The following is a 72,089-nucleotide window of genomic DNA, read 5'->3' as shown; positions in this document are numbered from 1 at the left end:
GGTATCCATAAAAGATTTAACACAATCAAACTTAGGTGCTATACCTGACTCCTTACCTTCGTCGAGGTCCCAATCTTCAGAGTTGCATTTAATTCTTTCCAATAAATCCCATTTGAATTCAATAGTCTTCATCATAAAAGATCCAATACAAGAAGTATTGAGCATGGAGCGATTACTAAGAGAAAGCCGAGCATAAAAATTTTGAATAATCATTTCTCTTGAGAGCTCATGATTGGGGCATGAATATAACATTGACTTAAGCCTCCCCAAGCTTGAGCGATGCTTTCTCCTTCGTGAGGCCAAAAATTATATATATAATTACGATCACGATGAACAAGATGCATAGGATAAAACTTCTGATGAAATTCCAATTTCAATCGCTTGTAGTCCCATGACCCCATATCATCACATAGCCTATACCATGTCCATGTATCTCCCTTCAAAGATAAAGGGAAGACCTTCTTCTTGATAACATCATCGGGCATACCTGCAAGCTTAAATAATCCACAAACTTCACCCACATAGATTAAGTGTAAATCGGGATGCAAAGTTCCATCTCCGGCAAAAGGATTAGCTAGCCGTTTATCTATCATACCCAGAGGAATTTCAAAGTAAACATTTTCAATAGGTTCAGTAGGTTGAGGAGCAACTCTTTTCTCTATTGGTCGGGGTGAAGATACCCCGACCAAGCCTCTCAAAGGATTATGTTCCATAGTAAAAGTGACAGTAAATTTCAGCACACTATATAAATTTGTCCTTACCAAATTCCACCTACCAAAGGCGCTTCACTCCCCGGCAACGGCGCCAGAAAAGCGTCTTGGTGACCCACAAGTGTAGGGGATCTATCGTAGCTTTTCGATAAGTAAGAGTGTTGAATCCAACGAGGAGCAAAAGGAAATGATAAGCAATTTTCAGTAAGGTGTTCTCTGCAAGCACTGAAATTATCGGTAACAGATAGTTTTGTGATAAGGTAATTTGTAACGAGTAGCGAGTAATAAAACTAAATAAGGTGCAGGAAGATGGCTCAATCCTTTTTGTAGCAAACGACAAGCCTAGAAAAACTCTTATATTAAGGAAAGAGCTCGTGAGCACACATGGGAATTATCGTCAAGCTAGCTTTCATCACGTTCCTATGATTCGCGTTCGGTACTTTGATAATATGATATGTGGGTGGACCGGTGCTTGGGTGCTGTCCTTACTTGGACAAGCATCCCACTTATGATAAACCCCCATTGCAAGCATCCGCAACTACAACAGAATTATTAAGGTAAACCTAACCATAGCATGAAACATATGGATCCAAATCAGCCCCTTACGAAGCAACGCATAAACTAGGGTTTAAGCTTCTGTCAATCTAGCAACCCATCATCTACTTATTACTTCCCAATGCCTCCCTCTAGGCCCAAACAACAGTGAAGTGTCATGTAGTCGACGTTCACATGACACCACTAGAGGGATGACAACATACATCTCATCAAAATATCGAACGAATACCAAATTCACATGACTACTTATAGCAAGACTTCTCCCATGTCCTCAGGAACAAACGTAGCTACTCACAAAGCATATTCATGTTCATAATCAGGGGGGTATTAATATGCATAATGGATCTCAACATATGATCTTCCACCAAGTAAACCAACTAGCATCAACTACAAGGAGTAATTAACACTACTAGCAACCCACAGGTACCAATCTAAGGTTTGGATACAAGAGATGAACTAGGGTTTGAGATGAGATGGTGTTGGTGAAGATGTTGATGGAGATTAACCCCCTCCTGATGAGAGGATCATTGGTGATGACGATGGTGATGATTTCCCCCTCCCGGAGGGAAGTTTCCCCGGCAGAACAGCTCTGCCGGAGCCCTAGATTGGTTCCGTCAAGGTTCCGCCTCGTGGCAGCGGAGTTTCTTCCCCAAAGCTTGCTTATTATTTTTTCTCAGACAAAATACCCATATAGCAGAAGATGGGCATCGAAGGGCCACCAGGGGGCCCACGAGGCAGGGGGCGCGCCCAGGGGGGTAGGGCGCGCCCCCCACCCTCGTGGCCAGGGTGTGGGCCCCCTCAGGTACTTCTTTCGCCCAATATTTTTTATATATTTTGGAAATAACTTCCGTGAAGTTTCAGGACTTTTGGAGCTGTGCAGAATAGGTCTCTAATATTTGCTCCTTTTCCAGCCCAGAGTCCCAGCTGCCGGCATTCTCCCTCTTCATGTAAACCTTGTAAAATAAGAGAGAATAGGCATAAGTATTGTAACATAATGTGTAATAACAGCCTATAATGCAATAAATATCGATATAAAAGCATGATGCAAAATGGACGTATCATGGTGCACAAGACATTTCGACAATTGTAAAACAAAACCAGTAAGACCACTCGATGCATCGATACCCCGATAGGAGCCGCACGTATCTCATTCTCAGGACAACACCATCTATGCGAAGTGGAGGGTAGCCAAAATACCATCGAGTTGCCTTGTTACGTCTCCAATGTATCTATAATTTTTGGTTGCTCTCCATGCTATTATATTATCTATTTTGGATTTTAATGGGCTTATTTTTGCACTTTTATATTATTTTTGGGACTAACCTATTAACCGGAGGCCCAGCCCAAATTATTGTTTTTTTGCCTATTTTAGAGTTTCGCCGAAAAGGAATATCAAACGGAGTCCAAACGGAATGAAACCTTCAGGAACTTGATTTTCTCAACAAACGTGATCCAAGGGACTTGGAGTGGACGTCAAGCAATCAACGAGGCAGCCACCAGGCAAGGGGGCGCGTCCACCCCCCTGGGCGTGCCCTCCACCCTCATGGGCCCCTCGTTGCTCCACCGACCTACTTCTTCCTCCTATATATATCCATATACCCCACAAACATCTAGGAGCACCACGAAAACCTAGTTCCACCGCCGCAACCTTCTGTACCCAAGAGATCCCATCTTGGGGCCTTTTCCGGAGCTCTGCCGGAGGGGGCATTGATCACGGAGGGCCTCTACATCAACTCCATGGCCTCTCCGATGATGTGTGAGTAGTTTACTTCAGACCTTCGGGTCCATAGCTAGTAGCTAGATGGCTTCTCTCTCTTTGGATCTCAATAAAAAGTTCTCCTCGATTCTCTTGGAGATCTATTCGATGTAACTCTTCTTTTTGTGGTGTGTTTGTCGAGATCCGATGAATTGTGGGTTTATGATCCAGATTATCTATGAAAAATATTTGAATCTTCTCTGAATTCTTTTATGTATGATTGGTTTATCTTTGCATGTCTCTTCGAATTATCAGTTTGGTTTGGCCTACTAGATTGATCTTTCTTGTAATGGGAGAAGTGCTTAGCTTTGGGTTCAATCTTGCGGTGCTCGATCCCAGTGACAGAAAGGGAGACGACACGTATTGTATTGTTGCCATCGAGGATAAAAAGATGGGGTTTATACCATATTGCATGAGTTTATCCCTCTACATCATGTCATCTTGCTTAAGGCGTTACTCTGTTCTTATGAACTTAATACCCTCGCTGGATAGCGGTCGATGTGTGGAGTAATAGTAGTAGATGCAGAATAGTTTCGGTCTACTTGTCTCGGACGTGATGCCTATATACATGATCATACCTAGGTATTCTCATAATTATTCACTTTTCTATCAATTGCTCGACAGTAATTTGTTCACCCACCATAATACTTATGCTATCTTGAGAGAAGCCACTAATGAAACCTATGGCCCCCGGGTCTATCTTCCATCATATTAATCTACCGTTATTTCCATTACCGTTTATTTTGCTTTCTTTTACTTTCAATCTATATCATAAAAATACCAAAAATATTTATCTTATTATTATCATCTCTATTAGATCTCACTCTTGCAAGTGGCAGTGAAGGGATTGACAACCCCTTTATCGCATTGGTTGCGAGGTTCTTATTTGTGTTTGTAGGTACGAGGTGGCTTGCACGTGGTCTCCTACTGGATTGATATCTTGGTTCTCAAAAACTGAGGGGAAATACTTACGCTGCTTTACTACATCACCCTTTCCTCTTCAAGGGAAAACCAACACAGTGCTCAAGAGGTAGCAAGAAGGATTTCTAGCGCCGTTGTCAGGGAGGCTTACGCAAAGTCAAGTCAAGATTTGATCTCCCGACAACTAGCCATTTCTGGCGTCGTTGCCGGGGAGATCTACGCCAAGTCAAGAAATACCAAGTACCCATCACAACTCTTATCCTTCACATTACATTATTTGCCATTTGCCTCTCGTTTTCCTCTCCCCCACTTCACCCTTGCCGTTTTATTCACCCTCTCTTTTCCGTTCCCCTTCTCTTTTTCAATTTGCCTCTTTTGCCTGTTTCTTGTTTGCTTCTATGTGGGATTGCTTGCTTGTCACGATGGCTCAAGATAATACTAAATTGTGTGACTTTGCCAATACCAACAACAATGATTTTATTAGCACTCTGATTGCTCCTCTTACCGATGCTGAATCTTTTGAGATTAATACTGCCTTGCTGAATCTTGTCATGAAAGATCTGTTTTCTGGCCTCCCTAGTGAAGATGCCGCTTCCCATCTAAACAACTTTGTTGATTTGTGCGATATGCAAAAGAAGAAAGATGTGGATACTGATATTGTTAAACTTAAGCTATTTCCGTTTTCACTTAGAGATCATGCTAAAGCTTGGTTTCCGTCTTTGCCTAAAAATAGTATTGATTCATGGAATAAGTGCAAAGATGCTTTTATATCTAAGTATTTTCCTCCCGCTCAGATCATCTCTCTTAGAAACGATATTATGAATTTTAAGCAACTTGATCATGAACATGTTGCACAAGCTTGGGAGAGGATGAAATTAATGATACATAATTGCCCTACACATGGATTGAATTTATGGATGATTATACAAAAAATTTATGCCAGATTGAATTTTGCTTCTAGAAATCTTTTAGATTCGGCCACGGGAGGCACTTTTATGGAAATCACTTTAGGAGAAGCTACCAAACTCCAAGATAATATTATGGTCAATTATTCTCAATGGAACACTGAACGATCTACTAGTAAAAAGGTGCATGCAATTGAAGAGATTAATGTTTTGAGTGGAAATATGGATGAACTTATGAAACTGTTTGCTAATAAGAGTGCTCCTACTGATCCTAATGATATTCCTTTGTCTACTTTTATTGAGAATAATAATGAATATATGGATGTGAATTTTGTTGGTAGGAACAATTTTGGTAATAACGCGTATAGAGGTAATTTTAATTCTAGGCCATTTCCTAGTAATTCCTGTAACAATTATGGTAATTCCTCAACAATTCTTATGGAAATTATAATAAGATGCCCTCTTATTTTGAATCTAGTATTAAAGAATTTATTACTTCGCAAAAGAGTTTCAATGCTTTGATTGAAGAAAAATTGCTTAAGATTGATGAGTTGGCTAGGAACGTGGATAGAATTTCTCTTGATGTTGATTCTTTGAAAATTAGATCCATTCCACCTAAGCATGATATCAATGAGTCCCTCAAAGCCATGATAATTTCCATTGATGAGGGCAAATAAATAACCGCTAGGATGCGTGCTAAGAAAGATTGTTTTGTAAAAGCGTGTTCTTCTAGTTTTCATGATAATAAGGATGAAGATCTAAAAGTTATTGATGTGTCCCCTATTAAATCTTTGTTTTTTAATATGAATCTTGATAATGATGGGACTGGAGATGAGTCAACTTCAGTTAGAAGGCATCCCAAAAATTCAGAGTTTTTAGATCTTGATGCAAAAATTGTTAAAAGTGGGATTGAAGAGGTTAAAACTTTTAATAGCAACGAACCCACTATCTTGGATTTCAAGGAATTTAATTATGATAATTGCTCTTTGATAGATTCTATTTCCTTGTTGCAATCCATGCTAAATTCTCCTCATGCTTATAGTCAAAATAAAGCTTTTACTAAACATATCGTGGATGCTTTGATGCAATCTTATGAAGAAAAACTTGAGTTGGTAGTTTCTATCCCTAGAAAACTTTATGATGAGTGGGAACCTACTATTAAAATAAAAATTAAAGATCATGACTGCTATGCTTTGTGTGATTTGGGTGCTAGTGTTTCCACGATTCCAAAAACTTTGTGTGATTTGCTAGGTTTCCATGAATTTGATGATTGTTCTTTAAACTTGCACCTTGCGGATTCCACTATTAAGAAACCTATGGGAAAGATTAATGATGTTCTTATTGTTTCAAATAGGAATTATGTGCCCGTAGATTTCATTGTTCTTGATATAGATTGCAATCCTTCATGTCCTATTATTCTTGGTAGACCTTTCCTTAGAACGATTGGTGCAATTATTGATATGAAGGAAGGGAATATTAAATTCCAATTTCCATTAAGGAAAGGCATGGAACACTTCCCTAGAAATAAAGTTAAATTACCATATGAATCTATTATGAGGGCCACTTATGGATTGCCTACCAAAGATGGCAATACCTAGATCTATCCTTGCTTTTATGCCTAGCTAAGGGCATTAAACGATAGCGCTTGTTGGGAGGCAATCCAATTTTATTTTTATTCCTTGTTTTTTGCTCCTATTTAGTAATAATTAATTTATCTAGCCTATGTTTTGTTTGTGTTTTTTGTGTTTAATTAGTGTTTGTGTCAAGTAGAACCGTTGGGAAGACTTGGGGGAAGTTTTTTTTATCTTGCTGTAAAAAACAGAAACTTTAGCACTCACGAGAATTGCTGCCATTTTTTATTGGAGAGTGCTATTTAGTTAATTATTTTTTTCAGATGATTAATAGATAAATTTTTCACATCCAGAAATTTATTTTAGAATTTTTGGGGTTCCAGAAGTTTGCGTTAGTTACATATTACTACAGATTGTTCTGTTTTTGACAGATTCTGTTTTTCATGTGTTGTTTGCTTATTTTCATGAATCTCTGGCTAGTAAAAGAGTTTATAAACAATAGAGAAGTTGGAATACAATAGGTTTAACACCAATATAAATAAAGAATGAGTTCATTACAGTACCTAGAAGTGGTGTTTTGTTTTCTTTCGCTAACGGAGCTCACGAGATTCTCTTGTTAAGTTTTATGTTGTGAAGTTTTCAAGTTTTGGGTAAAGATTTGATGGATTATGCAACAAGGAGTGGCAAGAGCCTAAGATTGGGGATGCCCATGGCACCCCAAGGTAAAATACAAGGACACCAAAAAGCCAAAGCTTGGGGATGCCCCGGAAGGCATCCCCTCTTTCGTCTTCGTTCATCGATAACTTTACTTGGAGCTATATTTTTATTCGCCACATGATATGTGTTTTGCTTGGAGCGTCTTGTATGATTTGAGTCTTTGCTTTTTCGTTTACCACAATCATCCTTGATGTACACACCTTTTGAGAGAGACACACATGAATTGGAATTTATTAGAATACTCTATGTGTGATGTGACGGCGGCCCGATCTTTCGATGAGAGTGGGGATAAATATCGATTTTGTGGACTTTGACCTTGACGATCGTTTATTATCCGTAATTTCAGTTGCAATTCACCTTTGTTCTTTCCGGTTCTTCGGTTGCTTGTGGGAATTCGAACCTCGTTGTTCAGGTTGATCGTGCCTACGACAAGGTCAATAACCATCGGAGATTGGTTTAGCGATTGTCGAGGCGTATCCTTGATGTGACGGTGGCCCGATCTTTCGATGAGAACGGGGATAAATATCGATTTTGTGGATTTTGACCTTTACGATCCGGCTATACCGTACCCAACGATACGCCTCGACAACCGCTAAACCAATCTCCGATGGTTATTGACCTTGCCATAGGCACGATCAACCTGAACAACGAGGTTCGAATTCCTGTAAGCAACCGAAGAACCGACAAGAACAAAGGTGAATTACAACTGAAATTGCGGATAATAAACTAAGCACACGAGAAAGTTGGGATTCCACTGTGGACCTGACAAGGCGGTAGTCCTACACGTCTCATAGATGCAAAATTGTAGCGATGGCTAAACAATATAATAAACCCCGAGTTTAAACCCTAAGCATGATTAGCTATTTATTGAAGGTACGGCGGCGACGGCTGCAACTCCCTCGCGTGGATGAGATGGTGTGGCGTAGCACTAGCCCAACATGGCCCAGTCCTTTGTCCTCTCATATGCCACATGTAAGGGCTTGGCCCATCTCCTGGACATACATGCATGTAAATACATCCATATGCACCAGTGCATGCACATATCTTTATATGTTGCATTGCACAACATGAGCATCTCTTGGATTTGGAACTTAACACATATGCTTGTTTGTTGGTCTTGATCGATTCCTTCGAATAATTAATCCTCACACATATGCGTGAAAAATTAGTCTTCGCATCTTGACTCGAGGTTTGTGCATGTGTTTTGTAATTCTGCATATAATAAAATATTGTGTTGTATTTCTATTTCAAATAACAAAATAACGAACCATATAGTTTTTATTAGAATTCTCCTGATAATTCTCTTCACGCATATCAACTTTGGTTATATCTGTAGGGGCCGTGTCCATATCAATGTGCTTCACTTATATCTTTTGAGCTATATAGTTTTTGCTCTGGTGCTTCACTTATATCTTTTAGAGCACGGTTGTGGTTTTATTTTATAGAAATAATTGATCTCTCATGCTTCACTTATATTATTTTGAGAGTCCTTCAGAACAACATGGCAATTTTCTTTTAGGCATAATAAAAACTTTCATACAAGTGCATTGAATACTAAGAGAAGTTTGATACTTGATGATTGTTTTGAGATATGGAGATGGTGATATTAGAGTCATGCTAGTTGAGTAGTTGTGAATTTGAGAAATACTTGTGTTGAAGTTTGTGATTCCCGTAGCATGCACGTATGGTGAACCGTTATGTGATGAAGTCGGAGCATGATTTATTTATTGATTGCCTTCCTTATGAGTGGCGGTCGGGGACGAGCGATGGTCTTTTACTACCAATCTATCCCCCTAGGAGCATGCACGTAGTACTTTATTTCGGTAACTAATAGATTTTTGCAATAAGCACTACAAAAAAAAGACACATCCATGAAATTTTGGGCCGAACAATTTTTTTTTCTGTCATACATATGACACTTCTATGATGATAATTGTGACAAAACCCGGTACCATCATAGATGTGGTGGGCTCCTACTTCTATGACAAAAAATCATGACAGAAAATGGGCTTTTCGTCCTGGGCAGGCCGGAGACGCAGCTGCATGACATTCTTTGGGCCGTCCATGACGGAAAAAACCGTGGTAGAAGCGAGGGGGAGGAAAATTTCGGGGAGTTCCCGGTTACGGTGGGAGGTCAGGGGCCAAGCGATGCGCGTTTCTCTCGTACACGTACGCGCATGTGTGCGAGGCATTGGCTCTAACTGAACCTGAGTGAGGCGTTGGGCTCTAACTGAACCCGAGCGATTTCACTGCAGGCTACGCGTTACTGAACCCGAGCGATTGATCGATGGATGTTAACTGAACCCGATCGAGCGATTCCTTCGCTACTGCTGCTAACTGAAGCCGATCGATGCTGCCTCTGGGATGAACAGTGAGCGTTGCGGGGGGTGGATGAACAGTGAGCGGTGGCGTTGCCTCTGGATGAACAGGACCCCGTGGTGTGGTGGAGGGCTAGATGAACAGTAGATGGTGGAGGGGTGCCCGTGGAGGGGTGGTTGAACAGGACCCCCGTGGTGTGGAGGGATGGATGAACAGTAGACGGTGGAGGGGTGCCCGTGGAGGGGTGGTTGAACAGTAGTAGGTGGAGTAGCGCGCGGTGGAGGTTGGATGAACAGGAGCCCGTGGAGGCTGGAGGAGGTCGACGGTAGCCCGTGGAGGCTGGAGGAGGTCGTCGGTGGAGATGAACAATATCCCGTGGAGTCCCGTTTTGCGGTACGCCACACCCCTCCCGATGAACAGGACCCCCGTTTCGACCGTAGCGCTCCAACACAAGTCTGTTTCGTCCGTTTTGCGGTACGCCACACCCCTCCCGATCAACAGGACCCCCGTTTCGACCGCAGGAGGTCCGTTTCCTTCGTTTTGCGGTATGCCACACCCCTCCCGATCAATAGGACCCCCATTTCGACCATAGGAGGTCCGTTTCCTCCGTTTTGCGGTACGCCAGACCCCTCCCGATGAACAGGATCCCGTTTCAAACGTAGCCGGTTGAACACAAGGTCGTTTCTGTTGGGGAACGTAGTAATTTCAAAAAAATTCCTACGCACACGCAAGATCATGGTGATGCATAGCAACGAGACAGGAGAGTGTTGTCTACGTACCCTCATAGACCAGAAGCGGAAGCGTTAGCACAACGCAGTTGATGTAGTCGTACGTCTTCGTGGCCCGACCGATCAAGCACCGAAACTACGGCACCTCCGAGTTCTAGCACATGTTCAGCTCGATGACGATCCCCGGACTCTGATCCAGCAAAGTGTCGGGGATGAGTTCCGTCAGCACGACGGCGTGGTGACGATCTTGATGTTTTACCGTCGCAGGGCTTCGCCTAAGCACCGCTACAATATTATCGAGGACTATGGTGGAGGGGGGCACCGCACACGGCTAAGAGATCAATGATCAACTGTTGTGTCTCTGGGGTGCCCCCCTGCCCTCGTATATAAAGGAGTGGAGGAGGGGGCCGGCCAAGGAGGGTGGCGCGCCCTAGGGGGCGTCCAACTCCCACTGGGAGTAGGACTCCCCTTTTTCCTATTAGGAGTGGGAGAGGGAAGGAAGAGGAAGGAGGGAGGAAGGAAAGGGGGGCCGGCCCCCTTCCCAATTCGGATTGGGCTTGGGGGGCGCGCCCCCTCCCTTGGTCCTTTCCCCTCCTTTCCACTAAGGCCCAATAAGGCCCATATACCTCCCGGTGATCCGGTATTGTCCCAATCTCACCCGGAACCTTTCTGGTGTCCAAATATAGTCGTCCAATATATCGATCTTTATGTCTTGACCATTTCGAGACTCCTTGTCAAGTCCGTGATCACATCCGGGACTCCGAACAACCTTCGGTACATCAAAATATATAAACTCATAATGAAACTGTCATCATAACGTTAAGCGTGCGGACCCTACGGGTTCGAGAACAATGTAGACATGACCGAGACACGTATCCGGTCAATAACCGATAGCGGAACCTGGATGCTAATATTGGCTCCTACATATTCTACGAAGATCTTTATCGGCCAGACCGCATAACAACATACGTTTGTTCCCTTTGTCATCGGTATGTTACTTGCCCGAGATTCGATCGTCGGTATCTCAATACCTAGTTCAATATCGTTACCGGCAAGTCTCTTTACTCGTTCTATAATACATCATCTTGCAACTAACTTATTAGTTGCATTGCTTGCAAGTCTTAAGTGATGTGCATTACCGAGAGGGCCCAGAGATACCTCTCCGACAATCGGAGTGACAAATCCTAATCTTGAAATACGCCAACCCAACATGTACCTTTGAAGACACCTGTAGAGGACCTTTATAATCACCCAGTTACGTTGTGATGTTTGGTAGCACACAAAGTGTTCCTCCGGTAAACGGAAGTTGCATAATCTCATAGTCATAGGAACATGTATAAGTCATGAAGAAAGCAATAGCAACATACTAAACGATCGGGTGCTAAGCTAATGGAATGGGTCATGTCAATCATATCATTCTCCTAATGATGTGATCCCATTAATCAAATGACAACTCATGTCTATGGTTAGGAAACATAACCATCTTCGATTAACGAGCTAGTCAAGTAGAGGCATACTAGTGACACTTTGTTTGTCTATGTATTCACACAAGTATTACGTTTCTGGTTAATACAATTCTAGCATGAATAATAAACATTTATCATGATATAAGGAAATAAATAATAACTTTATTATTGCCTCTAGGGCATATTTCCTTCAGTTTCCTCCGTTTTGCGGTACGCCAGGCCTCGTTTCCATCGCCTGTTCCGTCCAAGCCCTCCCGATGAACACGACCACGCATTCCGTTCCAACCCAGCCGGTTGGCTCCCGCGCGTTTCGTTGCCTCCCGATGAACATGGCGCATTCCGTTGCTGTAACACCCCGGATGTAACTTTCCCAATTTGTACTCCAACTCTTGCCGTTTTCGGCGTTAAGTTAATTTATTTTCTTGGGTTCGGGTCTTTGTCTCCGTGTGTTGTTATCGTTGTCATGCATCTCATATCATGTCATCATGTGCATTGCATTTGCATACGTGTTCGTCTCATGCATTCGAGCATTTTCCCCGTTGTCCGTTTTGCATTCCGGCGCTTCGTTCTCCTCCGGTGGTCATTTCTACCTTTCTTTCGTGTGTGGGGATTAAACATTTCCGGATTGGACCGAGACTTGCCAAGCGGCCTTGGTTTACTACCTGTAGACCGCCTGTCAAGTTTTGTATCATTTGGACTTCGTTTGATAATCCAACGGTTAACCGAGGGACCGAAAAGGCCTCGTGTGTGTTGCAGCCCAACACCCCTCCATTTTGGCCCAAAACCAACCTAAGTCTTCTCCATCATCTAGATCATTCGATCACGATCGGGTGGCCGAAAACCGCACTCATTTGGACTCTCCTAGCTCCCTCTATGCCTATAAATAGGTCCCCTCCGATTTCGGATCTCCTTCTTACCCCGAAACCCTAAAAAATCCCCTCGCGCGCACCGGACATGTCCGCCGCACCGGACATATCACCCGCCGCCGCCCGCGGCCACTAGCACGCTGCCACGTGGCGGCTCTCGCCCGCGCCGCCGCCGAGGCCCGCCGGCCCGAAGCCGGCCCCCTCCCCGCTCCAACCGGGCCGCCCCCGTGCCCGCTAGCGCCGCCGCCTCCCTCGGTGCCGGAGCCACGCCGCGCCGCCTCGCCGTCTTCCGCCGCGGGAGCCGAGCTCCGCCGCCGCCTCCCTGGACGCCGCGCCAAGGCCCGGCCACCGCCGTCCTCGACTCTCCTCACCGGCAAGCCGCCGCCCGGCCTCCTCTTCTCGCCGGCGACCTCGGATCCGTCGCGGTGAACAGTAGATCGCACGGGTGAATAGCAAACCCTAGATCCGCGCGGGGTAAATTTCTACCAAGTCCCGAAAATTGCAGATCCAAGTGCTCCTGTTCATAGCCCCGTAACTTTGCATCCGTAGCTCCGATTCATGCATATAGCATATCAAAATGTTCATCTCAGAGGGTACATCATTTCATTCCATTGCATCATTTTCATTTGAGTTCATCTTGATGCCCAAAATGCTGTTAGAAGGGGGCTACTTGAGATTATTATCAGATCTGCTGCTCCATTTAGGTTTTTGTCATTTTTGCCATGATTAATGTGTGCATAATATGCCCATGTGCTCTACATATGTTTTTTTAAGGGTTTTGTCATCTTTCCAGAGGTGCAACCCATGTATTTTTGTGATGTGTGTGGTGACTTTCACAAGCTTGCAAAGTGGTGCACTTGTTAATTCTGTTTTCAGGGACTTAGCATTTCCACCAAGTCCTTGAGCTGTTTATCTCATGATGCCATATGTTCATGTTGTTTCCTAGTGATCCGTGCCTCTTTTGAGGATGATCAGTAAGGATGTTTTGTTAACCTTGTAGTGATCTATCCATCCATGTCTTTGTTTGCAATTATGGAGCACCCTAACTTGCGTCAATCGAGCTCTACTTTTGCTACTTTGTGAATCTGGGCAGATTGTCAAGTTGTTTGCAATTTTGCCGATGATGTTGTAGTTGATCCGTGCATGCTATGTTATTGATCTTGCCATGTCTAGCTTGCATTTTGTGCCTTCTTGATGGATGTATGCTTGTCTTTCCATGACTTGCTTCGTAGTGAGTGCATCGAGCTCGTAAACATGCCTACTTGATATCTGTTTTCAGCATGCTCCAGTTTTCACTAAGTCTGAAAACTGATTATGTTTTTGCTATGTTCACATGCTTGCAATTGTATTTTCTGATCCCTTTTGGCTCAAGGTCACTAAGGGACTTTTGTTAAGCTCTTTGAGTAGCTCCATTCCATGCTTTACTTTGCCATGTTCAGGTCATAGTTTTGTTGCTCCGAAGAGAGCTACCTGATCTGAAATTCCAGACAAGTGTTAATTTCACTAAGTCTGAGATCTGTTTGTCATATGCATTTTTGCCATGCTTGTTTGAACCTGTTAATGGATGAATTGGCCGTAGCTCAGTGCTAGACTTTTGTTAAGCATCTTGTATTCATACCTGCCATGTATTTTTTTGTCTTGTTTGGGTGCTCTAGCTTGTTCTTTTCGTTGCATTTAGATGGCTACTTGCTGTAAATCACAGACCGGTGTCATATTTGAATCGCTTGCCATTTCCAAACCGTAACTCCGATTCCGGCGTTCTTTATATCGTTTTCAAGCGATTTCATCTCCCCTTTCCAGTGGCACACTTGGATTTCCAAGTTGAGGCCAGGTTCATGCATTCCCTGTCATGTCTTGCATTTTGCATCCCGCATCGCATCCCGCATAGCATATCATCTTTGCATCATTTTGTTTGTTCCTTGCACGTGGTTGATTGTGTCCTTGTTGCTTGTTTGTCTTGTTTGGGTAGAGCCGGGAGACGATTTCGCTAACGAGGAGCCCGTTGAGTTTGCTTTCGAGGATCCAGTCAACTCTGACAATTGTGCAGGCAAGATGATCATACCCTCGAAATCACTACTATCTTTGCTATGCTAGTTTGCTCGCTCTTTTGCTATGCCATTGCTACGATGCCTACCACTTGCTTTCAAGCCTCCAAAATAGCCATGTCAAAACCTCTAACCCTCCATGTCCTAGCAAACCGTTGATTGGCTATGTTACCGCTTTGCTCAGCCCCTCTTATAGCGTTGCTAGTTGCAGGTGAAGATTGAAGGCCGTTCCTTGTTGGAACAATTATTTACTTGTTGGGATATCATTATATTATCTTGTTATCTTAATGCATCTATATACTTGGTAAAGGGTGGAAGGCTCGGCCTCTCGCCTAGTGTTTTGTTCCACTCTTGCCGCCCTAGTTTCCGTCATATCGGTGTTATGTTCCCGGATTTTGCGTTCCTTACGCGGTTGGGTTATAATGGGAACCCCTTGATAGTTCGCCTTGATTAAAGCTTTTCCAGCAATGCCCAACATTGGTTTTACCATTTCGCCACCTAGACTTTTCTTTCCCTTGGGTTCTGCAGACTCAAGGGTCATCATTATTTTAACCCCAAGGGCCAGTGCTCCTCTGAGTGTTGGTCCACCTGTCAGCTACCGGTGGCCACCAGGGGCAACTCTGGGTTGGCCTACCCGTACCTAGGACAATATGAGTGTGCCCTGAGAAAGAGATATGTGCAGCTCCTATCGGGATTTGTTGGCACATTCGGGCGGTGTTGCTGGTCTTGTTTTAACCTGTCAAAATGTCTTGAATAACCGAGATACCGAGTCTGATCGGAACGTCTTGGGAGGAGGTCTATTCCTTCGTTGACCGTGAGAGCTTGTCATGGGCTAAGTTGCGACTACCCTGCAGGGATTGAACTTTCGAAAGCCGTGCCCGCGGTTATGGGTAGATGGGAATTTATTAATGTCTGGTTGTAGATAACTTGAACCTTAACTTAATTAAAATGAATCAACTGAGTGTGTTACCGTGATGGCCTCTTCTCGGCAGAGTCCGGGAAGTGGACACGGTGTTGGAGTAATGTTTGCGCAGGTTGCTCTCTAGTTTCTCGCTCGCGCTTTGCCTCCTCTTCTTGCTCTCTTTTGCGAATAAGTTAGCCACCATATCTTGCTAGTCGCTTGCTGCAGCTCCTCATATTTACCTTGCCATACCTATAAGCTTAAATAGCCTTGATCGTGAGGGTGCGAGATTGCTGAGTCCATGTGGCTCACAGATTACTATTACACCAGATGCAGGGCCTGATGATTCCGCTCTAGGAGACGCGCTTGAGCTCAAGTGGGAGTTCGACGAAGACTCTCAACGTTACTATGTTTCCTTTCCTGATGATCAGTAGTGGTGCCCAGTTGGGGGTGATTGGGACCGTGTCGCATTGTTGGGTTATCTTTTATTTTGGTGCCGTAGTCGGGCCATGAGTGTTTGGATGATGTAATTTTATTTATGTACTTGATTGATGTGGCGAGTGTAAGCCAACTATGTTATCTCCCCTTTTATTATCTTATTACATGGGATGTTGTGAAGATTGCCTAACTTGCGACATATGCCTTCAATGCGATTATGCCTCTAAGTCGTGCCTCGACACGTGGGAGATATAGTCGCATCGAGGGTGTTACAAGTTGGTAATCAGAGCCTTCCCCGACCTTAGGAGCCCCATTGCTTGATCGTTATTAGCGGCCGAGTTGTGTCTAGAAAAATGTTTTAAGTCTTTTAGGAATTATATATCGGAGAGTTTAGGAATTCTTTTTACTTCCCAGTCTCCTCATCGCTCTGGTAAGGCATCCTGACGTAGAGTTTGGCTCTTCTCTTCTCAAATTTCACTAAAAAAATTTAGGATCACGCGGGTATCTTGGAATCGTTCCGATGGTTTTATGATGAGAACATTGTCTTGGTGCCTCCTGTCAGGGGTTTAGTGGAAGTGTCCCGGGGAGTTGAGCTCTGAGGTGTTGTCATCATAATTTTATCGTTGCAGTTCTGGAATACCTGAGTTTAGTACGCCGACATCGAAAATCTCTTTTATGCAGTTCGTTGGTGAGATAACCTCGACGCCACCCAGTACTGGGGCGGGAGTTCGGGAGTATCGCCATAACTTGTATAACGGATGCTTTTCGAAGGTTGAGGTAGATGGTTTCCGAAGGTTTCTTGGTTATGTGTTGAAGGATGGATACAGCTGGATGTAGGATTTGCTAGTTTGGGTGAGATATTATGCTTCCCCTGTATCCCCAACACCTGATTGCATAACCGGAAAGGTTCGGGAGTTTCATAGGTGGGAATTCTAGTAGCTCTAGTTCTTCTTCCACGGATATTGGTTTGAGATTGGGATTTCTTACCGATTATTCGTTCTTGATCCGTACCTTGTTGATTTATTTCTCTACCTTAATTCTACGTGGCTTCTCAATTTATGGATATGTGACCATTTCAAGAGGAATGCATTCGTTCATTTTGTTCGGATGTGAAGACTATATGTTGCAATTTTCATTCCGTTGGATTCAGCTTCTTTTGTCTATCAATGTGCTAATGGATGTCAACCTCTTTAGGATGGCTCCTCCAACGCGCACGACTCCGAATCCTGATCCGCCACCACCTCCACCTCCTTCGGAGGCATGGCAAGCAGTGATGGCCGCAACCAATGCAAACACATAGTTGATCATGCAAATTCTCCAAGAGTGCAATCAAGGCAACCAAGGGAATCAAGGCAGCAATCAGAATCACTTTGCTTCACTCAACCAGTTCCTTGCTAACGGGCCAAAGACTTTCAGCAATTGTGTTGAGGCAACCGATGCTGACGATTGGCTAGTGGATCTGTGCAAGCATTTCAAGTGCAGTAACGTCAGGCCTGAGGACTTTGTTAAGTTCGCTTCCTTCCAACTCAAAGATCAAGCTGCAGAATGGTTCCAGCAATACAAGGACTCCAGAGGTGGACGTGTTATCACTTGGGATGATTTTCGTCGAGATTTCCGAGCTCATCATATTCCTTAGAGCGTGGTTGAAAGCAAGCGTGAGGAATTCCGTAACCTGAAGCAAGGCTCTTTGTCTGTCTATGACTACAACAAGTTGTTCCAGAAGCTCGCCCGCTTTGCCAAGCAGGACGTCCCTGATGAGAAGAGCATGATATACCAGTTCAGTGGTGGTCTCAGAGAAGAAATTCAGCTAGCTCTTGTCCTCTTCGAGCCTTTGAGATACGATGAGTTCTACAACATGGCACTGAAGCAAGAGGCTGCTCAGTTGAGGTGTGATGCTTCCAAGAAGCGAGTCAGAGATGTTACTACTTCTTCCTCTACTCAAGTGGCCAAGCAGCAGAAGTACTGGCTTCCTCCTCCTTCGTTCCGCCAGCCGTATCAGCAGAAGAGCAAAGGTGGCAGTGGTTCTTCCCACCCACCCAACCCTGGCTTTCAGAACAAGACTTCGTCTCAAGCTCCAAGATCAAGTGCTCCGTATCACCGTCCGCTTTCAGAGGTCACGTGCAACAGGTGCCAACAGAAGGGTCACTATGCCAACAAGTGTTTCAACCAGAGGCGTCTTCCTCCTCCTCCTGTCAGATCGGCAAGTACAGCTGTGGTCAAGCATAACCCCAAGTCTGCTAAGGTCAATATGGTGAATGCAGCTCAGGCAGAGGACTCATCAGATGTCATCATGGGTAACCTTCCTGTTAATGATATTCCTGCTAAAGTTCTTTTTGACACGGGTGCATCGCATTGTTTCATCTCGAGGCCATTTGTTTCTAAGCATGATTTGCCTTTACAAGATTTTCCTAGACAGTTATCTGTTGTTTCTTCGGGTAAATTCATGAATGCAAGCGCTATTGCCCCAGATGTTTCTATCACATTGGGCGATTACAAGTTTCTCTCTTCTCCGGTGGTTCTTGGTAACTCGGATATTGATCTTATTCTCGGGATGGATTGGCTTTCTAAGCACAAGGCTCAGCTTGATTATGCAGCCAGGCAGATTCAATTGACTCATTCGCCTGAGGATGTAACTGTCTTTGCCGCTCGTGATGATACCATCCGTCTGTTTTCTCTCAATGAGAAGGGTGAATTGGATGTCATCTCTCAAATTCCAGTCATTTGCGAATATCAAGACGTCTTTCTAGAAGAGCTTCCAGGAATGCCTCCGCACCGGCCAGTTGAATTCATTATTGATCTTGAGCCTGGTACGGAACCTGTGTGCAAGCGTCCTTACAAGCTCGGACCTAAAGAGTTGAATGAGCTGAAGAAGCAACTCGATATTCAAGAGAAAGTGGGTCTCATCCGGCCTAGTTCTTCTCCGTGGGGTTGTGGTGTTCTTTTTGTGAAGAAGAAGGATGGAACGGACCGACTTTGTGTTGATTACCGTCCAGTGAACAAGAAGACCATCAAGAACAAATACCCACTTCCCAACATCAATGAGCTGTTCAAACAACTCAAAGTTGCCCAAGTATTCTCCAAGCTTGATCTCTGTATGGGTTATCATCAGATTCGAATCCGTGAGCAAGATATTCCCAAGACGGCTTTCAGGACAAGCTTTGGTTCATATGAATACACTGTCATGTCTTTTGGCCTCGTCAACGCTCCTCCGACATTCTCTCGCATGATGAACTTCATCTTCAACGCCTACACCAATGACTTTGTTTTGGTCTATCTCGACGACATTCTGGTTTTCTCCAAGAACAAGGAAGATCATGCCAAGCACTTGCGTTTGGTTCTTGATAAGCTCAGAGAACACAAGTTCTACGCCAAGTTCTCCAAGTGTGAATTTTGGCTCGATGAGGTTCTTTATCTTGGTCATATCATCTCTGCCAAGGGCATTGCCATGAATCCCGAGAAGGTGTCTGCAATTGTGAATTGGGAACCTCCTCAAAACGTGAAGCAACTCCGTAACTTCCTCGGTCTCGCAAGCTATTGCCGAAGGTTCGTTGAAAACTTTTCTAAGATTGCGAAGCCTCTCTCAAATCTTCTCCAAAAGCACGTCAAGTACGTTTGGTCTCCGGAGTGTGACATTGCTTTCAACACTTTGAAAGAGAAATTGATCACTGCTCCAGTTCTGACTCCGCCTGATGAATCCAAGCCGTACGAGGTCTTTTGTGATGCCTCTCTCCAAGGTCTTGGAGCAGTTTTGATGCAAGAGAAGAAAGTTGTTGCTTATACATCTCGCCAGTTGAAGCCTAATGAGAAGAACTACCCCACTCATGATCTCGAGTTGGCGGCAGTTGTGCATGCTCTTTTGACTTGGAGACATCTTCTGTTGGGAAGAAAAGTGGACATTTTCACTGATCACAAGAGTCTCAAGTACATTTTCACTCAGCCTAATCTCAACCTCAGGCAAACTCGATGGGTCGAAATGATTCAAGAGTATAATCCGAGTATCGAGTATACTCCAGGCAAGGCCAATGTGATCGCTGACGCATTGAGCAGGAAAGCTTACTGCAACAGTCTTATTCTCAAGCCTTATCAACCCGAGCTTTGTGAAGCTTTCCGCAAACTTAATCTGCAAGTTGTTCCTCAAGGTTTCCTCGCCAACCTTCAAGTCTCTCCTACCTTGGAAGACCAGATTCGCCAAGCCCAGCTTCTTGATGCTATGGTGAAAAAGGTGAAGATTGGGATTGCCAAGAGTCAACCCAAGTACAAGTGCTACCGCCTTGATGACAAGGACACTCTCTTCTTCGAGGATCGTATTGTGGTACCCAAAGGTGACCTCCGTAAAGTGATCATGAACGAGGCTCACAATTCTCTCCTCTCCATCCACCCTGGGAGCACAAAGATGTATCAGGACCTTAAGCAAGCTTATTGGTGGACTCGAATGAAACGCGAGCCTGCTCAATTCGTGAATGAATGTGATGTCTGCAGAAGAGTGAAGGAAGAACACCAAAGGCCAGCAGGTCCCCTCCAACCTCTTGCCATTCCAGAATGGAAGTTTGACCACATTGAAATGGACTTCATGACTGGGTTTCCTAAGTCCAAGCGTGGCAATGATGCTATATTCGTTGTCATCGACAAACTCACCAAAGTGGCTCACTTTCTGCCTATCAAAGAGTCTATCACTGCAGCTCAATTGGCGGAACTCTATACCTCTCGTATTGTCTCTCTGCACGGTATTCCACAAGTGATCTCTTCAGACCGTGGCAGCATCTTTACCTCAAAGTTTTGGGATTCTTTTCAGAAGGCCATGGGCACCAACATCCACTTCAGCACAGCATTCCATCCTCAAACTAGCGGTCAAGTCGAGCGTGTCAACCAGATTCTTGAAGATATGCTCAGGGCTTGTGTGATCTCCTTCGGCATGAAGTGGGAGGATTGTCTTCCTTATGCTGAATTCTCCTACAACAACAGTTTTCAAGCAAGTTCGGGCAATGCCCCATTTGAAATTCTGTATGGCAGGAAGTGCCGTACCCCTCTCAACTGGTCTGAAACCGGTGAACGTCAGCTTTTGGGTAATGACTTAATCACAGAGGCAGAAGAAATGTGCAAAGTCATTCAAGATAACCTCAAAGCAGCGCAATCCCGCCAGAAGAGCTACTATGATAGTAAGCACCATGATTTGGCTTTCGAGATCGGAGATCATGTTTACCTCCGCGTCTCTCCTATGAAAGGTACTCGTCGCTTCGGTATCAAAGGGAAGCTTTCCCCTAGATACGTGGGACCTTTCAGGATTGTCAGCAAGAGAGACGACCTCGCCTATCAACTCGAGCTTCCTTCAAACTTTGCAAATGTTCATGACGTGTTCCATGTCTCTCAGCTCCGAAAGTGTTTCAAGACTCCCGACCGCACCGTCAACTTCGAGGACATTGAGCTCCAAGAAGATCTCTCTTATCGTGAGCACCCAGTTGCTATTCTTGAAGAAACTGAACGCAAGACTCGCAACAAGTCAATCAAATTTCTCAAAGTCAAGTGGTCACACCATTCCGACCGTGAAGCTACCTGGGAACGCGAGGATCACCTCCGTTCTGAGTACCCGACGTTCTTTCAGTCCTAGATCTTGGGACGAGATCCTTTCGTAGTGGTGGAGTGTTGTAACACCCCGGATGTAACTTTCCCAATTTGTACTCCAACTCTTGCCGTTTCCAGCGTTAAGTTAATTTATTTTCTCGGGTTTGGGTCTTTGTCTCCATGTGTTGTTATCGTTGTCATGCATCTCATATCATGTCATCATGTGCATTGCATTTGCATACGTGTTCGTCTCATGCATTCGAGCATTTTCCCCGTTGTCCGTTTTGCATTCCGGCGCTTCGTTCTCCTCCGGTGGTCATTTCTACCTTTCTTTCATGTGTGGGGATTAAACATTTCCGGATTGGACCGAGACTTGCCAAGCGGCCTTGGTTTACTACCGGTAGACCGCCTGTCAAGTTTCGTATCATTTGGACTTCGTTTGATACTCCAACGGTTAACCGAGGGACCGAAAAGGCCTCGTGTGTGTTGCAGCCCAACACCCCTCCATTTTGGCCCAAAACCCACCTAAGTCTTCTCCATCATCTAGATCGTTCGATCACGATCGCGTGGCCGAAAACCGCACCTCATTTGGACTCTCCTAGCTCCCTCTATGCCTATAAATAGGTCCCCTCCGATTTCGGATCTCCTTCTTCCCCCGAAACCCTAAAAAATCCCCTCCCGCGCACCGGACATGTCCGCCACACCGAACATATCGCCCGCCGCCGCCCGCGGCCACTAGCACGCTGCCACGTGGCGGCTCCCGCCCGCGCCGCCGCCCAGGCCCGCCGGCCCGAAGCCGGCCCCCTCCCCGCTCCAACCGGGCCGCGCCCGCGCCCGCTAGCGCCGCCGCCTCCCTCACGCCGGAGCCGCGCCGCGCCGCCTCGCCGTCTTCCGCCGCGGGAGCCGAGCTCCGTCGCCGCCTCCCCGGACGCCGCGCCAAGGCCCGGCCGCCGCCGTCCTCGACTCTCCTCACCGGCAAGCCGCCGCCCGGCCTCCTCTTCTCGCCGGCGACCTCGGATCCGTCGCGGTGAACAGTAGATCGCGCGGGTGAACAGTAAACCCTAGATCCGCGAGGGGTAAATTTCTACTAAGTCCCGAAAATTGCAGATCCAAGTGCTCCTGTTCATAGCCCCGTAACTTTGCATCCGTAGCTCCGATTCATGCATATAGCATATCAAAATGTTCATCTCAGAGAGTATATCATTTCATTCCATTGCATCATTTTCATTTGAGTTCATCTTGATGCCCGAAATGCTGTTAGAAGAGGGCTACTTGAGATTATTGTCAGATCTGCTGCTCCATTTAGGTTTTTGTCATTTTTGCCATGATTAATGTGTGCATGATATGCCCATGTGCTCTACATATATTTTGTTAAGGGTTTTGTCATCTTTCCAGAGGTGCAACCCATGTATTTTTGTGATGTGTGTGGTGACTTTCACAAGCTTGCAAAGTGGTGCACTTGTTAATTCTGTTTTCAGGGACTTAGCATTTCCACCAAGTCCTTGAGCTGTTTATCTCATGATGCCATATGTTCATGTTGTTTCCTAGTGATCCGTGTCTCTTTTGAGGATGATCAGTAAGGATGTTTTGTTAACCTTGTAGTGCTCTATCCATCCATGTCTTTGTTTGCAATTATGGAGCACCCTAGCTTGAGTCAATCGAGCTCTACTTTTGCTACTTTGTGAATCTGGGCAGATTGTCAAGTTGTTTGCAATTTTGCCGATGATGTTGTAGTTGATCCGTGCATGGTATGTAATTGATCTTGCCATGTCTAGCTTGAATTTTGTTCCTTCTTGATGGATGTATGCTTGTATTTCCATGACTTTATTCGTAGTGAGTGCATCGAGCTCGTAAACATGCCTACTTGTTATCTGTTTTCAGCATGCTCCAGTTTTCACTAAGTCTGAAAACTGATTATGTTTTTGCTATGTTCACATGCTTGCAATTGTATTTTTTGATCCCTTTTGGCTCAAGGTCACTAAGGTACTTTTGTTAAGCTCTTTGAGTATCTCCTCTTCTTGCTCTAGTTTCTCGCTCGCGCTTTGCCTCCTCTTCTTGCTCTCTTTCGCGAATAAGTTAGCCACCATATCTTGCTAGTCGCTTGCTGCAGCTCCTCATATTTACCTTGCCATACCTATAAGCTTAAATAGTCTTGATCGCGAGGGTGCGAGATTGCTGAGTCCCTGTGGCTCATAGATTACTATTACACCATATGCAGGGCCTGATGATTCTGCTCCAGGAGACGCGCTTGAGCTCAAGTGGGAGTTCGACGAAGACTCTCAACGTTACTATGTTTCCTTTCCTGATGATTAGTAGTGGTGCCCAGTTGGGGGTGATTGGGACCGTGTCGCATTGTTGGGTTATCTTTTATTTTGGCGCCGTAGTCGGGCCATGAGTGTTTGGATGATGTAATGTTATTTATGTACTTGATTGACGTGGCGAGTGTAAGCCAACTATGTTATCTCCCCTTTTATTATCTTATTACATGGGATGTTGTGAAGATTGCCTAACTTGCGACATATGCCTTCAATGCGAGTATGCCTCTAAGTCGTGCCTCGACACGTGGGAGATATAGTCGCATCGAGGGTGTTACAGTTGCCTCCCCATGAACATGACGCATTCCGTTGCCTCCCCATGAACACGACGACGACGCTATTTCTCCGTTCCGACCGAGCCATGTACACGAGCCCTGGCCGTACGTAAGCGCGAGTAGCCGTTCGAGACCCTGCCCGTATGTACACATACGTGGCCATATTTTCTTTCTTGCACCCGGGCCGCTGTACGTACCCAAAAGTCTCCTTCGGGTATCCTATGAAGACAGATTTCTCCAATTTGGGTTCGAGCTTATCAGGTTGAAGCTTTTTCACATAAGCATCGTAGCCCCAAACTTTCAGAAACGACAACTTTGGTTTCTTGCCAAACCATATTTCATAAGGCATCGTCTCAACGGATTTTGATGGTGCCCTATTTAGCGGTAAATCTGTAAGAGACATCATAGATTGCACCATATCAAGTAAAGTACGATTACGACGTTCGGACACACCATTATGTTGTGGTGTTCCGGGTGGCGTGAGTTGCGAAACTATTCCGCATTGTTTCAAATGTAAACCAAACTCGTAACTCAAATATTCTCCTCCATGATCGGATCATAGAAACTTTATTTTCTTGTTACGATGATTATCAACTTCACTCTGAAATTCTTTGAACTTTTCAAATGTTTCAGACTTATGTTTCATTAAGTAGATATACCCATATCTACTTAAATCATCTGTGAAGGTGAGAAAATAACGATATCCGCCACGAGCTTCAACATTCATTGGACCACATACATCTGTATGTATGATTTCCAACAAATCTGTTGCACTCTCCATAGTACCGGAGAACGGCGTTTTAGTCATCTTGCCCATGAGGCACGGTTCTCAAGTACCAAGGGATTCATAATCAAGTGGTTCCAAAATTCCATCAGTATGGAGTTTCTTCATGCGCTTTCCACCGATATGACCTAAACGGCAGTGCCAGAAATAAGTTGCACTATCATTATCAACTCTGCATCTTTTGGCTTCAACATTATGAATATGTGTATCACTACTATCAAGATTCATCAAAAATAGACCACTCTTCAAGGGTGCATGACCATAAAAGATATTACTCATATAAATAGAACAACCATTATTCTCTGATTTAAATGAATAACCGTCTCGCATCAAACAAGATCTAGATATAATGTTCATGCTCAACACTGGCACCAAATAACAATTATTTAGATCTAATACTAATCCCGATGGTAGATGTAGAGGTAGCGTGCCAACCGCGATTACATCGACTTTGGAACCATTTCCCACGCGCATCGTCACCTCGTCCTTCGCCAGTGTTCGCTTAATCCGTAGTCCCTGTTTCGAGTTGCAAATATTAGCAACAGAACCAGTATCAAATACTCAGGTGCTACTTCGAGCTCTAGTAAGGTACACATCAATAACATGTATATCACATATACCTTTGTTCACCTTGCCATCCTTCTTATCTGCCAAATACTTGGGGCAGTTCCGCTTCCAGTGACCAGTCTGCTTGCAGTAGAAGCACTCAGTTTCAGGCTTAGGTCCAGACTTGGGTTTCTTCTCTTGAGCAGCAACTTTCTTGCTGTTCTTCTTGAAGTTCCCCTTCTTCTTCCCCTTGCCCTTTTTCTTGAAACTAGTGGTCTTGTTGACCATCAACACTTGATGCTCCTTCTTGATTTCTACCTCCGCAGTTTTTAGCATTGCGAAGAGCTCGGGAATTGTCTTATCCATCCCTTGCATATTATAGTTCATCACGAAGCTCTTGTAGCTAGGTGGAAGTGATTGGAGAATTTTGTCAATGACGCAATCATCCGGAAGATTAACTCCCAGTTGAATTAAGTGATTATTATACCCAGACATTTTGAGTATATGCTCACTGACAGAACTGTTCTCCTCCATCTTGCAGCTATAGAACTTATTGGAGACTTCATATCTCTCAATCCGGGCATTTGCTTGAAATATTAGCTTCAACTCCTGGAACATCTCATATGCTCCATGGCATTCAAAACGTCGTTGAAGTCCCGATTCTAAGCCGTAAAGCATGGCACACTAAACTATCGAGTAGTCATCAGCTTTTCTCTGCCAGACATTCATAACATCTGGTGTTGCTCCAGCAGCAGGCCTGGCACCCACCGGTGCTTCCAGGACGTAATTCTTCTGTGTAGCAATGAGGATAATCCTCAAGTTATGGACCCAGTCCGTATAATTGCTACCATCATCTTTCGACTTTGCTTTCTCAAGGAACGCATTAAAATTCAACGGAACAACAGCACGGGCCATCTATCTACAATCAAACATAAACAAGCAAGATACTATCAGGTACTAAGTTCATGATAAATTTAAGTTCAATTAATCATATTACTTAAGAACTCCCACTTAGAAAGACATCCCTCTAATCTTCTAAGTGATCACGTGATCCAAATCAACTAAACCATAACCGATCATCACGTGAAATGGAGTAGTTTTCAATGGTGAACATCACTATGTTGATCATATCTACTATATGATTCACGCTCGACCTTTCGGTCTCAATGTTCCGAGGCCATATCTGCATATGCTAGGATCGTCAAGTTTAACCTGAGTATTCTGCGTGTGCAAAACTGGCTTGCACCCATTGTAGATGGACGTAGAGCTTATCACACCCGATCATCACGTGGTGTCTGGGCATGATGAACTTTGGCAACGGTGCATACTCAGGGAGAACACTTTTATCTTGAAATTTAGTGACAGATCATCTTATAATGCTACCATCAATCAAAGCAAGATAAGATGCATAAAAGATAAACATCACATGTAATCAATATAAGTGATATGATATGGTCATCATCATCTTGTGCTTGTGATCTCCATCTCCGAAGCATCATCATGATCACCATCGTCACCGGCGTGACACCTTGATCTCTATCGTAGCATCGTTGTCGTCTCGCCACCTTATGCTTCCACGACTATCGCAATCGCTTAGTGATAAAGTAAAGCATTACAGCACGATTGCATTGCATACAATAAAGCGACAACCATATGGCTCCTGCCAGCTGCCGATAACTCGGTTACAAAACATGATCATCTCATACAATAAAATTTAGCATCATGTCTTGACCATATCACATCACAACATGCCCAGCAAAAACAAGTTAGACGTCCTCTACTTTGTTGTTGCAAGTTTTACATGGCTGCTACGGGATTAGCAAGAACCGTTCTTACCTACGCATTAAAACCACAACGATAGTTTGTCAAGTTGGTGCTGTTTTAACCTTCGCAAGGACCGGGCGTAGCCACACTCGGTTCAACTAAAGTTGGAGAAACTAACACTCGCCATCCACCTGTGTGCAAAGCACGACGGTAGAACCAGTCTCGCGTAAGCGTACGCGTAATGTCGGTCCGGGCCGCTCCATCCAACAATACCGCCAAACCAAAGTATGACATGCTGGTAAGCAGTATGACTTATATCGCCCACAACTCACTTGTGTTCTACTCGTGCATATAACATCAACGCATAAAACCTAGGCTCGGATGCCACTGTTGGGGAACGTAGTAATTTCAAAAAAATTCCTATGCACATGCAAGATCATGGTGATGCATAGCAACGAGAGGGGAGAGTGTTGTCTACATACCCTCGTAGACCGGAAGCGGAAGCGTTAGCACAACGCGATTGATGTAGTCGTACGTCTTCACGGCCCGACCGATCAAGCACCGAAACTACGGCACCTCCGAGTTCTAGCACACGTTCAGCTCGATGATGATCCCCGGACTCCGATCTAGCAAAGTGTCGGGGATGAGTTCCGTCAGCACGACGGCGTGGTGACGATCCTGATGTTTTACCGTTGCAGGGCTTCGCCTAAGCACCGCTACAATATTATCGAGGACTATGGTGGGGGGGGGCACCGCACATGGCTAAGAGATCAATGATCAACTGTTGTGTCTCTAGGGTGCCCCCTGCCCCCGTATATAAAGGAGTGGAGGAGGGGGCCGGCCAAGGAGGGTGGCGCGCCCTAGGGGGGAGTCCAACTCCCACCGGGAGTAGGACTCCCCTTTTTCCTATTAGGAGTGGGAGAGGGAAGGAAGAGGAAGGAGGGAGGAAGGAATGGGGGGCCGGCCCCCTTCCCAATTCGGATTGGGCTTGGGGGGGCGCCCCCTCCCTTGCTTCTTTCCCCTCCTTTCCACTAAGGCCCAATAAGGCCCATATACCTCCCGGGGGGTTCCGATAACCTCCTGGTGATCCGGTATTGTCCCAATCTCACCCGGAACCTTTCCGGTGTCCAAATATAGTCGTCCAATATATCGATCTTTATGTCTCGACCATTTCGAGACTCCTCGTCAAGTCCGTGATCACATCTGGGACTCCGAACAACCTTCGGTACATCAAAATATATAAACTCATAATGAAACTGTCATCGTAACGTTAAGCGTGCGGACCCTACGGGTTAAAGAACAATGTAGACATGACCGAGACACGTCTCTGGTCAATAACCAATAGCGGAACCTGGATGCTCATATTGGCTCCTACATATTCTATGAAGATCTTTATCGGTCAGACTGCATAACAACATACGTTTGTTCCCTTTGTCATCGGTATGTTACTTGCCCGAGATTCGATCATCGGTATCTCAATACCTAGTTCAATCTCGTTACCGGCAAGTCTCTTTACTCGTTCTATAATACATCATCTTGCAACTAACTTATTAGTTGCATTGCTTGCAAGGCTTAAGTGATGTGCATTACCGAGAGGGCCCAGAGATACCTCTCCGACAATCGGAGTGACAAATCCTAATCTCGAAATACGCCAACCCAACATGTACCTTTGGAGACACCTGTAGAGCACCTTTATAATCCCCCAGTTACGTTGTGACGTTTGGTAGCACACAAAGTGTTCCTCCGGTAAACGGAAGTTGCATAATCTCATAGTCATAGGAACATGTATAAGTCATGAAGAAAGCAATAGCAACATACTAAACGATCGGGTGCTAAGCTAATGGAATGGGTCATGTCAATCATATCATTCTCCTAATGATGTGATCCCGTTAATCAAATGACAGCTCATGTCTATGGTTAGGAAACATAACCATCTTCGATTAACGAGCTAGTCAAGTAGAGGCATACTAGTGACACTTTGTTTGTCTATGTATTCACACAAGTATTACGTTTCCGGTTAATACAATTCTAGCATGAATAATAAACATTTATCATGATATAAGGAAATAAATAATAACTTTATTATTGCCTCTAGGGCATATTTCCTTCAGTTTCCTCCGTTTTGCGGTACGCCAGGCCTCGTTTCCATCGCCTGTTCCGTCCAAGCCCTCCCGATGAACACGACCACGCATTCCATTCCGACCCAGCCGGTTGGCTCCCACGCGTTCCGTTGCCTCCCGATGAACACAGCGCATTATGTTGCCTCCCCATGAACATGACGCATTCCATTGCCTCCTCGTGAACACGACGATGACGCTGTTTCTCCGTTCCGACCCAGCCATGTACACGAGCCCTGGTCGTACGTAAGCGCGAGTAGGCATTCGAGACCCCGCACGTATGTACACATACGTGGTCGTATTTTCTTTCTTGCACCCTGGCCGCTGTACATACGTGTACATGCTACGTGCGCGCCTCTACTACGACACATACGCGCCTCTACTACGACACGTACACGCCTCTACTACGACACGTGCGCGCCTCTACATCCACCAGTATATGTGTACGTACACGTTCGCGACCAGAATGACAACGCTACGTACGCTTCGACCAGGTGGGTCCCGACTGTCAGGCACTTCCTTGCATGCGAAGATGTAGCTGGTGGGTCCCAGCAGTCAGGGGGCGAATCGTTTTTTGCCCGGACGCACTTCCTTGCGTGCAAAGATGTAACCGGTGGGTCCCAGCAGTCAGGGGGGCGAATCGTTATTTTTGCCCGGAGGCACTTCCTTGCGTGCAAAGATGTAGCTGGTGGGTCCCAGCAGTCAGGGGGAAACATTTTTTCGTGAAATACAGCGGCCCGTCCTGTGGGTCCCCACTGCCAGGTGGAGGAATCATTATTTTGCGCGTAATAAGGAGGCACTTCCTTGCTGCAGCCGTGGACCCAGCTGTCAGCCTCTCCACGTACAGTTCGCGTCCGATGGAAGTCGTTCCTTGACCACATTGACCACGCCGCGCCGAGAGCACCACCGCGGTGGACGACGGCGAGGACTAGGAAGGGGACGACTCGGAGCCAGGGAAGACGCAGCAGTGGATGCCCACGTGAAGAGGAGTACGTGGGTTCACTGGTTCGGCTGCGGTATGAGGCTGCTGTCGCCGCAGAATAACAGGGGGTGTGGGTGAGTAGAGGGATGGCCTGGCCGGCGGTGGGAGTAGTAGGGGGCCGTGAGGCCTCCACGGCATCACAGCCGGCCACGGGAGGCAGGAGCACGCGGCACGACCGGCGCTGGTTTGGGCAGCTGGAGCAAGAAGACTAGAGGTTGAAGAAGCACTACGGCCGTTGGATGAACATCGTACGGTAATAGGAGCTAGAATTGTTCATATTGAATAAGTTGACAAAGCCCTCTGTCCCCGTCAACTTGGTAGGCCCACAAGTCAGCTTCCCACTATGCTGGGTTCCAGTTGGCAAGGGGAATATTCATTTTTTGTGCATAATAAGGAGGCACTTCCTTGCGTGCGAAGATAGCTGGTGGGTCCGACATGTCAGCGGGGGGGCACGTTATTTTCGTGAAATACAGATGCCCTTCCGTTGGGTCCCAGATGTCAGGTGGAGGAATCATTATTTTGCGCGTAATAAGGAGGCATTTCCTGGTGTGCGGCCGTGGACCCAGTTGTCAGCCTCTCCACACACAGTCTACTTCCGATGGCGTCGTTCGTTGACCACGTTGACCGCGCCGCGCCGAGCGCATCCAAGGTGGTGGACGACGGCGAGGCCCCGGACAGCAACGAGCCGGAGATGGGAAGACACGGGAGTAGAGTCGCAGACGGAGAGGTGTACGAGGGTTAACTGGTTCTAGTGCGGTGTGGTTCGGCAGTCGATGGAGAAGAACAGGAGGTGTGGAGGGGTGGAGGGATGGCCTGGCCAACGGTGGGGTAGCGCTTCATAGCGAAGTGTGCTAAGTAGAGCTGCTAGCAGCAAGAGGCAGGAGGTGGTCCCTGCGGCGCTGGAGGAAGAAGACAAGAGATTGAAGATAGATGCCGGTCGTTGGATGTAAATCCAACGGCTAACATGTCAGAATCATTTGTTGACTAAATTGACAACGACTTGCGTTGGCTTCGACCTATTGGCTCACATTTCAGCCTCCAAAAATGTGGCACGTATTCAACCCATTTTTCCAGAATTTACAGTCTTTTTTTGCGCGGTAGAATTTACAGTCAATTTGATATTATTTTTTGAATTACAGCCATTAGCTGGGCTGGGTGAACAAATAATGTAGCGTCCATGCGGCCCATTTATTTTATTTCCTAAAAAATTACAGGCCATTTGCACTTTCTCGAAATACACGATTTTGCTGGGCTGATTCTAATTATAATGTTGGGTTGGGCCAGCAATCTTATCAAAAAATAGAAAGGGGCTGAGCATTTTGTTATAAATATATTTAAATAATAAATGATATTATTACATTCTTCCTTAAATCTTACCAAGCTTTTGTACACAATCACTAGGATTTTCGTGCCAAAACAATCCATGATTTTATTTGTTAAGAAATTATTTTTATAAGTTAATAAGATCTGGGATATTATTTCTTACATATGTAAGTATCTGTTAAATATATGATGACAATAAAAATAATATATAATAACATATAAATTTTTTTTTAGAAAAACAGGGAGCATCTCCCCGGTTCCATTGCTGAGAACGAAACCACAACATATTCTGATACAGCAGCTCAAAGAGCAGTTCGAAAGCAAAGGTAGAAAGCTACAAACTAGGGGGTGGATGAACAAGTTCTCTGAATAACACAAATCACCCGAGCGGTGCCAAAGGCAGAGCGGATAGAGCACTCAAATGACACAAGGAGGGTCCAGTGAAGCATTCATGGTCTTCAGCCGAGGGGTCGTGTTAGCCTGCGGCGACCAGTAAGCAAGCGGAGACACCGGGCTGGAAGGCGTAGCATGGTGGATGTCCCTCTTTTTCAGCGCCAGGTGCCCATCATCTTCATCAGAGATCTTGAGATGAGCCCACGGGTCCAGCCCCAGAGCAGGTCGAGCCTTGTTCAGCCACAAGTGATCGCCAACGGTTTCTGGAGGGATCTTGTTAGGGTTTCCACGAAGCTCATCAACTTGTCCTTATCCGATCCGGAGGAGAGAATCGCCCAGTTCCTCACCATGTTCCTGATCAACCTCAAGACCTGCGGAATGGAAATCCAGGAGGTGTTACTGAAAATCATAGCATTTCTATATTTCCAGAGGCACCAAAGGACAGCTGAGCTAACAATATTTAAAACTGAGCACTTTTTGGTAGCAATCCAGAATCTGGCGACAGATTTGAAGGATGAGCCAATCTGACTAGAGAAATATTCCTCAATGTGGGCCTAGAGATGTTTAGCAACTATACATTCAAAAAATAGGTGAGAACAAGACTCTTGTTCCAAGCAGTAAACACAATCAAGGGGTTTGATGATGTGTCTCTTCCTAAGGTTATCCCTAGTCATCAATTTGTTTTTGGAGAGAAGCCAGAGAAATACATGAATTTTAGGGGGAACTCTCAATTTCCAGACAGCAGGGATAAACACGGGTTGAACCCCTCTAATGTTGATAACATGATAGAGGGAGCTGGAGGAATACTTCCCCTTATTGTCCAGCTGCCAAATCAGGGCATCCGGCTCGGCAGTAAAGGTAATGCTTTTGGCAATTTCTTCCAACTGGAACCATTGTTCCATGAGGCTATCACTAAAGTTCCTTCTAAAAGAGAGTTTTAGGCATTGACCGTCCCAAACTTCATTGACACTTTTGTTAAGCTCATTGCAGACAGAGTAAATAGGCCAAAATTGGACTACTAGGGGGATGTGCCAAACCAAGTATCTTCCCAGAACCTGGTTCTGCTCCCATCCCCTATGTTCCATCTGTAGCCAAATTTCACAGCATGCATAATAGATTTTAATCCTTTCCAGAATCTAGAGGTCTTAGGGTTGGAGGAAGGGACAAAAATATTAGCTTTATTTCCTAGGTATTTATGGGCAATAAGATGCTTCCAGGGTTTCAGGTCTTCCTCATAGAATCTTTTAATCCAAGACCCTAGAAGACAGATGTTAATTTCTTGGAGGTTAGGTATGCCTAGGCCTCCAGAATCTTTTTTCATAGAGACTAGGGCCCAATTAGCAAGGTGTAGCTTCCTATTTCCCTCAAAATCATTCCACAAGCAATGAGACATCTTAGAATTGATGAGGTTCACTGCCCATTTAGGGAACTTGAAGAAGGAGAGGAGATACAAGCCAAACAAGCTTGTATGAGGATCAATCTACCTCTGTAAGAGAGAAGTTTGCCCCTCCACCCAACAATCCTTTTAATGATTTTATCCAGAAGGGGTTGGATATCCTCTCTCCTCAGTTTATCATAGTGGAGAGGGATACCTAGGTACTTAATGGGGAAGTTACCTTTATTACAGACTAGAATAGAGAGGAAGCCAGCTAACTCCTAGTCATCCATGTTGATAGGGATGAGTTCACTTTTAGAGTAGTTGATTCTCATGCCTGAGACTTGTTTAAAACATGTTAGAACAGTTTTCAGATTGCTAGCATGTGTGGAGTCATTGTCTAAGAAAAGGATGCTATCATCTGCATATTGAAGGCAGATGATGCCACCAGGGCAGACCTCAGGACAGAGCCCTGCAATCAGATTATGATCAGCAGCTTTGCTCAGCATTTTAGTAAGAATGTCCACTACTAAATTAAACAAAGCCGGGAGATGGGGTCACCTTGCCTAAGGCCTTTACCAGCAAAGAAAAAATCACTTTCATAGTTATTTAACTTGACCCCAACAGACCCCCCATGAGTAACTTGTTGGATCCAACTAGTCCATTTACCCCCAAAACCTCTAAGCTCCAGGAGTTTCATAAGGAAATCAAGGTCAACTTTATCGAAGGCAGTCTAAACTAGAACTACCATCTGGAGAAAAATTCTCACAAACAGAGCCTTCAGATCTGTTTTGGTGAGGGTAAATAAAGGAAGAGCATTCAATGCCATCATTAAGAGAAGTAACATCTACACCAATCTTAGCAGCAATGGCATTGAAGGAAGGATCATTAAAGTTGGAGAAGGAAGTGTGTTTCATACCCTTGGTTTTTTGCACTTCCAGGTTCTGAACCTCTTTGAGCTGTTGAGCCTTTTCAATAATGGTTCTCTTGTCACCAGCTACCCTGGACTGGTTCTGGTGGCTGAACAGGACCCCATTTGGGAAGGTTCTTCTCCTTAGGAAGGGCAGGGAAGTTAGAGTTGTATTTTGAGTCCAAATTGTCTCGAAGTTCAGTTGTTTCAACAAGTGCCTCTTGATCCTCTTGTAGATCTACAGAACCTTCTAATTCCATCAGATCATCATCTTCCAGGAGCTCCATTTCCCTGAGGAGGTTGAATCCATCAGTTTCATCAAGCACAGAATTCAAGATCTTTTCCTGGATGCTGAGTTAAGGAGTGTATGGAGAATCAGGGAGGTGTGTCTTGAGGACTGAAGTGGGTGTAGTTTCTCCAAGCATCTGATTGTGGCCAAAAGACTGTTGTCGGTGTCAAAACCAGCGGATCTCGGGTAGGGGGTCCCGAACTATGCGTCTAGGTCGGATGGTAACAGGAGGCAGGGGACACGAAGTTTTACCCAGCTTCGGGCCCTCTTGATGGAGGTAAAACCCTACGTCCTGCTTGATTAATAATGATGATATGGGTAGTACAAGAGTAGATCTACCACGAGATCAGAGAGGCTAAACCCTAGAAGCCAGCCTATGGTATGATTGTTGTTCGTCCTACGGACTAAAACTCTCCGGTTTATATAGACACCAGAGAGGGCTAGGGTTACAAAGAGTCGGTTACAATGGTAGGAGATCTACATATCCGTATCGCCAAGCTTGCCTTCCACGCCAAGGAAAGTCCCTTCCGGACACGGGATGAAGTCTTCAATCTTGTATCTTCATAGTCCAGGAGTCCGGCCGAAGGTATAGTTCGGCCATCCGAACACCCCCTAATCCAGGACTCCCTCAGTAGCCCCTGAACCAGGCTTCAATGACGACGAGTCCGGCGCGCAGATTGTCTTTGGCATTGCAAGGCGGGTTCTCCTCCAAATTCCGTGTACCTGTTGAATAGTGTCCGGTTTCTAGTAAATGTAGTGCTCCTTGGCTTCTACGCCCAACAATGGCCGTTTTCCACGTGTCAAACGAATACGAAAAGTCAGGGTGTTTTTTATATTTACACCCCTAGCCGTGTGAATGAGCCGCCTATTTAAGGGGACGAGGATTTAGATCCAAACCACACCTTCTCCCTTCCGCGAGTATTCATCGGAGCGTATCCGACAGAGGTCCATTCTATCATGGCCAACCGCCGCAACTCCTCCTCTCACCCTTCCAGCCCTCAGCCCGGAGATTGGAAGAGGTGCTCCATCCCGCACAGCGAGCTAGTGAAGCTCCAGACCAAGGGATTTCTCCCCCCGGCCTATATGGTCCCGGTTCGAGCCGGACTTGCCACCTATAATGGCGGAGAGCAAGCGGAGAGCGCCCCCAATCCCTCCAAAGAAGAGCGGGTATGCCTTGCCCCTTACTTAATAAGAGGGCTCGGATTTCCAATTCATCCGTTTCTCCGGGGGCTTCTAGAGTTCTATGGCCTCCAGCTGCATAACCTCACGCCTGCCTCCATATTGCATATCGCGGGCTTCGTAGCCCTTTGCGAGCTGTTTTTGGGTTGCGAGGCTCATTTTGCACTGTGGAAAAGGCTATTATTCCTTGTGCCCCGCTCTAAGGAGGGGTCAATATATCAAGTGGGCGGAGCCGAAGTGTGGCGCATCGCCGGGACCGGATATCTATCCGGAACCCCAAAGAAGGTGTCCGAAGACTGGCCTTCGGAATGGTTTTATATAGAGGACGTCCCGCTGCCGGATCCTGTCCGGATCGGCCTCCCTGAGTTCGATAGTGCTCCCCTAAAGAAGCGCCTAAGCCGGCGTCCACGGAGCCCTCAGAGGTAAAGTGACAGGGACATCATTTACCTGATGGGCCGGATAAGATTGTTAGCCCATTCCGGACTGACCATGATCGGGGTTATGGCCGAATGCATCATGCGGGGGGTACAGCCGCTTCAGTATAGAGGCCACCCCATGTGGGACTTCAACGGGGAGGACGACGCCACCCGCTACGGCCGTAAGGGGCCGGATTCAGCTGTCGCTCTACTAAAGATCTTGTCCACTTTGTACAAGGGAGAAGAGGAGGAATTTCTCCGCGTCAACCCACAGGGTGGATTTTCTATGTACAATCCCCCAAGTTGGGTATGTGGTCACTTTTACTTGCCCATCCGTTTCATATTCCCATTGTTAAATATTCAGTCTAACAACTTCAACGCAGGAACTGCGCCAGGCTGTTAAAGAAATAAACAGCCCTCCTCCACAACCCGAGGACCCAGGAAGGTCCCTCGACCCGTCCTCTCAAGAGGATCCGGTATTATCTGTGGAGCTGATTGATGGGGTATTTCATCAATTGAGCAAGGACAACGCCTTGGTGGCCATTACGGCCGATTACCCAGGGTTACTCCCAGCCTCACAGGTAACTGAGACCGAAGTCCCAGCACTTTGAAACAGAGCCACGGAGCACTATGTGAAAGACATATGAGTAAGAAAATTTTGGTAATTATATATGTATACCAGTAGCCCCCGAGACTTGAAACAGTTAGAATAACTGATTTAAGGATCATCTGTTATGCAGGTTCTTACAGAAAAGAATACCCTACTGTCCCAGGAGCTGGAAGAGTGCAAAGCCCAACTTGAGGCCACACTAGCCGCGGCAGGGGTGCCCAAGGAGACCCCCTCTGGTAATATACGCTTCGAAAGATAAGTATTTTGGGAAGTGCGGCGTGGGTGCAAATCTGACAAATGAAATTGCAGATGGCGCAGGATTAAATCCGGAAGTGCGACAACTCCGACGCCAGCTAAAGGCTGGTGAGAGCGTGCTGACAAAGGTGAGGCAAGAGAAGAACGATCTTCAAGATGCCAACACCAAGCTAGGCGTTGAACTGAAGGACGTTCGTGCCCAGCTGTTGGACTCCGTGAAGGAGAATAAGCGGCTTCGACGCGGCATATATAGTAAGTGCTTAAACGAACTTTGAAAAAAAAGAGTTCAGCGAGGAAGTCGACTAACAGAGTAATGTCTGTAGGTATGCTGACAGGTCGTCCTGCAGAGGAAATGCTCGGTTCTACGGGTGACCTTCTTCCCGAGCTCTCCCAACTGCACGAGCGAGTTCGGCAGGTGATGCAAGGCGTCGCCCAGGCCTTGTGGCCGTCCGTCTCCATGCCCGAAGACCTTGGAGAGCTTGTAGAGATGCTGAAGGGAGCACGGCGGCGCTTCCGATTATGGAAGATGTCGGCCTGCCGTCAAGGCGCCAGGGAGGCCTGGGCCATGGTGAAGACGCGGTACACGAAGGCTAACCCAAACCACATGGCCGAGGTCGGACCCGTAGGGCCCGATGGGAAGGAGATCCCTGTGAGCTTAGTATACGGCCAAGTAGAGTTGGCCGCAAAGTATTCCCAACAGGACTGTAAACTAGATAGCCTGTTAGATGGGGTTGAAGAGGAATACAATCAGTCAGATTGGCTATGTAATTTTAATTGACATGTGTAATGCCTTCTAGCCGGATTGTAGATCGTTTGTCATGGCCGACCTTTTCGCTTGAACCTCGGGACCTGATGGTCCAGAGTGTGTTTGAATACCCTCGCGATTATGTAAGAACCGGGGTATGCATGGAGACCAGGCATAGGGGTCATTAGTGCTTGAACAGACAAGTGCCCAACTAGTTATGTTATATTACAAGGTTAGTAAGAAACATCTCCAGGGAGAATAGTTCTGTTAGGCGTTCCTTCCCCTGGGAGGCATGCCCTAAAGTGCATGTCCATTCTGCGAAAAGAGACGCAGGAAAAACATCTGGGGGCATATAGATAAATAAGTGAAAGAAAAGATCATCTTTAGTTCACCAACCGAATATTCCCTTAAGAACGCTAGCTTTCGGCTTCACCCAGTCTGAGGTACACATCCGGCTGACCCGGCACTAACAATCGCAGAGGTGCTCCCTTTACCACCTAGCCGAACAATCGGGAACGTAGGGGTAAGCACAGGAGCCACGCAACCCAGCTTGGCCAAAACTTAAGTCATATCGATGCATATAATGGCGAATAAAAGGTACATGCGAAAGTGTGACACATGTGTTGGGCATGAAGCCCGTATAAATAAGCTTCTGTTTAAAGAATCCCCCAGGTTTAATGAGCGTGGATAGCGCGTCACTTTATGAGCCTTTAAAGGCTATAAGAGAGAGAGGAGAAGGAGAGAAATGTAAGACAGAAAGTATAAAAAATGGACAGAGGAAGGAGACGAACACAGAGTCCGGCGCTAGGCATAGAATCTTCGTAGACGGGCTGCATTCCATGGGTTTGGCTCGAGTCGGTTATCCGATGCATCTCGCAGGCGGTACGCTCCACCAGTTAGGACTTGGTCGATTATGAAGGGACCTTCCCACTTGGGCTTGAGTTTGTCCTTTTTCTTCTCTGGCAGGCGTAGAACTAATTCGCCAACGTTGTAATTTTTGGCCCGTACTTCTCTGCTTTGGTATCTTCGAGCCTACTGTTGATAGAATGCGGAATGGGCTTTTGCCACGTCACGCTCTTCCTCCAAGGTGTCCAAACTGTCCTGCCGATCGAGCTCGGCTTCTCTTTCTTCGTACATGCGCACTCGAGGTGAGTCATGAATTATGTCGCAGGGCAAAACTGCCTCTGCGCCATACACCATGAAGAATGGTGTGTATCCGGTGGTGCGATTCGGCGTGGTCCGTAGCCCCCAGAGTACGGAGTCGAGCTCCTCTACCCAGTGCGTATTAGATTCCTTAAGGGACCGTACTAATCTGGGTTTGATGCCGCTCATGATAAGACCATTTGCACGTTCGACCTGGCCGTTGGTTTGTGGGTGATAGACGGAAGCATAATCGAGCTTGATGCCCATGTTTTTGCACCAGAGTTTTACCTCATCGGCCGTAAAGTTCGTGCCGTTATTAGTGATGATGCTGTGGGGGATGCTGTAATGGTGTACAACCCCGGATATAAAGTCTATCACGGGTCCGGATTCGGCCGTCTTAACAGGCTTGGCTTCTATCCATTTGGTGAACTTATCCACCATGACCAGTAAGTATTTTTTCTTGTGGGTTCCGCCTTTAAGGGGTCCAACCATGTCAAGCCCCCAGAACTCAAGGGCCAAGTGATGGGGATAGTTTGGAGGGCAGTGGGTGGCATATGGCTTTGGTTTGCAAAAAGCTGGCAACCGACGCATTGTTGGACTAAGTCCTGGGTGTCTGCCCGGGCCGTCGGCCAATAAAAGCCTGTACGGAAGGCCTTGCTTACAAGGGACCGAGATACAGCATGATGTCCGCCGAGTCCGGCATGAATTTCAGCCAGGAGGTTCCGCCCTTCCTCTTCGGAGATGCACCTTTGAAGGACTCCGGTAGTGCTTTTCTTATAAAGCTCTCCCTCATGGACTTTATAGGCTTTAGATCGCCGCACTATGCAGCGTGCCTCATTTTGGTCCTCAGGGAGTTCCTGCCTGGTAAGGTAGGCGAGGAATGGTTCTGTCCACGGGGCGATGACAGCCATTATTACGTGGGCTGAGGGTGTTATTTCATTGGCAGAGCCTCCAATTGTGTCAGAGTGTTCGGTGTTGGGCAGTGCGGTTGGGTCCCGGCTGCTATTGCCAGGTTCCCCTTCCCATACTAAGGGCGGCTTGAACAGCCTTTCCAAGAAGATGTTGGGGGGACTACATCGTGTTTTGCGTCGATGCGTGCCAGGACATCTGCCGCCTGATTATTTTCCCGGGCTATATGGTGAAATTCGAGCCCTTCGAACTGAGCTGACATTTTTAGGACGGCGTTGCGATAAGCTGCCATTTTTGGATCCTTGGCATCAAAGTCTCCATTTATTTGGGATATTGCGAGGTTCGAGTCCCCGCGCACCTCTGGGCGTTGAATGCCCATGGATACTGCCATCCGGAGACCATGTAAAAGGGCCTCATATTCGGTTGTGTTGTTGGAGTCTGTGTACATTATCTGGAGTACATATTGAACTGTGTCTCCTGTGGGGGACGTCAAAACGACGCCAGCCCCTAGACCGGCCAACATTTTGGAGCCGTCGAAGTGCATGACCCAGTTTGAATATGTGCCATACTCTTTAGGGAGTTCAGCCTCCGTCCATTCTACGACGAAGTCAGCCAAAACTTGCGACTTGATAGCTCGCCGTGGCTTGTAAGTTATGTCAAACGGGAGGAGCTCAATGGCCCATTTTGCAATCCGGCCCGTCGCGTCGCGGTTATTTATAATATCGTTAAGTGACACTTCCGAGGCTACTGTTATTGAACACTCTTGAAAGTAGTGTCGCAGCTTCCGGGATGCCATAAACACCGCGTACGCAATCTTTTGATAGTGCGGGTACCGTGACTTGCACGGAGTAAGGACAGTGGACACATAATAGACCGGCTTTTGAAGGGGGAATTTGTATCCGTCCGTTTCTCGTTCGACGACGAGCACTGCGCTTACGACCTGATGGGTTGCTGCAATGTATAATAGCATTGGTTCGCCAATGTTTGGCGCGGCCAGGACTGGGTTTGTTGCCAAGATGGCTTTTATTTCGTCGAGTCCGGCCGTGGCTGCATCCGTCCACTCGAAGTGTTCGGTGCGCCGAAGGAGGCGGTAAAGGGGTAGGGCCTTTTCTCCTAAGCGGGAGATAAAGCGGCTTAGAGCCGCCACGCATCCGGTTAATTTTTGTATTTGTTTGAGGTCCTTCGGGATATCCAATTGTGACAGAGCTCGGATCTTGGCTGGATTTGCTTCGATTCCTCTACCGGATACAATGAAGCCCAAGAGCTTTCCGGCTGGAACGCCGAAAACGCATTTTTCCAGGTTGAGCTTGATGTCGTATGTTCGGAGGTTATCGAATGTTAGCCTCAAGTTGTCTACTAGAGATTTGACATGTCTTGTTTTAACGACCACATCATCGACGTATGCCTCCACTGTTTTGCCGATCTGGTTTGCCAGACATGTCTGAATCATGCGCTGATATGTTGCGCCGGTGTTTTTGAGTCCGAAGGGCATTGTGTTGAAGCAGAATGGGCCGTATGGTGTGATGAATGCCGTTGCGGCTTGGTCTGACTCTGCCATCTTTATTTGATGGTTGCCAGAGTATGCGTCGAGGAAACACAACGAATCGTGTCCTGCGGTAGCATCGATAATTTGATCGATGCGGGGGAGAGGTAAGGGATCCTTTGGGCAAGCCTTGTTAAGGTCTTTGAAATCAACGCACAGGCGCCAGGATTTGTCCTTCTTTGGTACCATCACCAGGTTTGCTAGCCAGTCCGGATGTTTGATATCTTTGATGAATCCGGCCTCCAATAGCTTGGCTAGTTCCTCTCCCATGGCCTGTCTCTTAGGTTCGGAAAAACGCCGCAGAGCCTGTTTGACTGGCTTGAATCCTTTTAGGATATTTAAGCTATGTTCGGCCAGCCTGCGTGGGATTCCTGGCATGTCTGAAGGGTGCCAGGCGAAAATGTCCCAGTTCTCTCGTAGGAACTCTCGCAGTGCGGCATCTACATCAGGGTTTAACTGTGCCCCGATGGAAGCTGTTTTATTGAGGTCCGTTAGATGGACCTGGAATTTGACTATTTCGTCCGCCGGTTTAAAGGAGGTGGACTTGGATCTTTTATCGAGTATCACATCATCCCTATTCACCGTGGAGCGCAGCGCAGTCAGTTCCTCAGCCGCTAGGGCTTCGGATAGCGCCTCGAGGGCCAGTCGGCTGTCTTTTTTTCGGCGCGGAGTGCTATGTCCGGATCACTAACGAGAGTGATGATTCCGTTAGGCCCGGGCATCTTGAGCTTCATGTACCCGTAATGGGGTATTGCTTGGAAGACTGTAAACGCTTCCCGCCCTAGCAGAGCGTGATATCCGCTACTGAACGGGGCCACCTGGAACGTGACCTCTTCGGACCTGTAATTATCCTGCGTGCCGAACACCACATCTAGTGTGATTTTTCCTGTACAGCGCGCTTCCTGACTGGGGATTATTCCTCTAAAGGTTGTGCTGCTTCGCTCAATGCAGTTCCAGTCTATTTCCATTTTTTGAAGGGTTTCCTCATAAATGAGGTTCAATCTGTTGCCACCATCCATGAGTACCTTGGTAAGACGAAAGTCGTCCACTATTGGACTGAGGACCAATGCGGCTGGTGCTCGGGTTGTTCGGAATTTAGGTTCGTCACTGGCGTTAAAAGTAATAGTCGGTCACTCCATGGGTTTGTTGTTGCTACTTGGTAGACTTCAGCAAGGCCGCGGAGTGTTCTTTTTCGCATATTATTTGATGTGAAAGTCTCGAAGACTGTTAATACCGTACTGGTTTCTCTGGGGTGACTTTCTGTGGCTTCTAGAATTAGAAGATCTTCGCCAATTTTTGCCACCTGCCGGAGTATCCAACATGCTCTAAGGCTGTGAGTTGGTGTGGCACCCTCTGCACTGTGAATTTTACAGGGTCCATCAAGCCATCCTTCCATTATAGTTCCATGCCCTGTAGAGGGCTTTTTCTTTTTGGTACTGAACCCGGGTGTCTGACGATGATGCACCCTTTTATTTCGGACCGGGTTTGTATTCAAGGCCGGATTGTCCCAAAATTTTGTTTCGATTTTCCAGGCGCTTTCCATCGCACAGTACTTTCGTACTATGGACGCCAAGTCAGCAAAGCCTGTAATATCATGGCGACTTATGGCGTTGAGGATTCCCTTGTCCGTCCAATTATTGCAGAAGAATGAAATTGCGTCTTCCTCGCGGCAGTCCTTTATCCTGTTCATAACTAGGAGGAATCTGGCCCAGTAATGATGTACTGTTTCTTTGGGCTCTTGCCTAATTTGGGATAGATTGCTTATGTACGGGTGGGTGGGTGGAATCAAATCTGAAACCTCACCCAATCTGAGACCAGGGACCAGGGAGTTTCCGAACTCGGGCGTTGGGATTCTTGGATGCGTCCCAATGAATCTAGTCTGTCGCCTGACTTTAAGTTCAGGTCTTGAGTGATATCCTCCCCTCCGCGGGTATCCAGCTTGGAGGGATCGGGAATTCGTACATAGCTAGTCCTTAAGATAGATGAAGGGTCGCTGCACTGTCCCTCTACCACGGCAACGTGATGGGTGACCTGGGGAGAGTTAATCTCTCTCAGATCGGGTTTAGGCCCAATCTGGTCGTAATCCGTAGCGACTCCCAGGGCAGTGATGCAATCCAAGAGCTCGTTTAGGGAAGAGAGCTCCATTGGATCTAGCTGCTCGGCGAATTCCGAGCTGACGTGAAGATTGCTTTCGATGACCCGAGAGGTCATTGTCGGCGCAGCAGCCGAACAGGCGGTCATAAGGAAACCGCCTAGACGGAGAGTTTGGCCGACAGCCAAAGCTCCCTTAGCAACGGTGCTGCCTTTAAAGACGGGATGAGGCATCCTTCCTGATGGTGACGGCACAGAGGAACTCTCAATGAAAGCACCAATGTCGGTGTCAAAACCGGCGGATCTCGGGTAGGGGGTCCCGAACTGTGCGTCTAGGTCGGATGGTAACAGGAGGCAGGGGACACGAAGTTTTACCCAGCTTCGGGCCCTCTTGATGGAGGTAAAACCCTACGTCCTGCTTGATTAATATTGATGATATGGGTAGTACAAGAGTAGATCTACCACGAGATCAGAGAGGCTAAACCCTAGAAGCTAGCCTATGGTATGATTGTTGTTCGTCCTACGGACTAAAACTCTCCGGTTTATATAGACACCGAAGAGGGCTAGGGTTACACAGAGTTGGTTACAATGGTAGGAGATCTACATATCCGTATCGCCAAGCTTGCCTCCCATGCCAAGGAAAGTCCCTTCCGGACACGGGACGAAGTCTTCAATCTTGTATCTTCATAGTCCAGGAGTACGGCCGAAGGTATAGTCCGGCCATCCGGGCACCCCCTAATCCAGGACTCCCTCAACTGTCCTCTGATGTTAGGGGCCCCAGAATTGGCAGCAGGCCCTTTATCTGATTCAGATCTAGAGCTCCTGTTGGATTCAGCATCTTCAGTAAGATTGGTACCAGTTTCAGCTGCAGAGACATATGTACCAGCAGAGAGGTTGGTGGAGGTGCCAGTTTCAATGGGGGTTAAGGACTCCACCCCAATGAATAGCATGTAGATTTTGTTCCCAACTCCAAAAAGCCTTTCAGCAGGGATTTTGGAGGGATCTTTACATAAGATTTTGACCCTAATAGTTTCATAGAATGACTTGAAATTATGCTGCCAATCGACATCTAGTAAGACCCCCAAAGTGGAAGTGATTTGATCCAGCATAGTCCAGTCACACCACTTGGGGGTTCAATTTCCTGATCTTGATCCAAGTTTCCTGGAGGTCCTCTTCAGCCTCAATCCTGCCTTTCCATACTTCAACATTGACTACAACATTGTCTTTTTTGAGACCAAAACAGGGTATCCAGCAACTTGAACTACATCTATTTCAGGAGGGAATTTGACCAAGAATGTCCACTCATCTAGGGCATTGATTGGCCAAGGCCAGTTGGTTTTGTAAAGGGAAAACTTTGTTTTTGCCACTCTAGCTTTTTCCCATTTTGCTTATGCCACTCTAGAATTTAACATTTCACTTTTGCCACTCTTAGCTTTTGACAATATATCAATTTTGACATTCAGTGGCAAAAGCAAAATTTTCAGAGTGGCAATTGTGATACATTGCAAAACCTAAGAGTGGCAAAAGTGAAATGAAAAATTGTCGTTTTTGCCACTAAATGGCATTTGTGATGTATTGTCAAAAGTTAAGAGTGGCAAAAGTGAGATATCAAATTCTAGAATGGCATAAGCAAAATGGGCAAACACTAGAGTGGCAAAAACAAAGTTTTCCCTTAAATGTCTGCAAACTCAGTGGCAAGTTCCTGCTTGGTCACTTCACCAGCTTCTACCAGAACAATCCCCACATTCTTCAAGGAGCCATGATACTGAGCATTTTCATCAGGTGGGTCTATGTGGTAGAACCCTAATCCTGGAGCAGCACTTCCAACATATCTAGCAGAACTGTGGGTTTTCCTTCTGACAGGGCAATTCTCAACTTTATGGTAACCATTTTGCAGATAAAACAACTCTTGGGCTTGACACATTTATCCAAATGATGCCCTAGTTCCCCACAGTTGTAGCAGATCACCTCAGAGTATGCCATAAGGCCCGAAGCAGGGGCAGGAGCAGTTTTCTGGATGTCCTGTCTCTTCTTTTGCTGATTCTTGCCTTGAGATTTCCCACTGATCTGAGAGTTAGAACCACCAGCAGATCGATCTTGGGCAATTACAGGAGCCTGCCCAGATTGTGCCCCCATTTGGGGTGGAGGTGGGCTGTACCACTGCCCAACCGGCGCTCCCCCCATTGTGATAGGGGAAATTCATCGGAGTTCCCAGTTCCTTCTCATCCTCCAGCCAGATGTTGTCTCTCAGGAAGAAGAAATAACCACCAGATAGCTCAATTGAAGTAGATTGCAAGCCTAATTTCAATTTTCTGCAGGTTTGGGGGAGAGGTAAGGTAGGGGATCCACCTGCTCCGACTCCGGTGGCGTGCTGGTGGGCATGAGTCCACTCAAGCATTCCCATCTCGCAGCACGGCGTGTATCTCCTGAATTCACTTCTCCTTTCGCCCATCGAACGAACGCAATCGGCGGCTCCCTGGGGTGGGGCATCCTGTGCTTCTCCGAGAAATCTCCTTCGAAGTAGATCCGCAGGGCTAGATTCAGCAGCTCCCAATCCACATGATCCTTGCACATCCAAGCATACCTGCGCGAGTGAGAGAACGGATTCGGTCCCTCCTCGGCTTCCTCCCTCGCAGCTTCCTCCTCTGCTTCCCTCCATTCGCGTGTGCACTGGGTCCAAGAGAGAGCATCGTCGCGGATCCGCATCGCCCGCTCCCTCCATCTCCTCCCTCGAGTCTCCCGCAGCACCGCCGGCGCGACGGAGTTGAGCGGCTGGAGCATCCGTGGGAAGGCTTTGTAGACATGTGGGAGATGCATCTTGTACATCTGCCTATCTTCCATCCATTCCCCCATGCATATGGCCGGCGACTCCATGCAGCGCGCGAGCAGACTTGCTGAGGGGGGCAGGCACGCCCGGAGTCAGGAGGCGGGGGGTGGCGGCGAGATCTATGGCGGCGGCGAGGGTGGAGGTAGTGGCGGGGGCGGCGGCGAGGGTGGAGGTGGTGGCGGCGGCGAAGGGGATTGCGAGAGCGGTCATCTATTTGCCAATTATGTGAACTAAACAGTCAACATATAAAATAATTTAAATATATATAATATAGTTAGAAGGGAAACATAAGTTGGACCTGGCGTTCCTATTCTTATATAGAAAAATAGAACAGACCTTTGCGTTTTCTTCAAAAAAAATACATAAATTGGGCTGCCAAAAATAAAACCTCGAATGGGAGGTCCATAGGCCGGTCGATACATGATGGCCCTAAGAAAATACAAACAGGCCTATGGACCTCCCATCCATTATGCATGAATGTTGATCAGCATGATGTTAACTGGCTGGTAGTTCCATTTTCGACCATGAATAAAACTTCCAACATGATGTTAACCCTGTTTGAAAAGGCCGTGTTAATATAAATGCTCTGCCTCTGAAAGTTGAAGTTTCTTATCTAAAACTGAAACTTGCAGTTTCTTCTCTGAGAATCACATTGTCTGCACTTTTATACTCCTATGAAACTACATTTTTTAAGTGCTAAAAATAGATATCTAGAATTCATAAAATACTTCATATGCTCAATACTGCAAATCTGAAATTCAAAAGACATTCATATCTGAAAGTACTCTCAAAATACACAACACAAAACACAATTCACAACCTGCAAATATTGACAACCCTAAGCTCCTCCTGACAATTCACAACCTGCCCGACTATTGGGCTGGGGGGGCAGCCCCCTCCTATTCCTCAACGGCAGACAGCCGCCCCGTGAGACGATGTGAACGGCGAGGGAGACGATGGCGGGGAAGCGTCGTCGGGCCAACTGCTTTTCTCCTCTTGCAGTTGGGTTCGGTCGATGAAGACTCCACCGGCTCACTCTGGCAGGACACCCTCACAAACGGCACCCTGTAGATGCTCGATCCTTCAATCTCTGGTGGATGCTCCATCTGGGATCTATACTCCCACCACCGCTGCCTCACAATCGGATTCGGTGAATCCGTTTGCTCCATGGCCCAGAGGAGCAGCTCTATGTACTCCAGCGCGACTCCCTCCGGGAGTATCGCCGCCTTTTCGCTCTGTTGCAGATATTTGGCCATGGATGTCGCCGTCGCTGCTAGGTGGTCCTTGTTGTCAAACCAAGACTGTATCTCCAACATCCTAGCTAGCTTCACAGGGTCGCCATCTGCGATCCTCATGTATCGGTTGTACTCCTCCATCGATCTACTTCTCCATAGCACCTTCACTCTCCGGCGGTGGTTTTGAATGGAAGAGGAGAGGAGCAGCACTACTTTTGGATTAGAACGGGAGAGGAGCGACACTGGTTTTGGACTGGAACAGGAGAGGAGGGGCAGTGGTTTTGAAATGGAAGAGGAGAGGAGCGGCGCTGCACTTAGATTGGAACAGGAGAGGAGCGGCGGTGGTCTTGGAAGTATTTTTTTGTTGTTTTGCGTATTTTGGGTCAAAATTTGACCACGTGTTGTATTTGACAAGCAAAATGTGAATGCATGTCACCAAAAATTGTATCATTTGGTTCGTATCTGAATGTACTTTCAAATTATATTATTTTTGCAACGTATAACATATATTTTATGTGCAAAAATCATGGTCAATTATGACCCAGAATAAAAGGGAGACTAGTTAATGTGGGCTCGCTTTCTTAATTGAAGGGTAAATTGATTTTGATTTTGATCCAGTCACAGCGCGCCGGCCCTCTCGTCCAATCCTAAATCGCTGCCGCACGCTCCTCTCCCTCTTCTCCATTGCAAAACCACCTCCTCTCCTCTCAATCATCTCCATTCCATAACCACCGTCTCGTCTCTCCCTCTTCTGATCTTCTCCATTGCAAAACTACCTCCTCTCCTCTCCATCATCTCCATTCCAAAACCACCGTCTCGCCTCTCCCTCTTCTCTATTGCAAGACCACCGTCTCTCCTCCGTTTTCTAGACGCTTTGCTCCATGGCGCGGGCGCAATCCATGGATACAAAATTAGTATACTGTATACTATTTAAAAGTCGAGGGCGGGGCTTTTCCTGCGCGGTAGGCGGCGGGGCAGTTCTGCCTAGTCGGTTCGACAGAGACACGAGAAGACGAGGGAGTAGGCTGCTACAAATGTAGGGCTGTGTGATTTGACAGCGAGTTACTGTTGGACAGGTGGGGCCCCGTGATTTGACTTGTCATTATCATTTTAACTGCGGCGCTACAACCGGCGTCAGTCTCCCGATTCCTGACCACCTCCATACAGGTGCCTCTCCCAATGCTCCACCATGTAGTAGAGGCTGGCTCTTGCACGAGAGCCCACTTCTCCACTTTTTCCTTGCCTCTCTTTCCACCACATATGCAAAAATGCCATGTAAAGCGCACTATTGTACTTACTTTTACTTGCTCCTACAGGTGCTTAAGCTTGCCACATATGCATAAAGTCTGATGTGGCAAGTTAATCAAGAAGAGAGAGACTAGTTTGGTGACCCAAGGAAGAAATGGTGCTAAGCGCATGTACCTAGGTGAAAAGACAATTTTGAGTCTATAGCTAATTACATGAAGCAAACTTAGTAACACCATTTCATTGGAAGAGGTCACTCCTTGGCAAATGCAATAAATACTAGTACTCCCTATGTCCCATAATATAAGAACGTTTTTGGCACTACACTAGTGTCAAAAACATTCTTATATTATGGGACGGAGGGAGTACGAAGAAAGAGATAGAGAGGAGTAAAAAAATACACTTATAGCCAACCTTATAGCCAACCTTGTTGTAGTATGAGTGACTAAGTGATGATTATGTATGACATGCCAACATCAGATAGCCTAATGCACCATCTTAAATCTCCAAGGGTGCAACCGCGCGAGTGACGCGACGGTCGTGGTAGGCGCGACCATGATACGGGCTGCGGCAGCCCTTGGATCTGAGATCAAACGGTCGCATGCTAAGTTGCTGAAAATTTGCAGAATAACCCTCGAGGATAGGATATTCACCCATAGTTCTTGTCGGCGTTCTGGGAATGGGGGTCCCCAGACTTGCCTGCCTGTGGCCTGCGGCGTGGCTCAGGTGGGGGCCCAGCGTGGCCCATCTTCATCAGCCCAAGCTCAAGACCCTCGCGGGGGGCCAAGCCTCGCGGGGCGGACGACAGGAAGCTTCCTCAAGAGCGGCCTCATCAGGCAAGCTCGCGAGGAGGCGGAGAGATCAATGCAAGGGTACCTCGCGAGGATCCCATGACACAAGCCATGACGATCAAGGCCAGGCGGGCGCCGGCCTGCGCAGGGTCCTTGTTTCCCCTTTGGTGCAAAGGGGGCAAGCACAGGCCAAGGTATCAGGCAAAGGTTACCATTCCGGTGCAACGAGACCAAGACTAGCCGAACGGCCGGACGGAGGTCACCGTGGAGCCCAAGACGGCGTCATCACCAGTGCTTTTGGCAGCCGAAGACCACCTTTGGTCAGGATAACTTGTACTAGATGTTCCCCTTCAAAATGGTCAATTGTTGGCGCCCTTCCCGCTCAATTATTCGGGGAGAGGCCCAGGGCCTCTATAAATAGAGCTAGCCTCCACAAAGGGAAAAGAGAGGAAAAAACCCAGTAGAGAGAGGGAGGAAAAAACCCAGTAGAGAGAGGAGAAAACCCAGTAGAGACTAAGTAGAACACACCGCACCAGCTCAAGAACACCCCTCGCGAGGCTGTTCTTCCCTTGTACTGTCCATCATCAGCCCCAGAGGCAATCCACCACACCACACACTGAAGTAGGGTATTACACCACAACGGTGGCCTGAACCAGTATAAACCTCGTGTCTCTTGTGTTGTACATCATCTTCATCTTAGTTCGCACGATAGGATCGGACGTAGATCGGTAGAGGAGAGATCTCTGCGTGCACCCCAGTGTTCGAACCTCAAGGGTCTGCCGGAACCTGAAATCCGACAGGTCTAGAATCACGCCATGCTACCGTTCGATCTCAGATCCAAGGGCTCTCGGAAGCCGGTATCATGGGAGAATGGAAAGCCACTACCCTGCCGTTCGCACGCTGGCAGTTCGCTCCTACTCGTCCCCGCACGTCCTTCAACACTACGGTGGTTCGCTCCTAGTCGTCCCGTCCATTCACATTATGGCAGTTCCACTAATCCTAACCCTCCTCCCAAATCCATGGTGTCCCAAATCTCCACGATCGGCGGTGAGTACAAGGTTAGAACCATCACCGGCGATGAGTTCGACGCCATCTACACCCGTTCTTCCGCAACGGTGAAAGGATGCCTTTCTCGCTTGAGACGCATGTTCGAAAACTCAGATGATGAGTGGGTCACTGGGCTAGATGTTGAGTACACCACAGCCCTGGGACCAGAGAAGGATCTAAAGGACGAAGAGAGGAAGAAGCCGCCGTGATCCAGGTTTGCGTACATAACGTTTGCTTGGTCTACCACATATGCCATGCCGACGTTGAGTGCCAGGATTTTAAGAACTTCCTCAAGGACAAAACAGTGAAATTCGTTATTTTAGACTTTAAGAACGACAGGGATGTCCTGTGTCGGATAGGTCTCGTTGTAGGCAACCCCTTCGACCTCCAGAAGAATCGGCTGGTGTCCTCTCGTCAGCCTTCAATGCTGACCCTGGCAGGAGCCATGGTTCATGCTTCGTACGGTAAACTGGAAAAACCTCCGTACATGTTTCATCGTCATACATGGCAGCGGAATGTACTAGATATAGACCACATCCACTATGCTGCAATGGATGGCTACCTTTGCTTCAATATCTACTCCCTCCGTTCCAAAATAGATGACCCAACTTTGTACTAAAGTTAGTACAAAGTTGAGTCATCTATTTTGGAACGGAGGGAGTACAAGGGTTGGATGAAGAGCAACAGCCAAGTGTGCGGTTCAAGCAAAGAAGTATCGGCCAAGAGGAAGAGGGACAAGGACGAAGTCGAGGACGTGGACGAGGACTCTGAGTAAGGTGGCAGTGTCGTTGCTCATGGTGGTTCTAATGCAGTGTCAACCAGAATAGTTGCAAAGTTTAATTTTAGGTGTGCTTAATTTAATTTGAGGGGTGTGTTGTGCTGAGCCCCCAGCAGAACTATGTTATGTTTCTTCTCGTTACTTTAACTCTTCAGTACGTACATACTAGTATTTCTTACATTTCATCTTTTAGTTGGTATAGTACTACCACTCGTTTCTTCACATTATATACGTACAATATATATGGCCAACATCATATAGCCAGCAGTTTAGTTGTCAAAGAATTTCAGGGTGCTTAGTTTTGTCAAAGAATTCCAGGATGCTTAGAGGGTGCTTGGATCCAAGGGACTTATTTTAGTCTGACTAAAAATAGTCTCTTTAAGAGGCTAAAGTTCCAAGCACCCCTGACTAAAGAGGGGCTAAAACTAGTCTTGAGACTAAATTTTTTTAGTCAGGCGTACCCCTACGAAAATGTGGATTAGTCCTCTCTCTACTCATTTAACTCCTCTCCTTTAACATAGGCGAGTTCTGGATTGGAGGGTTTGGAGGATAATAAATGCTCATTAACTTGATTTTAGCCTTTTTAGTATTTGGATCCAAGCATGGGTGAGGCTAGCATGTTTTAGTCCCACTACTTTTAGTCATGGGACTAAAACGTATCCAAGCACCCTCTTAGTTTTATCTGAGGGGTGGGTTGTGCTGGACACCATTATTGTGACTAGCCTTTTTAATAGTACTATATGCATAATTTGGCGACGAGCGCTCTCTATATGTACCACCTTTTTTTAATTTCAAGTTTTGCTCCATGGCGCAATCCATCGATACTACTGCTGTATAAAAGTATACATTTTTTAAAAGGCTAGAGGGCGGGGCAGTCTAGCTTGGTCGGTTTCACTAGAGGCGAGGGCCTTTGTGATTTGACGGCTCATTACTGCTAGAAGGTGGGGCCTTGTGATTTGACTGCTCGTATAAATGCGCCGACGACTTGATCGAGGAGGAGCAAAGAACCGTGCGGTATACTCAAGTTTTCCACTGGAGTAGTACTACGACAGAGGAGCATGAAACACGGTAGCCCAGTGCCATATGGCGATAAAAATGATCTAATTTGCTGGTCATCTCATTGTTAGCATTGCTCTATTCATTCCCTCAAAAAAAACATTGTTCTATTCATGCCTCGCAGAGAACGTGACACGTGCGGCGAAACACCCGAAGAAAAAGATGAAACATAGGAGCAAAAGAAGAAGGAAGATTATCACCCCAAATGATCTAATTCGTGGCGAAGTCGTAACTGCTTCTTCATCTCCTCCACGACCTCCATCTCCTTGCGCGTCTCCTCCGCCATCTTCTTCATTCTGTCCATGACGCGGGATTTCTCGACACGAGCCTTCATCATCTGTTCCACGGCCGCATTACGTACCTTGACAGCAGCCGGGTGCTCGATGCAGAGCTTCGCCAACTCCTCCTGCTGTTCCATGACGAGGGCCTACATCATCTTCATCGAGGAACTACTATTCTCATGCAGCTTCTTCCAGTCGGCATTCTTCTCCTTCAACAGGTCGATCTCGTGGCAGAGCTTCGCCTTGTCCTCCTGAAGTCGCAGGATTTCACCGGTCGCCTTCTTCTCCGAGGCAATGCTCTTCTTCAGCAGCATCACCAAGCCGGCGGTCAACTCCCCCTGCTGATTGAGCTCAGCGGGCATGTCGTCGAGGCTCTCCTTCAGCAACTCCATCAAGCCTTGGATGAACTCCTTCTGCTTATTGAGGTGCTTATTGAGCTGATCGGGCATGCCGTCGAGGGATTACGACTCCAGCTCCGTCGGCTCGGCATGTTCGCCTCCGCGGCTCGGGCGCTCCTGGGAGCCATCGCCTGCCCGTGAGAGATCTTTTGAGGTCTTTGCATGGCGGCGAGCCCTATCTTTTTTTCCACAGCCTTGGTTGCCGCTCCCTTGTTACGAGTAGTTCTCGACCTAGAGCTCTGCTCACCGGCCATGGCAACGATGGACGAAGAAGAAGCACTTATGAGGAGGAAAGGTAGAGTAATTTTCGGTTAGGTAGTTCCCCTTTTTATAACCAAAGTACTGGCACTAGTACTAATACCTGCATAGTGGGAACACGTTCAGGTTTGGTACGTACTAGTAGGTGTGAGCAGGCTTTCGAATGTGATGGGAACAAGGTAAAAATTAATTGATGGTTTTGATTTCGAGGCCCGAAACGGCTCCCGATGAGTTTAGCGGAACATAAATTTCAAGTTCTACACTGCTCAAATGCGTAAATATTATATTACTGTCAAAAATTGGCACAAAATACGAAGGAGACCAATGGAAGTACTACTAGCAACCCACGATTTAACTACTCGCATGCGCGCAGTGGAGTAATAATGTCTTTCTTCCGCCCTCACGTCCACTCAATTTGCATGCGCTGTATTAATTGACCATCAATGAAGTGAACGACTTTACACGCGTCAAATTATCACATGGGGTGGATCTTGGTACAAAATTGCGTCAACCCGTGTACCCGCGTGTGCGTGCGAGGGAATGAGTGCATGCGTGGCGTGCGTGCACATCTTCGCTTCGTGCATGTACCGCCAGTATGGCTCAGGGAGGACGAGTACATTCCTCTGGAACCAGCAGCACGCCACTGTGATCAATCCACGCAAGGAGGTCGCGACAACGCCTCCACATGTGCCACGTGGCTTCATGAACTGTAAGAGAGACACTGTGTAGCGTGTCATTGGTATTCTAATTTACGTGTTTTGCACATACTCGAAGTACTAGTAAGGTACACGTGCATTGCATGCATCAGATTTTGCAACCAAATTATGAATAAATACCACACTATAGCATGTAAGCTCTGAGTCATATATGCCTGATGTAGCCTTTCGTTTAATTCTTATAGTTCATCTCATTCAGAATCAATTAGTTTTTATAAAAAAAGCTAAGAACACGGGAATAGGAAAAACATGGGATTATAGTGGAATGTCGTCTTGAATCCTATAGGATTGTACGAGTGTTTGACTGTGCATAGAAAAAACGCAGAATTCTTTCAAAGAGGTTTGAGTGGATGGGATGTTTCCTATGAAATCTAGTGCAAATGAATCATATGGAAAAATTCCTATGGTTTACAATCCTACAAATCAAACAACCAAGATAGGAAAAATTCCTAATGATTAGAATCCTCCAAAATTCCTTTGAGAATCCTTTGAATCAAAGAAGCCCTTAATCTATTTTATGATTCATGGAATTGTGCGTTGTAAAGCATAAAGTAAAAACAAATAATGGCAATTCAACTAGAAAAAAAGTTTGGGCAGTTATGATACGGAAGATTCTAGAACAAAAGAGAACCACTGTTGTTTTGAGGTTTGTGCATTATGCTTAAGTTCAACCATGGAGTCTGCTAGATTGTACATGTGGCAAAATCCGGTGGGGGCTAGAAGATGGTGTGAGGGGCCGAGTGGAGGGAGACTATGAAGGAATGCACAAGTGCGAGATCGATATTTAGAGAGAGGGGGCTAACACATGCGTTGTTGCGCGCAGTGGCGGAGCCATGAAAAATAAATGAGCTAGGGGCCAAGCATTGCTAATCCTTTACGAGGAGGGTCAATTCATGAACTTAAACCATTTTTAGCAGCAATTGTCTAATGATCACATTCTTATTAGCCTTGATATATAGTGATGTTAGGGGGGAGGGGGCAGGGCCCTTACTGCCCCATGTCTTCGCCATTGTGCACGCGTCTGAGAGATAAAGCGGAAGGCATGGATGATGAGAGGGGGACGTTGGATATATAATTAATGTGGGTGTATTAGCTGTACAGGTTAATCCTATATAGAGAGGTATAGATTGATCGATGTGGATGTGGGAAAGAGGGTGAGACCTCACTGGATATATTGATTGATCGGTTTGTGTGGAAAACTATGAAAGACGTAGCTATATACACACATACATAGAGGAACATCGATCGTTGCGCATGCACGGGTGAGAGATAAAGAATGCCCGATATGATGGAGAGGGGGATGTGTGTGGGTGTGTACCTTCATGGGAGACCGACCTGAAGAAAAAGATTGCATGTGTGCGATGGATAATGCCGACTGGTAGTGTGTGTGCATGCATGCACGAGAGAAAGTTAGTGATACAATTATAAAAAGAGGACTACTGTGTGGGTGTAAAAGAATAGGTGAGGTCATAATCAATGTAAAGTTGAATTCAAATATTTGAATAAGAGATCCTGATGTTTGAAACCCATGCATGCATGAATATAACGGAGATCTGTGCTGTGTGGTTTGGAAACGAGCATGTTGTAATGTATACACATTGAACAAGGTCAGACTGATTTGAATTTGAGATACCGATGGAAGACATCATTTGGCCACGTCGCATCCTTGCATGGACACACTATTATAATTGGAGATGATGGGTGGCTTTCGCATCACATATCTATATCTATACCCCTATATATATAGGGAAAAGCATGGCTATTGCCTTACTCACTAGAGGTGGCAATCTGAGACACATGTTTACTTGGGATCCGGTCCACTCTCTTTCCTTCTAAACATTTCTTTCATTTCAAGTTTTTTAGGGGTAACTGGGATTTTATTCAAAGCTCATAAAGTTTGGGATACAAGCAATATCAGGCGTAACACCCAGCCACACATGGCGTCCAACTGACAGAGTTGAGGCTCCCTTCGCTAACGAGTGAGCTTCAAAGTTGGACTCTCTAAACTCAAAACAAAAGCTAACAGAATCAAAATTAAGACTAGTGTGCTTTATCTCTCTCAGAATCGCCGCATAGGATGGGAAAGCTTCATTCTTGATGTCTCTGACCACTTCATAGCAGTCCGACGCGATGGTCAGGTTACGGAGGTTCAGATCTTCAGCTAATGCGAGTGCTTCGCTGCAGGCTAGGGCTTCCAAGGTCGTTGGGTCCGTCAATCCAGCCATTACCACTGCTAAAGCACCCAAGAAAGCACCCGCACCATCTCTGCATATAGCTGCTGCCACCCCTTTCTCTCCCAAAGTTGACAGGCCTCCATCTACATTTATTTTAGCTGAACCATCTGTAGTAGGTATCCATCTTCGTTGTCGTTGTTTCATCGCCTGGGGCGCGCTGGTTACTGACTTCTTGTTCGATGCAATCTGAAGCTCTTCCAGATAGTTATTGATGAAACCCATAGTGGTTAGTGGACTCTGGAATTGATTGTCATGAATGGCACGCCGCCGCGCCCACCATATAGCCCACATGGTAATCAGTACACGCGCCAGCTCTTCCTCCTTCATTGTATCAAACAACCAGAAGATCCACATCTTTGCATCGTCCGTTTGGTTTGATATAACATGCTCCAAAGTTCCTTCATCCCCTAACGCCCAAACACATCTCGCCATCCGGCAATTCATGAGGGAGTGTTGCCACGTATCAAGAGCATCATTGCGTATAGAGCACACGGGCGAGACTGCCATCTTCCTCTCATGCTTCAGCGCGCCCGTCGGGATCGATGTATGTGCCAGCCTCCATACAAAAATACGGACTTTTGACGGGATCTTGACATTCCAGAGCGACGACCATGGTTTCTTCGTTGCTTGTGTGTCAGATGTGCTCGGTCTATGCTCTAGCCAATCTTCTCGTTGCTTCTTCACAGCAGATAGCATCTTGTACGCCGAACTCACAGAGAAGATCCCTCTCTTCTTATAATGCCACTCATAAAAATCTTCCTGAACTCTTGTGCTTATTGGTATGTTCAGAATTACTTCCACATCAGGCGCAATAAAATTTTCCTGCAACACTTGTCTATCCCAGGTTCTGGTGGCCGGATTTATCAACTCCGATACTTGCTGAGGTGGGTTATCAGACCGTGCACAGATTGGTCTCAGGTTATAATTCCTCGGTAACCAGTTTTCAGACCATATATGCGTGGTTTCGCCCGTTCCTATCCGCTTGATAAGGCCAAGCGAAAGGGTATCTCTTCCTTCCAGTAACGAGCGCCAAACCTGTGATGGGGATGTACCTAGGGTGGCGTCTAAAAGATGACAGTTGGGGAAGTATCTGGATTTTAACACACGGGCACTCAACGACCCAGGTTCTTGTATTATTCTCCATGCTTGGCGAGCTAAGAGCGCTAGGTTGAAAAGCTCAATATCCCTAAACCCCAAACCTCCCATAAATTTGGGCAAAGTCATAGTTTTCCACGACACCCATGCTGTTTTGCGTTCTCCCTTCTTACTTCCCCACCAAAACTTCTGGATTAATCCGTTTATATGCTCACATAGACCTCGTGGGAGTTTGAAACAAGCCATGGAGTACGTCGGAATTGCTTGTGCCACGGATTTGATAAGAACTTCCTCCCCCCCCCCCCCCCCGCCGACAAGCATTTGGCCATCCACCCTTGAACATGCTTCCATATCCTATCCTTTAGGTATCTGAAACAGCCCTCTTTTGCCCTTCCTACATCGGTTGGGAGGCCCAAATACTTCTCTGAAAGCGCCTCATTCTGAACCTCCAGAACAGCCTTTACATCAATTCGAAGAGATTCTGCAACTCCCTTACTAAAGAAAATCGAAGACTTACTCACATTTATCCTCTGTCCCGAAGCCTCACAATATCTCCTTAAGAGATCACGTACCCGTGTTGCATAGTCCGTGGATGCCTCGAAAAAGAGCAAACTGTCATCGGCAAAAAGGAGATGACTAACCCCCGGTGCCGAATCTGCAACAGCCACGCCTCTTATTCCTTCTGATTTAAGCAAGCAAGATAAACCCTCGGCCGCCAACAGAAACAGGTAGGGGGATATAGGGTCTCCCTGACGTAGCCCCCTTGATGGGTTAAAAGTCTCCAAACGTCCACCGTTAAATAAAACCGAGGAAGTTACTGATGAAACACAACGCATCACGGTGTCGGTAAAGCGAGTACTGATCCCCAGCTTCAACATGACGGCTCTCAAGTAACTCCACTCCAATCTGTCATAAGCCTTCATCATATCTAGCTTGAGTGCACAAAACCGGTAACCCTTGACCCTCCTGGTCTTCATATAATGCAAACATTCATAGGCTGTAATGAAATTGTTTGTGATTAAGCGCCCAGGCACGAACGCCGACTGCTCTTCAGAGATCACCTCGGGAAGAATATGCTTCAGCCTATTTGCCAAAACCTTAGAAGCGATCTTGTAGATCACATTACATAGGCTTATCGGCCGAAACTGTCCTAGATTTTTTGGACTCGATATCTTGGGTATTAATACGATGAACGTACTGTTTATCTCCTCCGGTGAATCCTCTCCTGCAAGCACTCTTATGGTCATGCTTGTCACCTCATCACCACACAACTCCCAATGCCTCTGAAAGAAATGCGCGGGAAATCCATCAGGCCCCGGTGCCTTTGTCGGAAACATCTGAAAAAGTGCTTCTTTCACTTCCTCTTTCGTGTATTCCGCATTGAGGCGAGCGTTCAAATTCGCTCCAACCTTCCGAGGAATGTGTGACAGAACCTCCTCCATACCTATCGTTCCTTCTGATGTATAAAGATTTGAGTAGAAAGCGGTGGCCATATTTGCTAGCTCACCAGGGTCCGAACTGACCGATCCATCGCCTCTTTCCAGCTTGGAGATATTGTTCTTGGCTCTCCTCCCACTAGCCTTCCGCTGGAAAAATTGTGTGTTACTATCGCCCTCAGCCAGCCACTGTATGCGAGAGCGTTGCCTCATCATAATTTCCTCACGATAGCATAACTCAATCAGTTCCTCTTGTACCTTTTTCTCCTCCATTCCTGGGCCAACTCGAAGGGGATCCTCCCTGAACTCTGCTAGTCTCCTCCGCAGCCTTCTTAACTCCTGGCGTACTGATCCAAAGGTGTTCTTACCCCAGCGAGCAAAGGATCCAGCAACCCTCTCTAATTTATTTGCCAACTCCGCCACATTGGCTGCGGGCTGTCCTTCCGTCCACACTTCCTGCACAAATCCCTCAAAACGGGAGTCTGACTCCCACATACACTCATAACGAAAGGGTCTTTTGAGTGCAATGCGTATATTATTTGCTTCTAGCTCATTGTATAACAGAATGGGGCAATGGTCCGATTTCGCTGCAGTCAGGTGCTCAACACTCGCAAATGGAAACATTGCGGACCAACCTGGAGTGGCCAGAGCTCGATCAAGACGGACCCTGCAGTAATCTCCTCCTGTCACTCGTTTCTCGAAAGTCCAATCCAAACCCTTGTAACCCAAGTCAGCTAACTCGCACACATCCACCGCCTCTCTGAAACCAGCAATCTGCGCACTGTCACGTTGATTCGGCCCCATCTTCTCTTCCGGTCTAAGGATTTCATTAAAGTCCCCAATACAAACCCAAGGGAGAGTACTTTCTCCTCGCAAAATTTTCATCGTATCCCATGTTTTATATCTGAGACTCCTGTTGGCTTCACCATAGAAAACAGATAGACGCCATTGATCCTTGCTCGGTTCTGTTACAAAAGAGTCAATGTGATACTGGGAAAAGGTTTTTATTTCTAGGTTTATTCCTTGTTTCCAGAAAATACAAAGGCCGCCACTGCGACCCCTACTAGCAACCGCAAATCTCTCCGAGAAACCTAAATTCGCCGCCAAACCTTCCACACGATACTTCGCTAACTGTGTCTCCACCAAGCAAAGCACCGTCGGCGCGCTAGCCTCCACGAGCTCGCGGAGCTCTCGGACCGTCGCGGGATCGCCAATCCCGCGACAGTTCCAGCACAAAGTCCACATCAGGATTGGCGGCCCTCCTCATGGGAGGCCGCCTCAGTTAGTTGCTCCATGTCCTCATCACCTTCCCTTCCATCCTGTCTCCTTCGCTTCACAATTGGCACCTTGCCGGGAGTGCTTGTCGCTGGATCAGTATTTGTTTTCGACGTCGCCCCCTCGATCATAAGGACAGTACCCGAAACTTTCCCAGCCAAGTTCGGAACAGACTGTCCTCTAATATTCATGGATCCATCTGCTGACACTAACCGCTTTCGAGCGTTTGAACTATGTGGCTGCTGCTCAGTATAATCCATCATTGTATGCTCAAAGTTGCTATTAGCTTGTTTCCTCTTTCATTTCATTTCAAGTGTGTGAAGCTTATTTCCTCTTTGAGAAGATTTTGGACCATATGCGCATGTGCATAGGCACTAGGCCCAGCCCATAGGCTGGCATGCCTGCACCGCGCTAGGTTTCGGGCCGTGAGCGAACGGTTCCCAGCCCACCGAAGGTCCCCGTCGTCGATCGATTCCATGAAAGGTTCCTGATTTTTTTTCCTTCTTTGTCTTCTGCTAGCATCGGCTGCTACCCCTGCCATGTTTGGGCATGAACGCAGCCCGTGGGTGCCGGTTCATTCTTTCGAGCGCATCTTTTCTTTCTCTCGCTCTCCTTCGAATCCAACCATGGCCGCCCCTCCTTCCATTACTCACCATCACCCATGGCTTAGCAAAAAAGAGAAATTAGGCGTGGCAGGAAGCGAGGCAGCAGCGTCCATGTCCCTCCCTTGGCCGAAAAGACCCTAAGCCCCCAGCGCATCGCCGCCGGGCCCCTCTGCAGCACCGTCTCCGGCATCTTGCCAAAGGGTGTGTAGACCTTGCCGGATCCGCCCTGCCGCCGCGGATCCAGTATGAGTTCCCTACTCCGAGAACCCCGCGTCTATTAGTTCTCCGTTAGTTGATTTGGCTTGAGAAACTGCTTTTCCTGGGTTGAGATTTGGTCTCCTTGACTGAATCGGAGCTGGTGTGTATCTACTTCTTTGGCAGTTTATTGTGTCGTTTGATGATAGGTCTACTCTATATGCCATCTTAAATCTTGATACAGGTGAGTTGCTTCTGCTTCAAACTAGCTTTTCATCCCTTCTATTTGAAAACACTATTTGTGTGTACTACTTCTGAATCTGAATTTGAGAACACTAAATGGCATATGCTTCTTTTTTGCGAAAAAATGGCATATGCTTCAGAATTCGCACCAGTGACACAAGGCGAGCAATTCTGTACACCTCTTTATTGGAACGAGTGGTCCTCCCCCTTTGTTAGCTAGTAGTACTACGTTTTTTTTTTGGCAAAATGTCCCAAATTGTGGAGTTAGAGTTGGGATGATGCCGTACGAACTCGTTCGGTAATTAGCTAGTGTCTCAAGTGAATTTTTTGCACAAGAATTTGATGTTATGTATATGGTGAATTACTTTTGACATAATTCCTGTGTTTTAGTATCACTACCTTGACCAAAAAGTTATGGGATTTAAACCATTCCACAGTAGAGGAAAACAAGATAATCATTATGTTAGCAAATCCAAGTTTTAAGCCTGTGCATCATTTTCACTTGGACGAACAAAGGTGAATACAAAATAAAGTTTTTTACTCATGAGTAGTGGAAAGCTTGTTCGGATGCTAAATGAAATAACTGTTTTTCCCTTCAGATGGATGATCAAAGGTGAACATTGGTGACTAAATTATTCTTGGTTTGAGATTTTGAGAAATCTGGTGGGTGCTACATTATTTTCCATATTGTGCATCAAATTTGATGGGTGAAATAATTGTATTTGTGTTCTGAAACCAAGTAATCTTATGTACAGACGTTCAAGATTTTAATGTTGAGATCTTTTAGCGAGACTTGCTTTTGTTTACGTATGCGTAAACGTACTGTTAGCTAGGCTTCCACTGGTTAACCTCGAATTTAAATTGTACCTCTCCTCATAAAGGATGCAACTATTATCTGCAATGAATAAAGTCGTGTTTTGTTTTTTTAAAGGCTTCCACTGGTTATGTTCAATTCTTATGACCGCATAAGGCTCAAAGCTACCTGTTCTGCATACCGTCGTTGATGGTGGAGGTTGAGCCCTCCCGCGTGCTAACGATGCTGTTGCCTCTGTCCCGGCTCCTCTTCTTCGGTATGCAGACCTCTCTTCGTGGTGTCGTGGTGAGATGGCGTGAGAAGCTTCAAGACCATGGTGGCGTATGGCGGTGGTCGGTTTTGGTGGCGGGCTTCGAAGCGCCAGAGGTGAAGGTCAGGATCGGGAGAAATGCCTGTCGGCCTGGCCGACACCGACGCGGTGGCGCCTGAGGGTGCTGCCGGACCTTCCTGAAGGGCGTCGGGGCTACCCTTCTTTTTTCCTCGCCGTGTTACCGGGGAAAACCCTTGGCGGCAGCGTCGGCATCGTCGCGTCCCTTCTTGGAGGTGTTGATTGGTACCGGCGCTTCGGAGTCTAGGAGCTTGGTAGGAGATCTCCGGTGGGCGCAATGGTCGCGAGGCTTCTTCGTGTTTTTGTCGATCCGTTGTTGTCGACATTTGTTTTTTTGTATTTTCTCTCTCGTTTCTTTTGGGCATGTCTGTGTTGCTTCCGCCCCAGCACCTATCGTTGGCTGTATCGGTTGGTTGCTTTGTAATATAAAGTGGGGGAAACCCTTTTTCGTAAAACAATTAATAGGGTCTCCAGCTTCTATGGAGGCTAAATTTTAATGTTAGGTGAGCGCAAAACATACATCATTTGCCTCATGTACTGCCTTCTGCTTTAGTGTCTTCTAGAACAGAACACATATTCTGAATTTTTTCTGTACTGCCAAGACGAAAGGGCTCGTTGGATTTTAGTACCCATCTGGTGTTCAGCTTTCGCGCGACCACTTCCAGAGCCTCCAATTCTCCGTTGTTGTTCGGCGCATGACTAATGACGAGAGGGTATCACCTTACGGCTTCAACATTTTACGCCCAAACTCACTGCATTTATCTCTATTCACCAATTGAAATAATTCATACATGTAAGTAATGCTATATTATGGGCATATGCAAAAACTGATAGCAAAAATACAACACATTGTGACTTGTACAAAAAGGCTAGTTGGTATGATTTGCATGCTACTTTTTATTTGCATAAGGCCATAAGGCATTTTTGTATTTTAAGCATCACAAGTCCTTACAAACACACACATACCAAAAAAATAAAATTACATTCAAATCTTTGGGATGCCAAACTCTTCTTCCTCCTGCATTTCGCGTCTCCGTGAGCTAGCTCGATGCTGCCTCTGGGCCTTCACCTCGGCAGAGCAAAGTTCTTTCCACGCAACAATTGAATAGTCAAATATCTCAAACTATGATCCCACTTTCCATGCAATAGTACTCATGGCGTTCTGCAACTAGCAGGTTTCTAGAATGGGCACCGGCGTTGGTTTCAACTTCAGCTCCAAGCTTGACTCATGCCTAATATATGGTCTTCACAGACAGTCTTCTAATTTATGGTCAATCTAGTGGTCCTGTGCTAGCGAGGCCACACATGGGTCTCTCATGTGGTAAATAATCCAAACAATTAAAAAAAATGCAGCCTACTTTAAAGGACCATAGTTTATATGGACATAGAGTAACTCTAGCAGATAACAAATAATGTAAAACGCCTTGTAATGTAAAATAACCGGTGTTTAGTATTTTGCATCCAAAAGATATAATGTAAAACCGGGTGTACCGGAAATTGGCAATGGCTCCTAGGTGCATATGCACCCATTGTCTAAATACACATTTTGAAAAGTTGAAAAATTCCGAACAAAAATTTCGCGTGTATATCCGGACATTCTATGTGCATGCACAAAGTTTTCGGTGAAAAACAAGGTTTTTTGTGGCTTGTGTAAAAAGATAATTTCTGATGCTTCATTACAACTATTCACTTTGTATTTCTTTATCTTTTTTACACAAGCCACGAAAAACATCCTTTTTCATCGAAACTTTGTGCATGCACATAGAATGTCCCGATATATCCGCAGGATTTTTGTTCCGAATTTTCCAACTTTTTAAAATGTGTATTTAGATAATAGGTGCATATGCACTAGAAGCCAAAACACCGTGTACCCATTATTTTATCATTTTTAGTGAACTGGAAAACCAGCCTCCCAACCCACCACATATATAGAGTTACTCCCGTGACCACAACTACTCCCGTGACTCTTGGCCCCAGACTTGGTCAACACGCCCGAAGTATGAGAATAGAATGGTTCAGCTCTGTGGGAGCATATCATTGATGCTTCACATTTCTTCTTTGAGACAGGTTTGCACACTTTGCAACTGTGCATCGTGCTGTTATGCCAGCGCTTGTGGCTGCGTGCCCATGATTTATTGAACACTGGCAGGCTCTCTCTACACACGACCAGTCAACCTCGCCCCTCCTCCCCATCCTCCCGGCCAGCTACCCCTCCTCTTGCTGTACGATGTTTTTTTTTTGAAAGGTCCATTTTACGACCGTTTATCCTTGCTCTCACTAGTACGTACAATGGCCCTAGCTTGCTAGCTGATTGTCTTTTAAAATAGTATTTCATCCCGCTTTATAGATAAAGCAATATCTGAAGAAGTTCACGGCCAACACATGCGACTATGCTACCAGCGCAAAGAGCATGAAGAGAACTAAACACATCCCACGCTACGACATGGCACACCTAAGCTCCACGACAACGCCCCTAAAAGGGAGAAAGGCGCAGAGCATCGCCGTTGCCGAGTCTATACGGACAAAGATCTTCATTTGGAGCCCTGACATGGAGAGAAGAACCACAACGACGTCTTCAAGAAGAGCGCGACACCCACGGGTCGCCGTCGTCGGCGCCAAGGCACGGAACTTTCGCTCGGCAACTCACCGGTGCCACCATGAGAAACGCGACGGTGTCAGATCCCCAGATCCGGATTAGGACGCCGCCCTTCGACAGAGAGGGCATGTCTGGGCTACCCATTGCAACACCTCCCATTGCCCACACAACGCAGGATGGGAGCCACTACCACCGCAATGATGCCCGCCGAAGAGCAACCATATGTGAACCGCCATCCGGGGCCACCGCCCCAGCATCCCTGTCACGAGATAGCATGCGCCGCACACATGACAACGCACTCTACCACGGTAGGAAGAGAGACGACACACCATCTACTCCTAGCTCGACATCGGTTCAGGAGTCTGGGTCGGCACCTCCACCGTAGGAGGCACCAACACCTGCATCCCTAGCCAATCCTAGTGGACTGGGAGGGACACGACTCCAAGACTGCCGACGGCCGATGGCGAGCCAGCCCTTGCCCTTAGGCAAGCAAGCTCACACGACGCCATGCCCGTGGTCACTTGCGTCGATCCACGACGCAGTGCTAACACGACCATCACCATTGAGCACCATACTCACCAGGTGACCCGCGAGCACATCCCGGGCCAAGCTCAACCTCTCCTACCCGAAGCACATGCTCCGATCTGCCCCGGGCTCTGATCCCGCCCACCCGAGCATGAACCCTAGATCCGAACCTTCCTTGTTAAGCCTGCGGCCGGCACCTCCGGCACCCGCCCAGCCCCGCGCATCGTCGATCCAAACCAAGGAGAAGGAGGCAGCCTCCATCACCCCGCACCCCGCCATCAGATAGCCAACAGCTATGCCACGAGCACGCCGATGAACGTTGCAAACCACCACGAGCTCCCTCCCCACGCCGACCAGCCCGAAGCACGAAAGAGCCCCAGCTGGAGCCAACATCTGCCACCGAAGGGGAGCCCATCCCGGGGCCGCCAGCACGAACGAATGGGAGCCCCGCGCCCCCAAGGAGCCGACGGCCAGATCTGGGAGAGATAGATTAGAATGTAATGTTGGCACCAACATTTGCAGAGTTGGCATAAGAGGACACAACAATTATGAACAAACATTGTAAATGAAACATGAAACTTATACCCCACACGGTGGACTAGTATCCTTGTATCGTCATAATGACACGGGAACTTTTTTTTCCATTGCGCAAACCTTGCACATCATATGTATGAACTCTCTTTATTGGAATGGGTACCTTTTATAACTCTTAACATTATACCCCCTCTACGCACCACCCTGATCGAGCATCTCCCTTTGATGGTCCACCGGCCCTCCGACCATCCTTCTCTCTCTCTCTCTCTCTCTCTCTCTCTCTTCTTGTGTGTGTTTGTGTGTCTGTGTGTGCTCTCTCTCTCTCTCTCTCTCTGTGTGTGTGTGTGTGTGTGTTGCTCTAGGGATAGAAGGATTAGAATGTAATGTTGGAACCAACACTTACATGTGGCTACACCCACTTGTATATATTTGTACAGTTGCCATAAGAGGACACAACAATTACGAACAAACATTCTGAATGAAACATGAGACTTATACCCTTCATGGTGGTCTAGTATCCTTGTATCGTCATAATGACACGAGAACTTTCTTTTTTCATTACCCAAACCCTGCACATCGTATGTGTGCACTCTCTTTATTGGACCGGGCATCTTTTATACCTCTAACATTATACCCCCTCAGCGTACCACCCTGGTCGAGCAGCTCCCTTCGACAGTCCACTGCCGTCTCCAACCATCCTTGTACTCCCGACTCCCGACCTCTATATCTCTCTTTCTCTCTCTCTCCCTCTCTCTCTCCTTTTGTGTGTGTGTGTGTGCCTCTCTCTCTATATGTGTGTGTTTGTGTCTCTCTCATGTGTGTGTGTTGGTCCAGATAGAAGGATTAGAATGTACTGTTGGAACCAACACTTACATTTGGTTACACTCACTCATATATATTTGTCGAGTTGGCATATGAGGACACAAAAATTATGAACAAACATTCTGAATGAAACATGAAACTTATGCCTGTCATGATGGTCTAGTATCCTTGTATCGTCATAATGACACAAGAACTTTCATTTTCCATATCCCAAACCTTGCACATTGTATGTGTGCACTCTCTTTATTGGACTGGACACCTTTTATACCTCTAACATTATACGCCTTTGGCGCACCACCCTAGTTGAGCAGCTCCTTTGACGGTCCACCGGCCCTCCGACCATCCTTATACTCCTGACCTCTTTCTCTCCCCCCCCCTCTCTCTCTCTCTCTTCTTGTGTGTGTGTGTTGGTCGAGGGATATACGTATTAGAATGTAATGTTGGCACTAACACTTGGCATGTGGTTAAACCCACTCGAAATATATATATTTGTATAGTTGGCATAAGAGGACACAACAATTATGAATGGAACATGAAACTTATACCGCCCCCATGGTGGTCTAGTATCCTTGTATCGTCATAATGACTCGGGAACTTTCATTTTTCATTACCCAAACCTTGCACATTGTATGTGTGCACTCTCTTTATTGGACCGGGCACCTTTTATACCTCTAACATTATACACCCTCGGTGTATCACCCTGGTCTCTCTCTCTCTCTCTCTCTCTCTCTCTCTCTCTTGTGTTTCAATTGTAATTTAAAATGTGCAAGTCGCAATCCTCATGGTCTTCTTGAATTGTGGCATCGTCATAATGACATGGGAACCTTCAGTTCCCATTGCGCAAACCTTACATAATTGTATGTGTGCACTTTTTCGAATGACCGGGCACCTTTTTATACCATGAGGGTTGTACCAATCGGAGCATCACCCTATTTCCGTCGTCTCTCTCTCTCTCTCTTGTGTGTGTGCGTCTCTCTCTCTGTGTGTGTGTTGCTCCAGGGATAGAAGGATTATAATGTAATATTGGAACCAACACTTACATGTGGCTACACCCACTCGTATATACATATAGAGTTGCCATAAGAGGACACAACAATTATGAACAAACATTCTGAATGAAACATGAAACTTATGCCCTTCATGGTGGTCTAGTATCCTTTTATCATCATAATGACATGAGAACTTTCTTTTTTCATTACCCAAACCTTGCACATCGTATGTGTGCACTCTTTTTATTGGACCGGCCACCTTTTATACCTCTAACATTATACCCCCTCACCGTACCACCCTGGTCGAGCAGCTCCCTTCGACGGTCCATCGCCGTCTTTGACCATGCAAGTCACACCCCTCATAGTGTTCTTGTATCACTGTATCGTCATAATGACACGAAAAACTTCATTTTCCATTGCGGAAACCTTACACAATCGTATGTGTGCACTCATTTAATTGGACCAGGCACTTTTTAATACCATGAACATTATACCCATCGGAGCACCCTCTTGTTTTTGTCGGTGTTGCGACGTGACGACAGTACTGGGACGTGGTCGACCCGCTGCCTTGGGCTGAATTGCACCTGACGGATGGGTGGCACCTCAATGTAACACCCCGGATGTAACTTTCCCAATTTGTACTCCAACTCTTGCCATTTCCGGCGTTAAGTTATATTTATTTCTTCGGGTTCGGGTCTTTGTCTCTGTGTGTTGTTGTCGTTGTCATGCATCTCTTATCATGTCATCATGTGCATTGCATTTGCATACGTGTTCATCTCATGCATTCGAGCATTTTCCCCGTTGTCCGTTTTGCATTCCGGCGCTTTGTTCTCCTCCGGTGGTCATTTCTAGCTTTCTTTCATGTGTGGGGATTAAACATTTCCGGATTGGACCGAGACTTGCCAAGCGGCCTTGGTTTACTACCGGTAGATCGCCTGCCAAGTTTCGTATCATTTGGACTTCGTTTGATACTCCAACGGTTAACCGAGGGACCGAAAAGGCCTCGTGCGTATTGCAGCCCAACACCCCTCCAATTTGGCCCAAAACCCACCTAAGTCCTCTCCATCATCTAGAGCGTTCGATCACGATCGCGTGGCCGAAAACCGCACCTCATTTGGACTCTCCTAGCTCCCTCTATGCCTATTTAAAGACCCCTTCCCCGAAATCCGGATCTCCCTCTCTGAAACCCTAAAAAACTGCACCTCCCGCCGACGGACACGTCCGATTCGGGCCGGACGTGTCCGCCACCGCCCGCCGCCGCCACGTGTCAGCCGCCAACTCGCCTCCGCCACCGCCCACCGCTCCGGCCCGGGAGCCCGTAGCCGGCCCCCGAGGCCCACTCCCTCCGCCGCCGCGCGCCCGCGCCCTTCTCCTCGCTCCGCCGCCACCGCGTTGCCTTGCCGGCCGCCGCGCCTCCCCGCCGCCCTCGCCGGCCGGATCTCGCCCCGGCCGCCGCGAGCATCGCCGCCCCGCGCCTCCTCACCATCTCCGGTGGCCGGAGACCACCACCCGCCGCCGGATCCGGACCAGATCCACCTCTCCCTCGCCTCCCCGCCGCCTCTTCGCTCGCCGGAGCCGCCAGGAGCTCGCCAGACTTGCCTCGGATTGCGTGCCGCTGAAACCCTAGATCTGGGAGGTTGAATTTTTGTCTAAGTCCCTGAAATTTTTAGTTCAAGTGCTCATGTTCGTGGCCCCGTAACTTTGCATCCGTAGCTCCGATTCATGCATATAGCATATCAAAATGTTCATCTCAGAGAGTACATCATTTTCATTTGAGTTCATCTTGATGCCCGAAATGCTGTTAGAAGGAGGCTACTTGGGATAATTGTCAGATCTGCTGCTCCATTTAGCCTTTTGTCATTTTTGCCATGATTAATGTGTGCATGATATGCCATGGTGCTCTACATATGTTTTGTTTAGAGTTTTGTCATCTTTCCAGAGGTGCAACCCATGTATTTTTGTGATGTGTGTGGTGACTAGTGCAAGCTTGCAAAGTGGTGCACCTGCTAATTCTGTTTTCAGGGACTTAGCATTTCCACTAAGTCCTTGATCTGTTTATCTCATGATGCCATATGTTCATGTTGATTCCTAGTGATCTGTGCCTCTTTTGAGGATGATCAGTAAAGATGTTTTGTTAATCTTGTAGTGCTCTATCCATACATGTCTTTGTTTGCATTTATGGAGCACCCTAGCTTGAGTCAATCGAGCTCTACTTTTGCTACTTTGTGAATCTGGGCAGATTGTCAACTTGTTTGCGATTTTGCCGATGATGTTGTAGTTGATCCGTGCATGCTATGCTATTGTTCTTGCCATGTCTAGCTTGCATTTTGTGCCTTCTTAATAGATGTATGCTTGTCTTGTCATGACTTGCACCGTAGTGAGTGCATCGAGCTCGTAAACATGCCTACTTGAGTTATATTTCAGCATGTGTCAGTTTTCACTAAGTCTGAAAACTGATTATGTTTTTGCTATGTTCACATGCTTGCAATTGTATTTTCTGATCCCTTTTGGCTTAAGGTCACCAAGGGACTTTTGTTAAGCTCTTTGAGTAGCTCCATGCCATGCTTTACCTTGCCATGTTCAGATCCTGTAGCATGTAGTTTTGTTGCTCCGAAGAGGGCTACCTGATCTGAAATTCCAGACAAGTGTTAATTTCACTAAGTCTGAGATCTGTTTGTCATATCCATTTTTGCCATGCTTGTTTGAACCTGTTAATGGATGAATTGGCCGTAGCTCAGTGCTAGACTTTTGTTAAACATATTGAATGCATCCCTGCTATGTATTTTGTTGTCATGTTTGGGTGCTGTAGCATGTTCATCTCATTGCATTCAGTTGGCTACTTGCTGTAAATCGCAGACCGGTGTCATTTTTGAATCGCTTGCCATTTCCAAACCGTAACTCCGATTCCGGCGTTCTTTATATCGTTTTCAACCGATTTCATCTCATCTTTACAGTGGCACACTTGGATTTCCAAGTTAAGGCCAGGTTCATGCATTTCCTGTCATATCTTGCATTTTGCATCCCGCATCGCATCCCGCATAACATATCATCACCGCATCATCTTGCTGTTTCCTTGCACGTGGTTGATTGTATCCTTGTTGCTTGATTGTCTTGTTTGGGTAGAGCCGGAAGACGAGTTCGCTAAAGAGGAGCCCGTTGAGTTTGCTTTCGAGGATCCAGTCAACTCTGACAACTATGCAGGCAAGATGATCATACCCTCGAAATCACTACTATCTTTGCTATGCTAGTTTGCTCGCTCTTTTGCTATGCCATTGCTACGATGCCTACCACTTGCTTGCAAGCCTCCCAAATTGCCATGTCAAACCTCTAACCCACCATGTCCTAGCAAACCGTTGATTGGCTATGTTACCGCTTTGCTCAGCCCCTCTTATAGCGTTGCTAGTTGCAAGTGAAGATTGGAGGCCATTCCTTGTTGGAACATTTATTTACTTGTTGGGATATCATTATATTATCTTGTTATCTTAAAGCATCTATATACTTGGTGAAGGGTGGAAGGCTCGGCCTCTCGCCTAGTGTTTTGTTCCACTCTTGCCGCCCTAGTTTCCGTCATATCGGTGTTATGTTCCCGGATTTTGCGTTCCTTACGCGGTTGGGTTATAATGGGAACCCCTTGATAGGTCGCCTTGATTAAAGCTTTTCCAGCAATGCCCAACCTTGGTTTTACCATTCGCCACCTAGCCTCTTTTTCCCTTGGGTTTCTGGAGCCCGAGGGTCATCTTATTTTAGCCCCCCTGGGCCAGTACTCCTCTGAGTGTTGGTCCTAACTAGAGTCCTGTGCAGCGCCCCCTCGGGGAAACTCGAGGTTTGGTTTTAGTTGTATGGAGAGCTCATCTAAGTGTGCCCTGAGAAAGAGATATGTGCAGCTCCTATCGGGATTTGTCGGCACATTCGGGCGGTGTTGCTGGTCTTGTTTTAACCTATCAAAGTGTCTTGAGTAACCGAGATACCGAGTGTGATCGGAACGTCTTGGGAGGAGGTCTATTCCTTCATTGACCGTGAGAGTTTGTCATGGGCTAAGTTGGGACTCCCCTGCAGGGTTTTGAACTTCCGAAAGCCGTTCCCGCGGTTATGGGCAGATGGGAATTTGTTAATGTCCGGTTGTAGATAACTTGAACCTTAACTTAATTAAAATGAATCAACTGAGTGTGTTGCCGTGATGGCCTCTTCTCGGCGGAGTCCGGGAAGTGGACACGGTATTGGAGTAATGTTTGCGCAGGTTGCTCTCTAGTTTCTCGCTCGCGCTTTGCCTCCTCTTCTCGCTCTCTTTTTGCGAATAAGTTAGCCACCACATTTGCTAGCCGCTTGCTGCAGCTCCACATATTTA

The 72,089-nt window shown here is 46.7% G+C and overlaps 2 protein-coding genes and 1 long non-coding RNA gene across 4 annotated transcripts; 1 reads left to right on the top strand and 2 right to left on the bottom strand.

Moving 5' to 3' along the window:
• Positions 1 to 34,321: 34,321 nt before the first annotated feature.
• Positions 34,322 to 56,983, bottom strand: LOC147979226 (uncharacterized). The gene is made up of 2 exons (XM_087515090.1): positions 56,031 to 56,983; positions 34,322 to 34,592 (listed from the first exon to the last, which is right to left on the bottom strand). Exons 1-2 carry the CDS (start codon positions 56,981 to 56,983, stop codon positions 34,322 to 34,324), a joined length of 1,224 nt encoding a protein of 407 aa, XP_087371216.1.
• A 1,477-nt stretch (positions 56,984 to 58,460) lies between these two features.
• On the bottom strand, positions 58,461 to 59,622 carry LOC147979225 (uncharacterized). Its single transcript, XM_087515089.1, has 2 exons — positions 58,581 to 59,622; positions 58,461 to 58,465 (listed from the first exon to the last, which is right to left on the bottom strand). Exons 1-2 carry the CDS (start codon positions 59,620 to 59,622, stop codon positions 58,461 to 58,463), a joined length of 1,047 nt encoding a protein of 348 aa, XP_087371215.1.
• A 930-nt stretch (positions 59,623 to 60,552) lies between these two features.
• On the top strand, positions 60,553 to 62,797 carry LOC125543635 (uncharacterized). 2 transcript variants are annotated; one of them, XR_015618588.1, is made up of 2 exons: positions 60,553 to 61,799; positions 62,215 to 62,797. It is a non-coding gene; the product is annotated as an uncharacterized LOC125543635 (long non-coding RNA). The 2 variants fall into 2 exon arrangements; XR_007298636.2 differs by having other exon boundaries at positions 62,068 to 62,797.
• Positions 62,798 to 72,089: the final 9,292 nt, after the last annotated feature.

The sequence above is a fragment of the Triticum urartu genome, chromosome 3A, assembly GCF_056163025.1.
Source record: "Triticum urartu cultivar PI428250 chromosome 3A, HENAU_Tu73, whole genome shotgun sequence".
Taxonomy (NCBI): Eukaryota; Viridiplantae; Streptophyta; class Magnoliopsida; order Poales; family Poaceae; genus Triticum; species Triticum urartu.
This window is presented reverse-complemented; position numbering and strand designations above follow the sequence as displayed.

Bases quoted from the DNA above. Each gene is read 5' to 3' on its own strand.
- LOC147979226 (XM_087515090.1), bottom strand. From the start codon at position 56,983: ATGCTATCTGCTGTGAAGAAGCAACGAGAAGATTGGCTAGAGCATAGA. The intron at 34,593-56,030 runs GTTAGCGAAGGG...TCCTTAACTCAG, and splicing joins TCCAACTTTGAAGCTCACTC to CATCCAGGAAAAGATCTTGA.
- LOC147979225 (XM_087515089.1), bottom strand. From the start codon at position 59,622: ATGGGGCCGAATCAACGTGACAGTGCGCAGATTGCTGGTTTCAGAGAG.